This window comes from Amblyomma americanum, chromosome 4 (assembly GCF_052857255.1).
Source record: "Amblyomma americanum isolate KBUSLIRL-KWMA chromosome 4, ASM5285725v1, whole genome shotgun sequence".
Classification (NCBI taxonomy): domain Eukaryota; kingdom Metazoa; phylum Arthropoda; class Arachnida; order Ixodida; family Ixodidae; genus Amblyomma; species Amblyomma americanum.
Window position 1 is genome coordinate 94,155,407 of NC_135500.1, and position 65,740 is coordinate 94,221,146.

General features: G+C 46.1%; 1 non-coding gene and 1 pseudogene across 3 annotated transcripts; one reads left to right on the forward strand and one right to left on the reverse strand.

Moving 5' to 3' along the window:
- Nucleotides 1–19,622: 19,622 nt before the first annotated feature.
- On the reverse strand, nucleotides 19,623–55,022 carry LOC144130258 (very long chain fatty acid elongase AAEL008004 pseudogene; annotated as a pseudogene). Of its 2 annotated transcripts, none has more exons than XR_013314034.1 (2): nucleotides 54,839–55,022; nucleotides 19,623–21,261 (listed from the first exon to the last, which is right to left on the reverse strand). The product of XR_013314034.1 is annotated as a very long chain fatty acid elongase AAEL008004 pseudogene, transcript variant X2 (transcript). The 2 variants fall into 2 exon arrangements; XR_013314033.1 differs by lacking the exon at nucleotides 54,839–55,022 and adding an exon at nucleotides 53,359–53,543.
- Nucleotides 55,023–59,197: 4,175 nt separating this feature from the next.
- TRNAV-AAC (transfer RNA valine (anticodon AAC)) lies at nucleotides 59,198–59,270 on the forward strand. Its single transcript has one exon. It is a non-coding gene; the product is annotated as a tRNA-Val (tRNA).
- Nucleotides 59,271–65,740: the final 6,470 nt, after the last annotated feature.

Genomic DNA, 65,740 nt, shown 5'->3' on the forward strand with positions numbered 1-65,740 from the left:
TTCCGTTTTTGAACAGGAGAGGGGCTGAGATTCGCATTACCGATATTGACACCCGTCAAACAGTGGGATCATTGGAGAAGGTATATTCGCGGGTTGCCGTCAGGCTGGTCGATGAGGCGGTCGTCCTTCCTTGGTCGGAGCACATTTTGTACGCGTTTGTGCCTTCAGATGTAGAGAGCGGCGCCGTGGGAGTGCTTGAGCCGGTCGACTCTCTCAGCAATGGCCTGAAGGCAGCCGCGTGCTTCGTGACAGTTAATGACGCCCACAGAGTGCCCCTACGGGTAGTTAACTGTAGCCAGCAGCCACTGAGCCTTCCCAAGAACAAGACATTGGCTTTCTTCACCTCTGCGATAGAGAAACGTGAGCCCACCGATACGGTACTCGCAACTGTAGAGCATGCTAGTCCTTCGGCTGCTCCAAAGGTGTCGTTCGATCTTTCTCACGTAAAATTCAGGGAGAGGGAGGCTCTGGCTGGTTTGCTGAACGACTAATCGGAGGTATTCGCCGCGTCCAACCTGGATTTGGGCTGCTGTGGCGTTATAAAGCACAGGATAGAAACCGGCACTTCATCGCCCGTTTACCAGCGTGCGTACAGGATTCCTTACTCCCAACGTGAGGAGATGGAGCGGCAGGTGCAGGACCTGATTGATCGCGGCATTGTCGAACACTCAAAGTCACCCTGGGGAGCACCAGCACTATTGGTGGAAAAGCCAGATGGCTCGTATCGATTGGTAGTGGACTACCGCAAACTAAATGCCGTAACTCGCATCGATCCATACCCCATCCCCAATATACAGGAGACGCTTTCTCAGCTGGGCTCTGCCAGGTACTTCACGGTAGTGGACATGGCGGCGGGATTCTGGCAGATAGCAATGGATCCGGCAGATGCCGAGAAAACGGCATTCAACACGCCCTCAGGGCACTATGAATGGAAAAGAATGCCGATGGGTCTGGCCAACAGCCCTGCTGTCTGGCAGAGAACCGCTGATGTTATCCTGGCAGGTCTTCTGGGGAGGCTGTGCTTCGTGTATATGGATGACATTATCATATACAGTGACAGTTTTGAGAACCATTTGCGCGATATTGAGCAGGTTTTGGTGCGACTAAGAGGAGCGGGTCTCAAGCTGAAGCCCTCTAAGTGCCAATTCCTCAAAAACGAGGTGAAATACCTCGGGCACGTTGTTTCAGCTGACGGCGTGCGACCGGACCCTGAGAAACTAAGGTGTGTCTCGGATTTTCCATCCCCGACTAGCGTCCGCCAGGTCCGGCAGTTTCTCGGCCTGATCGGTTACTACCGAAGGCACATAGAGGAGTTCGCCAAGCTCGCTAAGCCGCTCACCGCCTTAACAGCCAAAAATGTCGCCTTTCGCTGGGACGAAAACGCGGAGAATGCTTTTGGGGCCCTGAAAAGGAAGCTAATGAGTGCACCGCTGTTGCGCCACCCGGATTTTAATTTGCCCTTCGTTATGGCCACAGATGCATCAAAGTTCGCAGTTGGTGCCGTGCTATCTCAGGTTATCGAGGGCAAAGAACATCCCGTTGCTTTTGCTAGCCGACAGCTGAGCCCCACAGAGCAAAAGTACGGAGCTACGGAAAGGGAGTGCCTCGCCGTTGTCTGGGCAGTAAAGCACTTCAGATGCTACCTTTACGGCCGCAAATTCAAGCTAGTCACAGACTGCCATCCTCTGAAATGGGTGATGAGTGTCAGGGACCCTAGCTCGCGACTCGCTAGATGGAATCTACACCTGCAAGAATACTGCTTTGAAGTTGAGCACAAGTCAGGAAAGACGCATCTGAATGCTGATGCACTCAGCCGCACAGCTGCCGTGGCAGCTATAGATGAGTTTGTCCCCGTAGTCGACCCCGCCGAATTACGCACAGAGCATTGCAAAGATCCTGACCTGAAGCGAATAATCGAAAGCTTAGAGGGCGCACCGTCTCACCCCGAACAGCTAGGTTATTTCATTGGCAAAGACGACACCCTGTGTCGGCGCAAGAGGCCAACCAGGAAAGGGAGACCAGAGAAAACCGCTTGGGAGAGAGTCGTCATACCTCGGTCGTGGACAGAAAGGGTTCTTCGCGCGTTTCACGATGCGCCATGCGCCGGTCATTTTGGCGTAGCGAAGACACGCAGGCGTGTGGAGTGTTTGTACTTTTGGAGTGGCATGCGACAGGATGTTAGAGACTACTGTGCGAAGTGTCATTCCTGTCTCGAAAGAAAAACACCCAAGGGACGAAGACCAGCTCCAATTCAGCCGTTCTCTGAGGTTTCGGCTCCCTTCGAGCGGACAGGTATGGACATAATGGGCCCATTGCCCACGACCACTTCCGGAAACAAGTACATTTTAGTATTTGTCGATCACCTTTCAAAATACGCGGAAGCGGTAGCACTCCCAGATCAGAAGGCAGACACGGTTGCAAGAGCATTTGTCGAACAGATCGTGCTCCGACATGGACCCCCGAGGCAACTCTTGACAGATCGGGGAACGAACTTCGTGTCGCAGCTAATGAGGAGAGTTTGCGAGCTGCTTAATACCCGTGTTACACGGGCGTTTTCAACGACAGTTCAGTTAACCGCCAGTTGAGGATTTCAACTGCCGTTGAACTCAACTGGAATCGCCAGCTGTTACACGAGCACTTCGCGTTCAGTTCAGTTAGCACTCTAACCACATGTCCTCGCGTCTAAAGCGAAGTTTAAATAAGAAAAAAAGCAGTGTGTGCATTTTTTCTTGTTGTAAGTGATCGTAGTGTATATATTATTTACTATAGTGACAATTATTTTTGTGTACTTTTTGCTTTGCGGTAGAAATTTGCGGGTTTGAAGCACACTGAGCCAAGACAATCCAGTAAGAGGGCACGTTTTTCGGTCTGTAGGTCGCCATCTTGTCAGTTGGCCGTTCAACTGGTATCCCCGATCTCAGTCGAACTCAACTGCCGTTGAGATTTCAACGGCAGTTAGCACTGCCGTGTAACACCGCTAACTGCCGTTCAGTTCAACTGAGAATCAACTGAACTGCCGTTGAAAACGCCCGTGTAACAGGGGTATAAGATCGCTAAGAAGCAGACAACACCGTACCATCCGGCTTGCAACGGCGCGGTGGAGCGACTGAACCAAACCGTGGCCGGGTTCCTGTCGCATTTTGTTTCGCGCGACCAGCGGGACTGGGACTTGTGGCTCCCGTATGCAATGTTTGCCTACAATTCCGCAGCACACGAGAGCACGGGCGAATCGCCATTCTTTCTTCTCCACGGCCGAGACCCGGACCAGCCTAGTGAAGTGCCAGAGGGCCCCCGTCGTGTCCCATACGCTTCACTGGACGACTATAAGGTTGAGCTAGAATCGCGCTTGCAAGTGGCGAGGGACATTGCAAAGGAGGCCTTAAAGAAAGCGGCGAAGCGCAGGAAGGAGGTGCACGATCGCAGTGCTAGAGACGCGCCGTTTAATGTGGGGGACAGCGTGTACATTGAAAACTGCCAAAGGCAGATTGGGCTAGCTCGTAAGTTCCAGACGAAGTGGAGAGGACCGTGCGAGGTTGTCGAGAAGCTTTCTCCGGTAAACTTCAGAGTCCGAGACGTGAACCGGCGCTTGATAAGGATACACGCAAATCGCCTCAAGTCGGCACCGGTTCAGTATTCACGAAATGAGGAAAGGGAAAGCGCGGATTTTGATGGGGACAGAAGTGAAGCGGAGCGCGCAGATAGTTCGCAAGAAACGCCCTCTCCTGCATTTGTTCGGCAGGCGCCAGAGGTGACGGCCGGAATGCCACCGGATTTACTTCATGCATTGCTAGAAGAAGAAGCGCGCGAGGTTGCCGCGCAGATAACGCCAGGAGAGGCTCCTGCCACGAGCCCTCGCGAGTCCCAAAGCAGACAAAGGGTCACAGACTTACTTAGTATGACTCATGAAGGCCGATATCCGCTGCGAAATCGGAAAGCTAAGTCGGACTAATGGCGTAAACGGAGCGGAGATGTGAACTGGTTAGAATTGTGTAATGCCGCAGCTCATAACATTGCTATGTGCTTATGTGTTAAGTTATCGGAGTTGGTAGTTAAACCTTTCTGTCATTAAGTAACACCTTCACAGGAGAGCATGCGGAGCGCATGCAGAACCTGCCCTACTTCCTTTCGTTATCTATATTTTTGTCTGTGCCGTGATCGTGCTAGAAGTGGGAGCTCCTTTGTAACTGCGGTAAATTTATTTCGTCCAGTTTGGACTAGAAAGGAGAGGCTTGGGTACTGAGTCTCATGTTTATCTGTAAAAGAAGATCAGTGCTGCCCCTGGAGACGCCAGTTATGACAGCGGAGGCATATGGTGTTGTGCAGTGGTGTTGAGTGCAGCGAAAAGTGTTTTGTCGGACGCACTGTGCGAGGCGATTCAGAAAGACAAGGGGAGCTGCGTGGACTCAAATGTTCGGAAAACATTCTTCTGGAGGGTGAGCGAGTGTGACATTCCTTGTGTGTGCTACGAGGTTCCGCGTTCGACGGCGCGGCGTAGACGGAGACCCAGATGACAGCAGCATCATCAATTACCCAGCCATGCTCTTTGAGTGACGACCAGAACGAAGGGGTTTAAGCCCAACCTGACCCAACCGGACCCGCCGCCGCCGCCGCGGGGAAACGGGCTTTGTCCTCCCCAATTGGCGTGGCGGTTCCAGGGGCGGCCCTCCCGAGCACATTCCAGGACAAGGGAACTGTCAGCAGGCCAGAGCGCGCCTTACCTTGAGGAGCGAGTGTCAGTTGATGGATGGAGAATGGAGGCCGGTGACCCGCGGGAACTGTCAGCGGGCCAGAGCGCGCCTTACCACAGCCGACGCTATGCGCTACCTCGAAGACAACCTTCTTTCCCTCGGACTCAACACGTGAGGGGGGCGAGACAATAAGTGCGGTGGTATGTTTGTGCGCCCAAGTGAAAGCCCTAGCCCCCCTCCTTCCCCTCCGGCGTGGGCGTCCTCACCCTAGGGAGTGTGGAGAAGAGGATATAAAAATCGACAAGCAGTACGGAAGAGGACGCTCAGGACGACATCGTTCGCCAAGAGGGCCTTCAGCGCCGAAGCCCGACGGCGTGCAGCTTCTGCCAGCAACCGCTCGAGCCCAACTCCGGAGCCACTCCATCGCCCCCATGAAGTCGTCGGCACGTAAGCTCGGACGCCCCAGCCTCTGAATCTTAATCATGTATAATTATTGAATATATCTGTTTGTTTAAACTGAGCCATACGGTGTCTCTTTGCCTCTCCGTCCCGTGTGGACCTACGCATTATGGGGGTCATCACACTGCCTATGCGCCACTAAACCCAACTCAGCTCAGATATAGAGAGAATGGAAATCCCTTTGCAAGCGCGTTGTTATATTGATGCCTCAGCGGAGCAGGGACTGCCTTCCTCTGCGGATATTACCCAAGAAAGTAAAAACTACTGCTGAACAATATTTAGTACATTTTCCATTTCAATCACACTGAAATGGATGTTTTATGACGATTTCTCATCTTTGCGCTGCGTCTTTTTCACGCGAAAGTACTTACATTTAGTTGGATTGTTCCACTTGTGGCCTAACGGAGACTGTGGAGCATGTACTAGTGGTGTGTAAAGTATATGCGTACAAAAGACTAACGCTGCCGTCTTTCTTGAAACGTTTAGACAGCAGGCAACTCCTTGAGGACTAACTGCTACGCGTTTGGCCGCACAGTTGGAAGGTAATCGGGCAAGGGGGGCGTTTTCACGCTTTTTGAGCGACAAAGGCCTTGACTCGCACTTGTGACGCCACCAAATGTGCGTGTACATATTCTCATCTCTCTTCTCACCCCATGGCCACACATCACGAGCCTCTTTCTTCTCTTCTTCCACTTCTCCAGTGCACAGTAGCAGTAGTGTTGAAATCTGGGTCAGTTGGTACATGTTCAGGAGTAAAACCAGTCAAAAAAAACGGGACACAGCGAAGAGACGAGGCACACACAGTCGTCGTGTGTGTGCCTCGTCTCTTCGCTGTGTCCCGTTTTTTTGACTGGTTTTACTCCTGAACATGCACAGTAGCAGTCCAGATAGTCATCTTTCCGACCGAACTCTTTGCCCTTCCAATCATTAAGCTTATCTCTCTCGACCCTAGGAGTCTGGGTGGGAGGCGCTGCGGCAAAACTTGGCTTTCCCTAAAGCAGAACCCTGCGCACGCCTATGGCAGACAGTACGAGAGATGGTCTCGGCTCCATCGGCCAATGCTTTGCGGGGCTGGCGTCAGTCCAAGCCACGCTATCGAGCGTTCTTGTTAAGCGTGCTGACGGTGGCACGGAATTCGTGCAACAGGCTTGTTGCTTTACTGCTTGCTTGTCATTCCTCACTGCAAGCGCACTTCCGCTTTTGAAGCAGATTCGCGCACAGCAACCATCAGGGCTCAGGAAGCCAGAATTTGTCAAACCCTGCAGTTACTTATCAAAGCTGACCTGGACGCGATATTCTCAGGATTTTAAGAACGCGGCATAAAGCAACGACATGACAATGTTCCGTTTCACTGGTTCATATGAACACTGCTGAAAGGCACGAGGTTTTCCTTACATCTAGGGTGCACCCAACGGACATGACATTTAAACGAAAAAGTGAAACTGAACGTTAGGAATATTGATGTTTTCTTTTTGAGGCTACTAAAAGCAATAATACAATGATCAAGAAAACAGTGAGAGAGCGAGAAAAACTTTATTGAGGTCTCTTAAGAGATTGGCGGTTCGGTCTTCGTCTTCATCGCTGTCGACGCTTGACGTCTTTCAGCAAGGTTGGGCCCCTATTCCAGGGCTCCAGTGAGCCTAGCTGCTTCGCTTATGAGCTGCACTAGTGCCCATTTGGGTAGTGAGCTCGCAGCTGGTGAGCCGGCTCTCCCATTGCTCCGCACCTGGGGGGTTTGTGTTGGTGGAATGCGTAGTTGCGTTCGCACTCCCAGGTGATATGGTATAGCGTGGGGGTTGCCCAATTTTCACCGCATTCTCAGTGCGCTTCTCGCTCATCTGCTTCTCATTATAAGATGAGAACGCGACAATTAAACAGGAGAACATACAAGTACTATTTGAAATGCCAGCTTTTTTGAAGATTGGTTCAGTTGCAAAAATTATTGCGAGCAGATTGAAGGTAAAGTGTTTTTTGCAGGGAAAAAAAATAAACCTTGTTATTTTCAATGGCGTATCGAATTTTTGCATGCAGTTCACAGGAAATGACCGAAGACAAAATCATGAGAGAAAGGAAGGGAAAACAAAACGCTGGTATCCCCTTTACGGGTAGGTGATTCCTTTTGAATATAGTGACAGTAAGGTAGAAGCTAATGATGAATTACTGCCTAATCTAAATTTATTCTACTAGCCTGGGGGCTCTCCGGAAGTATAAGTTTAACTTATAAGGCAGTGGCGCTGACACAACCATATCCTCTCTGAAGAAGCCAAAATGCCTCGTGTACCTCCCCTCTGTTCTGTATTTCTTTCAATCTTTTATTTCTTTCATTTTCTCTTGAGTCATTTTCTGCAATCTTTGTTTGCCTTATGTCACGCCGCGTCCTACATAAGCAGTTTGCGTTGGCAGTCTGGAAGGAATTCGGTTGTTACTGAGCTTTCGTGTGTGTTTCCTCCGATGTCCTATTTTTTCCAGCTAAAGACTCCTCGTTCAGGGTGAAAAAAATTTGATAATTCCTTCCTTCCTTCCTTCTTTCCTTCCTTCTTTCCTTCCTTCCTTCCTTCTATCCTTCCTTCATTCCTTTCTTAATTATTTCATTCATTCCTTCCTTCCTTTATTCATTCATTCATTCATTCATTCATTCCTTCCCTGATTCCTTCCTTCCTTCCATCCATTCATCCATTCCTCCATCCCTCCTTCCCTACCTTCGTCCGTTCGTCCCTCCTTATTTGCATACTTCCGTCCTTCCTTCCTACCTTGCGTCCTTCATTCATTCCTGCGTTCGTTCGTTCGTTCGTTCGTTCGTTCCTGCCTTCCTTCCTTCCTTCCTTCCTTCCTTCCTTCCTTCCTTCCTTCCTTCCTTCCTTCCTTTCCTGCCTTTTTTTTCATCCATCGATCCATTCATCCCTCCCTCCCTCTCTCCGTCCGTTCGTCCCTCCTTATTTTCATGATTCCTTCCTTCCATACATCCATTCATCCCTCCCTCCCTCTGTCCTCTCTTCCTCCCTCTTTATTTTCATACTTTCTTCCGTTTTTTATATTGTTTACATTTATACACACAGCGGTCTTTGTTCAAGACCGTAGCAGGGTGGGTTCATGTGCATAATTTCACGCACATAACGGCAAAACAATATCAGTACATTATTTCAGGTGCCCTTCAAGAAATTTTAAGGATTTCTGCGTGACAGCGACGTTAGTGAGGTTATTCCAGTGTATTATAGTTCGTGGGCAGTAAGAATACATAAAACAAGTATTACTTGAGTTTAGGGGCGATATAGTTCTGTCATGTCGCTGTCTTGTTTTGTAGCCTGTCGAAAAAGGGAAGATATCAGAGGTGTTAATATTGTAATGTCCTGTTAGTAACTGGAAAAATAATTCTAACCTACATATGCGATGTCACTCACTTATTGACGAGAAGCCACATTGTCGAACCAATTCAGTGATAGAAACACGACCGTGTTTATTGAAGATGAACCTTGCGGTTTTCCGTTGAATGCGTTCCAGGTTGTTGATATTCGATGCAGTGAACGGGTCACAAACTTTAACTGCATATTCAAGAACTGGCCGGATTATGGTATTATACGAGAGATCGAGCATATGGTGTTGCCGATTTTAAAGATCCTCTGAGAAAAAATAGCTTCCGGAGAGCGTTAGCAGTGACAGTGTCGATGTGTTCTGTCCATGACAAATTATTAGTAATCCATATACCGAGGTAATTGTAATGCGTTACTTCTGAAGGAGCGAAGCTGTTAGTGCTGTAGAGGAACAAAAGGGGACTTTTCTTCTGGGTGATTCTCATGAATACTGTCTTTTCAAAAGTAATTGTCATTTGCCACTCTTCGCACCATGCTATGACTTTTGAAAACTCATTATTTAATTTTATTCGGTCCTGAACAGTTTTAATAATTTTCTAGGACACAGTCCTCTGCAAACTATTTAATATGGAGAGAATTATTATCAGCAATGTCGTTTATGTAGAGCAAGAAAAGGAGGGGACCCAGTAACCACCCAGTATAGACCACAATCCATCCATCTCTCCGTTCATTCTTCCTCCCTTCATTTCATACGTCCTTCCTTCATTCTTTTTTTCTATCCTCATTCGTTTTGTACGCCCTTTTTTCCTTCCTTCCTTCCTTCCTTCCATCCATCCATCCATCCATCCATCCATCCATCCATCCATCCATCCATCCATCCATCCATCCATCCATCCATCCATCCATCCATCCATCCATCCATCCATCCATCCATCCATCCATCGACCCGTCCGTCCGTCCGTTCGTCCGTCCATCCCTCCGTCCGTCCGTCCGTCCGTCCGTCCATCCATCCATCCATCCATCCATCCATCCATCCATCCATCCATCCATCCATCCATCCATCCATCCATCCATCCATCCATCCATCCGTCCGTCCGTCCATCCATCCATCCATCCATCCATCCATCCATCCATCCATCCATCCATCCATCCATCCGTCCGTCCGTCCGTCCGTCCGTCCGTCCGTCCATCCATCCATCCATCCATCCGTCCGTCCGTCCGTCCGTCCGTACGCCTGTCCTTCCTTCCTTCCTTCCTTCCTTCCTTCCTTCCTTCCTTCCTTCCTTCCTTCCTTCCTTCCTTCCTTCCTTCCTTCCTTCCTTCCTTCCTTCCTTCCTTCCTTCCTTCCTTCCTTCCTTCCTTCCTTCCTTCCTTCCTTCCTTTCCTAGCACTATTTCATGTTCCTGAAATCACGGACAAACCTGCCCAAACAGCCACGCTTCCCAAGTTCACTGCACAAAAGCCCCGCAACAAGGCAAAAAAGCAAAACTTTCTTTGCTTCTGAGCCTTGGACTTGAGTTCTCTACTTTTGACAAAGGTTGTACCTATGGAGCACGATAAACATTGTAATCCGAAAATCTAAAAGCTTTAAATGATGTGCCAATTCCCTTGGCGCAGCGGGAAATTTTCATTTGGAGAAGATGAATTTACTAACCGGATCGAAATGAATAACGCCAACTGGACATGGGACATGCGAAGGTATGGTTGCTGACGGATACACTTGCTTTCCTTTTCATTCCATCTCATCTTTATTTTCTTTCCATTCAAACAGGAAGAGCCCGCACTAAAAGCGTCGAAAAGCGGATCGACAATGTTCTCCGCTTCTTACATAACTAGCAATACAGCGTGTCGGAGACAATGCCAACAAAACTCCGCATAGGTAAGGCCAGAAAACTCCTGAAGCACAGGTTGTTTATTTTTTTAAAGCAGTTCACCGGCAGCTCCGTATTAAAAAGAGAAATAAAAACACTAAAAGGGCGTTTGATTACCTGGACGTCGCTTGATGGCGATCAGTACTTCGATTCGTCTTTTTCCAAAGAAATGAGTCATAACATTGCCGCCATTCAACTTACCGAACAGGACGCATGCGCTCCAACAAATGGACGCAGAAGAAACAAACTGCTCGTATTCGCGTTGATTAATGTTGTGGACGCGGTAGCGAAAGCTGCAATACGCATCCCTATCCCTGCATCCCCTCTCCACTGACAGACCTAGTTCACCAACATGTTCAGTGACCACTGGTCACCACGGTTATTAATGCGAAAGCATTAGATGCCCATCGGCAGGAAAACCAGCAGCGACCAAAAAAAAAAAGCGCCACCCAGGAGTGCTCTGCTATGCGACTCCCGCACCGCCCTCAGCCGCCTGCAGTGCAACGGCCGTGTTACTCCACTAGTGCGCGACATTCGCTCACGCATCGAGCGCCTCGCGCACAAAGGATGCGCTGTGCGTGCACAGTGGGCGCCCGGTCATTGCGGCATCGCTGGCAATGTGGAGGCCGACGAAATCGCGACCGCGCAGACCAGCTACCTCCAAGCGATCATCCTTTTGCGCTGGAGGACGTGCGTGCGGTCATCCAGGACATCTTCGACGGTAGCACCCCGACCCACGCATCACCGGAGGTGAGCGCATCGTCAGTATCAACGGCTGCCGCGCTCTTTCGCGGTCGCAACGCGCTGTGATCATCCGCGCGCGCATTGGCAGCATGTGGCCCGAGGAACGACTGGAGCATCACGGAATTGCGACGAGTGATGTGTGTGATGGATGCGGTGCAGTGGAGACACTGCAGCACCCGCTCCTTCACTGTGCCGCGTTCGCTGACGCTCGTCGCGATATGCTCGCGGCCTATGGGGCGCTGGGCATACTACCAGACTTGCTCAAGACGCTATTGTGGCCGCAGGGAAGTGCGCGCACCCGTGAGCGAACCATGGTGAGCCTCTGTGCATTTCTCGAACACCCGGCCTTGACGTCCCGTCTGTTAAGCGCACGTAGTGTCGCGCAGTGACCGAACGCTCCGCGTGCCTTACCTCGGATGATTAACAGCTGGGCACCAGTGCTCGTTAAAGATCCCCAGGTGGTCGAAATTATTCCGGAGCCCTCCACTCCGCCATTTTTTTCTTCCATTCTTTTTTCACTTCCTCCTTTAACCCTTCTTTTACGGCGCGGTTCAGGTGTCCGCCGATATGTGAGACAGATACTGTACTATTTCCTTTCCCCCAAAACCAATTTTCCCACCCCTGCTGGGTGCAAAGTGTTGTGCGCGTGAGTTTTTCTTCTATTATTGACTTTGCACGTGCGCAACTTGAACAAATGTATTGTTATGTAAATAGGGTATTTACCATCCCTCTCTCTATCCTTTGTTGTTTCTGTCCCCTCACCTCTTTCATTTCACTTCTTCAAACTGCCGGTTATTGTTTATTTCGTTGCCCCAGCTCAGGTGCCGCCGCCGTAGTGATGGCAGATGCCGGGGTTAGCAAAAACCTTTCACCTTCTTTTTTATTCTACATTAAACACTTACTACTACTACTCCGCTTTCATAAAGGACATATATCATCAGGTAATAATTATCGTCGAGTTTCATTCACTAGCGTTCCCTCTAATCTGATCGACCATGTTATTTACTCACATATGATGAAAGTTTTACAGTCTGTCAAGTTCTTTCATCCTAGCCAACATCGATTTGTCAAACACGTTTTCTGTTCAACTCAGCTAGTTCTATTTACTACTGATATTAGTGTCAGTAAGGGTATTCGTATACCTGTGGATGCAGTTTATTTATACTTAGAAAAAGGTTTTGATCCAATATCCCGTAAACATCCCTTGCACAAACTCTCGCGTTTGAACTTTAGTCCCTTTGTATCCAATTGGCAAAAAAACATTTTTGATTAACTGCCAGCAATTCATATTCGCTAACAACGACACGTCCTCAATGTCCCCTGTAACCTCTAGTGTGCCACAAGGAACCTTTCGAGGCCCTCTACTGTCTCTTATCTACGTTAACGGTCTTCCTAATAATCTATCCTCACCTGTTCGGTTGCTCGCTGGCCTAAACCTTGCAAAGCCTTGGCACCCGTCCAAAATCACGCAGTTCGTTTCGTACATTCATATTATTCTTACCACACCAGTGCTATATCACTAAAATCTCAAGCCAGCCTCCCCTGTCTTGAATCGCGCTTAATGATAATTATACTTTGCCTTTATCGTAAATTCTACTATTACCACCTGAGCACTTCCGTCGTCACCCCAGCACACCGTCATTCACGCCGTATTAACCACCTGAAATTGGTGCACCCACCTCCAGTACACATTTGCCCGTCTCAAGTCATTCCTCAGCCAGACCGCCAGAGAGTGGAACAACCTGCCAACGGAAACTGTACAGCATAAAACCGCTGCTGACCGCTTTAAGGCATCAATCGAAGAATAATTACTTAATAATTATGTCACCTCCCCCTCCTCATGTTATACCCTCTTGCGGGCCTTTGATGTAGAAAAAAAATTGAAGGACGCTTAAGCTTCGCCTTTAAGAGTGGAACGCGACAGCGTGTTGCAGCACTGCCAGGGAGTCCATGGAACACCATCGGCCGTTTGGCATGACGCCTTGCTTGTTAGACAAATCTCTCTGCTACGTGTGGTGAAAAACGCGCGGAGCAGCAAACCACGTAGAAGCACTGCCAGGCGCCTTGCCGAAACGCGCGGGACTCAAGTTGCAGTCGTAGTTCGTCGGCACATCTTTCTCGACAAACCCGATGCCACGAACGCCCGCATAGCTGCCGCGCCGAACGAACGGGCAGCAAGCCGCAAGCTTCGTGGTGAACGCGCCTTGGATGTGCGCTGCGTTGTTCGCCGCTCACCGCGCGATTCCTGCATCCCCGCACGGCCCCACTGCGCCCGAACGAGACGAGCGGGAGGCGCTGCCGTCGCGCGATCTGTTGGGGCAGTGGGGTACATTGCGAGGAGGAGGATTTTTCGCTCACGGCCAACGCCGCCGACGCCGACTACAGTGTCTTTTCTGCGACACGGGACTCTTAACGCTATCGCGTTAAAAAACAAGCAGGTATGCTTTCCCAGCCTCAGCCATGACCCGCCACTATGTAAACCCTCGAAACTGGTTCTGGCATTCACACTACCTGTAAGCCAGTTTACCGACACTCACATCTTATTATGTTTATCCTCAGGGTGGCATATATGTCCTTTTGCACAATTCATACGCAACATGCACATTGATTTCCATTTACATTTACGCTTTAAGAGTTATTATCTACCCCTTTTTCTATCTGGAGTTAGACAACATGCTAGCTTTTTTCTGCGTGTGTCAACATTGACTGGCTCTACGCACAACCCTCCAGGATTGTGTTGTGTGCACTGCTGAATTCCGGCTTCAGCAATTTTCATTGCAATAATAATAATAATAATAATAATAATAATAATAATAATAATAATAATAATAATAATAATAATAATAATAATAATAATTGGTTTTTGCGGAAATGAAATGGCGCGGTATCTGTCTCATATATCTTTGGACACCGGAACCGCGCCGTATGGGAAGGGATAAGGGAGGGAGTGAAAGAAGAAAGGGGTGCCGTAGTGGAGGGCTCCGGAATAATTTCGACCACCTGGGGATCTTTAACGTGCACTGACATTGCACATCACACGGGCGCCTTAGCGCTCTGCCTCCATAAAAACGCAGCCGCCGCAGTCGGGTTCGAACTCAGGAACCCCGGATCAGTAGCCGAGAGCCCTAACCACTGAGCCACCGCGGCGGGTTCATTGCAATAAGAGCGCAGGATTGAGTGCTAAAATAAAACTGGTGGCCTGCTGTCAGTGAGCAAAAAACTAAGCCGCGCATTTCAGCACACTGATACATGTCTTGGCCCCTTTATTTGTAGCCACACTGTGCTCATTCTATTTTGCCTTCTCTAATGAACTGTAAAACGTGACACAAAGAAATGGGTATTGTAGCACTGTCACTCCATTGTGAAATGCCGAACTGCTCCGGTTACAACTGAATTTACATATTCCAAATTACTGGGAATGTCATAATTTTCTCGAGTATTTGGGTTCTTATTCGACAGCAGTGTGCTAAAATATGGATTTTTTTTAAAGCCAGCATAATACAGACGTACATTCCTTCTATCAATGAATAGATAAGTGCCTATTGCAATAGCAGTTAAATCGGAAGGCAGCAAGGAAGGCCTTTTTCGTTACAGTGACAGCTACTGAGCATGGATTCATGAAAATGCTGCAGAATAAATGCAATTCAATACGTGTAAGAAGACTGCACAGTGCTAGTTTAAATAACTGATGATTTAACCTGTACCCCCTTTGCAAAAAGTAACCGAGCAGCAAGTTTTTGCTTCTCAACCCCATAACGGAGCCTTTACGTCACCCCTAAAGACGTAAAGGTGCCAAACGTTAGAACAAGGGTTTAGCTATACTTTATAAAGGCAGCTTCAGAGCTTAAGGGCTGCCATAAGTGCTGCGCCACGCGGCTAAGAAACAAACGACCAACGCCCGGTTACTTTTGGTAAAGGCGGTGCCTCATCTTAGGTATTTGAGAAATCGATGTTAATTTCCCGGTTGTAATTACAAGGGATTTAATACGTACTTCTAACCTAGCTTGTTCAACTCCCGTGCCGAGAATTCACGATACAAATCAAATCGTCGTCCTGAAATCATTATCGCCAATTTGGGGATAGCATAACTTCCAATGGCGGCAAGCAACAGATATTAGGGGGATGAATCAGACCGTTATGATAACGGCTGCATATGGGCGGCTCTTAACTGAGACTAGCCGGCTATCGATCTAACGATAAGATGTACGCGAGCGCGGTGTGATGCTTTTCTTTACTTTCTCGAATAGAAATTTAATAGCGCAAATGTTTGTCGTTTCCCATGACGCTGTTTCGGATAAACCTGACCTGCGGTGTTGCAACGTTTGTTGTGAATTCGTTCGCGAACGTCAGGGTCGGCCGCGCCGAGATCGAAGTCTATCCCTGCCGACCGCTGTTTTACCTTCGACGAAAACTCTCACAGCTAACCATGCCTCGATGTCTCCAGTGAGCCACAATCAATGCGGGTATTTATACCTGAATATGTCTGCATATTTTGCTGCGGTGCACTCCTGTCGGGCGCACGCTCCTGTCGGGCGCACCAGTCAGAACGCTGGACTCACCCGGCTCGGTCGTAAGCAGCTTACTGACTGTACAACACGTCTTACGCCACGCGCCCTCATACCCAAAGACGCAGCAGCATGCGCCTCAAAACAATCAAGAACCGGAGCTGCAGCCGGCGGAATGAAAGGCACAGGGAGAGGATAAGGAGGAAAAGAACGGAGGAGAGCGACAGATTGGAAAGACGAGGAGAGCTTATTTACAAAGTACAAAAAGAAACGAGTTCGCGCCGCTTGCACGCGAGAACCTATAGGCAGTGTTGCACATATTTACAGCACGTGTAAATGCACTGCATGTTCAAGGCCGCGCCCACGTAGCGCCTACAACCACAAACACATCGGAAGAATGACGTAGGACAAGCACTAAATTCATCAACTTCATTCGCCGAGAAGCCAGCAGATATAAGGAAAACCAGGGCATGCGCTGAAGAAAGACCACAAAAACAACAAAACCGTTCAAGATACGACATTTAGATCTTAAAAAAGGGTCACCGAGGTGTCGCTAACACAATTTTTCCTCTCTTTTTCACGAATAAAAACCTTCCGAAACCTCCCGCGCCATAGTATCTTTGCTCCTGTCCAGAATCTTTATCTCATGAAACCGTGGTTCCCACTTCAATCAGTGCAAGCATTTCTCCCGTGGCTGATGTTCTGCCGCTCGGTTACACACATTGCACTCTGCACAATGTTGCGAAAGATGCGCGCCTTTTGCTTCTTTCAGCGACCGCACGTGTTCAGCTCCACGTTAATTCACTCATCGCCCTGTTTGGCCCACATATGCCTTCCCGCAGGCCATTGGTATCTTATATACGACACCCGTGCCGCACTTCCCAAGCGGTTTGCCATGCCTTTTATTGCAGCCACTCTTCGGAGCTTCGCTCGCAATGCGCGCACGCAGAGCTCCCCAAGCTTCTGTAGAGCCGAAAACACGACTGGCACTAAATGCCTATTCGTCACCTTTTTCACATTGCGGGCCACCCTGCGAACATAAGGAACCATTCCTGGTTCCATATGGCTGTTTAAGCACGGCACCTCGGAATTTTAATAGGAAGGACTCAGCAACGGCTGTGATGACCAAACATGGGAATCCTGCCAGATGCAACGTGTGTCACCGAGCGGCAGGACATTCACCACAGGGAAATATGCTCGTTCTGCAGGAAATGTGAACCGCAGTTTCATGAGATGAACATTCTGAGTAGGAGCAAAGATACTAATGCACTGGAGAATTTGGAAGCTTTCCACATAAGAAAGAGAGAAAACATTGTGTTAGCGATACCCCTATGGCCCTTTTTAAGACAGCGATATGTCATATTTTGAAGGTTTTGTTAATTGTGTGTGGTATTGCTTCAGCGCATGCCTTGGTTTCCGTTATGTTTGCTGGCTCCTCAGCGAATAAATTTAGAAGGAGTTAGCTCTTGCCCTGAGTCATTCTTCCGCATTGCTTGTTTTGGTAGGCGCTAGTATCTCCTGTCTCAAAAACAAACCACTCCCTACGCACTGGCATCACACCTTTTCACAACTCTTCTCGAACGCCTGGAATGCACACAGCTGCTCGAGCTCTGTAAAGCTTTAAAGGAACGGTGCAGACAAGCTGATATATGCTTATATTGAGGTAGTTCTGTCTTTTAATAAAAGGAAGGCTCCTGTCACTGATACTAAAATTTTATGCAATGAAAAAGGCCAAAAAGTGAAACACAGAAATTGTCGCCACAGGTAGTTTCGCAAACAAACTGCAATGGTGTCGAGTACATTTTGTTCGCAAATAAAATCACTGAGGCCGAAACACAGCGCCATATATTTCCAGGCAGTGATCATGGAGTCCATAATTCTGTCGATGTTTGAATCGAGGAGCGGGAGAAAAATTTCTTTAATTTGCTGGCTTCTCACCGAATAAAGTTAGATGGAGTTAGCTCTTGCCCTGAGTCATTATTTTTCTGTGTTTGGCTTTGCAGGCGCTATTGTCTCCTGTCTCATAAGCAAGCCCCTCCCTACGCACTGACATCACGCCCTTTCACAACTCTTCTCGAACTCCTGGAATGTATACAGCTGCTCGAACTCTGTGTCGATTTCAAGAAACAGTGCAGACAAGCTGATGTATGCTTATATTGAGTTTGTTCTTTTTAATAAAAAACGGCTCCTGTCACTCATTCTAAAATTTTGTGCAATGAAAAAGGCCAAAACGTGAAATTCAGGAATTCTCGCCACAGGTAGTCTCGCAAACAAACTGCAATGGCGTAGAGCACATTTTGTTCCCAAATAAAATCACTCAGGCCGATACACAGCGCCATACATTTCCAGGCAGTGATCACTGAGTCCATAGTTCTGTCGATGTTTGAATCGAGGAGCCGGGAGAAAATATACTCCATTTTCAGCTTTCTATTTCATGTCATAAATTCGTATTTCTCAGCCGAACACACGTCAAAGATGACAGATTACCCATACAAATCGAATTTCGCGAATAAAAATTAGAGGAAGCTGTCTACAGTGCTTATTTCATCTGTGTCAAATCAACGCTCATTTGAACGTTCAGAGAAAACTTACCTTTTTTTCCTTGCTGCCGAAATGGCAATCAAATAAGGAGCTTTTTCTTTCCATCTTTGCTGAATGCTGCAAAAGCAGAAATCAGTTTTTTTCGACTCCTCACCAACTTTTGGTTTGCTGCGTTTTCGGGCTGCAGTTATTGAATAGTTAGTGGTGTTAGTGTACTGTTGTAGATTATAGAACGTTTTTTTTGAAAAGAGCAACCGCAACAATGGTGTCGGTGTTGTTATTCGTGAGCAAGCATTTGTTACGCTGCCCCCTTTCTCGCCCTTTGCACATAACGCGAACACACTCTTCAGTAACACATCGAAACGGTCCCCTTTTTTAAAGCATAAACAACCTTCAAAGCGTGTTGCTTTCCAGAGCCCCTAAACAACTTTGTTATCGAAGAAAACCTTATTGCGTTTTCTTTCTGCTCCCGCTTAAGACGACTTCGCAAATCAGTTGGCAGATTTCACTCATTGCTCGTGCTGTACTCTCAACGCAAGTAAGCGATTCAGTACGCATCTGTGATCAGTTTTTCTTGTCCTTCGTTCTTTAGCATCTTGCAAAAAATATTAGCAAGGATTTAAAGTAGCCGGTAAGAAAATGAGTGAGATCTTATGTTTCGGAGTAAGTCTTATCGTATGGTCCATAGAATTCACGATGACGTTTATGGTTAAGTCTTGATGCTAAACTAAATGACTGCGATCATATGCAGCCTTACCTATATCATTTACTGACATACCCAAAAAGGATCACATATTGGTGGTAATCATTTATTATTTAATGAGGGACTCACATTAATATTCGACCACCTTTCACCGAAAGGTGGTGGTGGTGAAAAACATTTATAAGCAATAAATTTTTTACAGAAAGGTGATTGGGGTAGGACCCTATTGGCCCTTTCCCCTCTCAGTACTAGGTGGAGCCCCTATTCCGGGGCCCCATTGGCAAGCAACGCCGCCCGCGTCCGTTGAACCAAGGCCTTTTGGCTCTTCAGGTCTTGACAGCCGAGCAGGGCCGCCTCCCAGTCCTCTCTGGTGGGGTTGGGGTTGGGGGGGATAGATGGGTTAGATTGACACGCCCAAACCATGTGGAAGGTGTCAGACACCTCCCCACAGAACTGGCACGTGCCATCAAAGGATGTATTGAAGTGTTTAAGCACCGCCGGGCACAGTACAGTGTTAGTGAGAATTTTGATGAGGAGGCGCTCGTCAGCGCGATCCAGACCCTTACAAGGGGCCGGGTAGCGCCGGTGCTCCTCCTTGTAGTAATCGGTGATTTGTTTGAATGTAATGGCCAGATTGTCTGATTGGGAGTACCCTTCCAAGGACAGGGAGATAGCCCGGGGAGAGAGTGCGCGGGCGGCCTGATCGGCCTGTTCGTTTCCCTGGAGGCCCTGGTGACCGGGGGCCCAAATCAGGTTGCGTGGAGTTGGATCTTCAGATCGACAGCGATATTACAGTATGGCTCTTGAGAACCGTCTCAGAATGCAGCTGCCCAAATAAGGAAAGCTGGTCTGCACCTAAAGCTAAGTCTTCACTGCTCGGCAAACCGGACGAAAGTTGTAGGATCCGATCCTAGTTTGAAAATTGTATGGTTAATTACCTGTTCTTTTTTAGAAAATGGTTTTCTTGGCAAATCATAGAACGATAAAGAAAAATGAAAATTCAGGCCTGAGCACCGCAACACGTCGGCATTGCTCTTAAAAAGGACTCTAGATCCACCAAAGTCACTTTGTCTTTTTATTACTGTACATGCTTCCTTCCAAAGCATACCAAATCAGTACAACAATGGTGTACAGAGTGATACAATCCATATAGAGGTTATATAAGCTCCCCTTTTTTTCGTGCTAAGATGTTCAACTTCGCCCTTCAGCATGATATGGCATCAACACTCTCCTGGGCTCCGAAAGAGAAAAATTTGTCCATCAACCCGCACATTACTTTGATCTGCTTTCTCACTCCGGTTACACAAAGACTGTTCATAGGTGGAAACGCACAAGAAGAAATTTAAGACTGTACTCCTTAGCTTTGGCGCTAATTATTGTGCGGGTGATTTCGATAGTTTATGATGTTCTGACGAATAAAGTTATTCGCGCGGCCACCAGTGAATGCACGGCAGTCAATGACACATACACAGGGCTGCACCAGAAAAATTGTAATAGGAAAAAAAAGAGGAAAACATATGCACTGTACACGCACGAAACAGCGTGCTCGAGAGATCTTGCAGCTCACTCAACCTTGCCGTTAATGCCACCCTTGGCACTAAGTCTTCTCTGCTTGACCCGATAGCTATTTACGTAGAAGTGTACAAACATGCCGAAGAAGAAGACAAGCTGGGACAGCGTGATGTACGAGTGCGACCTCGGGTATCCGCAGTTCAAGAAAACCGGCAGCAAAGCATGCACGAACATTATGACGAACTGCGTCAGCTGGATCTGCGTGATATAGCGCTTCCACCACAGGTGCCTTTGAACAGCGGGACCCAGGAGGCTCAGAAAGTAGTACGCGTACATGATCACGTGCACCGAACCATTGATGACCACGAGCATCGACCCATGACCGTCAGGTCCGTAGGTTAGTCCGAACCAGCCGTTGAAGACGACCAGGGTATGGTGCACGACGTGAAGGAAGGACACGTGCGAATCCTTCTTGCGCGCCACGAAGAACAGAGTATCCAGTAAGTCGGCTATCCTCAACATGACGTACCACCAGCCCAGGTTCAGCAGCGCCATGGTCCCTTCGTCCCTGGCGTCGAAGTCAATCCCTTGGCAGAGCAAGCTGTAGCCATTACGCACGTACGCGGTAAACGCGAAAGCTGCGACGAAGTATGCACTGCACATCACCATGAAGAGGTTGTAGAGCGCGATGAAGGGCTTGATGCCGTCGTACGGCTTGCGGTTCTTCATGAACCACGGGCCGGCCACCTTGACGATGTAGACGTAGCCGACGAGTAAAAGTGTGATCATATGCTTGTTGCCCGGGAAGGTCCACTGCACTGTTCGCGGATCCCTCTGCAGAGAGAACAGCGCACTGTCGTCGGCTCTCATTGGTGCAGCCATCGCGGTTCAAAGACTCCCTCGCTGTCCACCGGTGCTTGTTTTCTTGGCCTGCGTAGCGCGCGCGATTTTATATAGCTTTTCCGCCGAGGCACGCTAGTTTCTGAGTCGAAAGCCGTATGGAGATGAGGGCGAAGGATAGAGGAACTGGCGATGAAAAGAAATCCTAAAGGAAAGGGGTATTCGCGACTAATATATGTGTGTGTGTGTGTGTGTGTGTGTGTGTGTGTGTGTGTGTGTGTGTGTGTGTGTGTGTGTGTGTGTGTGTGTGTGTGTGTGTGTGTGTGTGTGTGTGTGTGTGTGTGTGTGTGTGTGTGTGTGTGTGTGTGTGTGTGTGTGTGTGTGTGTGTGTGTGTGTGTGTGTGTGTGTGTGTGTGTGTGTGTGTGTGTGTGTGTGTGTGCGTGCGTGCGTGCGTGCGTGCGTGCGTGCGTGCGTGCGTGCGTGCAGGCACGACCGGTCGGTTGAGGAGGGTGCGCCCACTGCGTTTGTCAGGTATATAAAATTAGTCTTGGCGAATGACAACTCTGCGTTCACGATGACGGGACATCGTCCTCAAGACATTGAAAACCGCGCGACGTCAGAGGACATAATTTTTGGACGTCTCAGCGGAGATGTTTTCACTATAAGGGCTGCCTCTTCCGTAGCTATTAGGTTTTTGGGTTATTCGCTCTGTTGGATAATACTTTTTAGTTTTCCGGCTATTTTTTTCCCCGCTCGTTCTTTGGGCGGCGACTGAGAGTTAAGGCCACGGATTGTTAAGGACTCCGCAAGCCAGTGGGGAAGCAAACCAAACGGACGCGTGTATCCAAGGTTGTTGACCCGTGTTTTATGTAGGTGTAAATTTGGTCTTGTTTTGTTCAATTTTTTGTTTCATTTTCGCTGCGCCCCTTAGGTCTGGGCTATTTACTTCGCCTTGCATTTCATAAGACAATCGCTGACGAGTTCGCCTGCGGCTGGTGTAGAGCGTGTCTGAATGCTTTCCACAGCAACAAATGTTTGGGCTCTGCAAAAGATTTGCACAAAAAACAAAAGTCATCAGTGATTACATAAGAAGTGTGTTATAGGTGAGTGATGGGACAAACCTAACTTGAACAAAACACGGGATCGTGGTTCACCTTATTAAGCTAGTCTCGCGGGCGCAAAAATCTCGTCCTGCTTGCCCGACTATGCACTTAACATCCAAGAATCTTTGCGCATTTTCGCAAATCTTTACAAAAATTTATAGGATCCAGTGAACATAAATCTAAAGATAAGCAAGAACAAGCCGCAATCGTAACAGGACTAAGAAAAAACTAACACTCGTGAGAAAATCGAGACGGCTTACCTGTGTAAACGGAAGCAGAGTAACGATCAAAAGATACGGAGACGTTAAAGTTTTAACTAACATTACAACGAGCTTTCGACTTCACGCTCTCGGAAGGAAGGGGTGAAAGGAGGAGAGAGGAGGTTAGCATGACGAGCATAGGGTTTGATGCTGTACAATATGGTGCAGGGGAGGGTGCATACGGGGCGTAATAAAAGAATGAAAAATCATAGACCCTGCGGGGACAGAACAACAAAATGCAAGCTAAAAAGAAGATGGTTTGCGGGGGTTTAACGTACCAAAGCGACTCAGGCTATGAGGTGCTCCATAGTTAAGGGCACCGGAAATTTCGGCACCTGAAGTTCTTTAACGTGCATTGACATCGCAAAGTACATGGGCCTCTAGAACTTCGCCTCCATCGAAATCCGCCAGCCACGGCCGGGATCAAACCCACGAAGAAGAGGTATATAGGCTGCATGCACGTGAAAATTACCTAGTGCCAAACTAAAGGGCCTCTGAGATGCCAGTTGCATTGCCGTGCGCTGGTGTGAATCAACGCCGAAGGCCTGTTTCACATGCAAGCGAATGCTTCCGCCGCGGCTCAAATCCAGCGCGGCTGCGACGCGCCCCTCAATCTTTAAGTCGCTTGCATGTGAACCAGCCTTAAGGCCCGTTTCACATGCTGCGAGTTGCACCGTCCGATATTGCAAATTCATTCGGTATGGGTTTGGACTCGGTCTGCAGCAGACGGCTTGCGAACGAATTTGCAGTGTCAGGCGGTGTATTTTGCAGCATGTGAAACGAGCCTAAGAATCATTTTCCGTGACGATGGCTGGCCGCCCAAAAGTTCCAGCGCCTTAGATAACAACACTTTTTGTTTTTCAAGTGTTGTCAGGAGGCAGTAAGAAAGAACTGCGTCTTTGCATGCTATCGTTGCAGCTGCTGCGCCGCAGGCACGACAATCCGCCATGCCGAGGTGGAAAGGGTAAGCTCTCCTTAAAGCCACTCCAAGCTGGACTCTATGCAAACTGGCTACCGTGCGTAACGGGGTGCGATGCGCGAAGTTTTCTATACAGGAGTTAAGGCGGATTCACGCTGGCGAGTATGAAAAGTCGCGTGCCTGATTTCGGTCAATTAGTTACGGTTTCCGAAGCCCTAGGAACGCGGGAAGGCCGCGTAACAAATCTATTTAAACCTCTCGCGCAACCTCCGCGACTCGCCAGTGTGAATCCGCCTATCATTCTTTACTTTTGGCTCTTCTCCACCAGGAGATTGTGCCGAAAATTCACGAACGAATAATGATTGCCGATTCCCCTTGTCTGGTCTGGAGACCCGGGTACTGTGCGATGTCATTGCCCGTTAACGAACACCCGCAGGTGAAAATTTCCGGAGCCCTTCACTACGGCGTCTCTCATAGCCTGAGTCGCTATGGGAAGTTAAACCCCCAGAAACCATAAGCCTATGCATTTGTTGTTTATCAGTCGCTACTGGGAAGCAAAGCAGGGCAGGACTTGGTGTCGGTCTCCGGCACAACCGAGCAATTCAAGATGCTTGTTTTCAGATTTCTTGAGAAGGCGGAGAACAAGAGCCCCTACACTGAGCGGTAGCGCCACGCGTCCCGACTGGGCGCCCGACAATCGAAGGCGCGCCCGCACCGGAAGGGCGACGGAAGAAAATTGTGCCACGGCTGGCACGCGATGACTGTCCCTTTCGAGCCGCTGAGGGTGTCGCTGCAGTTGCCACAACCAGACAGAGGCCCGTATCTTTCTGATTTGTCAGCAGCGGTTGAGGGCAATCCTAGAAAAACCGGAGAGGCGAGGAAGAGCAGCGCTTAGGTGGTGCAAACCAGTGTGGGGTAAAGGGAGCTGAGAAGTAATCGCCAACCCATCCCGTCTGCCTCTGTTTTCGTGGGCAGGTTGCAGAGCACCACTTTCCAACGCGGGCGGAAAGGGCTGACACGTGCGAGGCGCTCACGGTCGGTCGTAATTGCTCCACCCGAAGCTATAAGGTAGTGCCTTATGCAGATTGCACGATGATATGGATCATGATTTCAGACAGACAGAGAAGGGCCGATTCTTGGCTGAGTGCCATCTGGCTGGCACGGCCTAATAACACTAATAATAAAAACAACCAAGATATTTGTTTTTACAATATATAACGCGCAAGAACGGTGAAAGTGTACAGTCTAAAAAAAAAACACTTCGTAATTTAGATGGGCAAAATTTATGTTCAGAAAAAGCACTAAGCACTAAGGAATACTTCAGTGATAAAATAAAAAGGAATGGAAACCAGTAAGCATACGCGTACCATATTATAAAAAGTACCAGCGTTCAGACGGCAGCCAAGAAGTAAAAGCACACAGGATGGACGCTAAACATCAGATGAATTTTCACTTAGACCAAAGGCGCATAAATACACTTCAGTGAAACATGAACGCAGCAGCGGTGGATTAAAAAATAAACGATTTTTTGCGCACGCGGCAGTCTGCTTCTAAAACATTTTAGTTCCTTGTGTTTTCGAAAAAGCAAGAGTGGGCATCCTAAAGAACTTAATTATCACCTTCCTTGCTAATTGAAAACCTTCACCGATTTTGCGCTGCAACTGCGTGCGACCCTTACCAAGCACAGACAGTTTCAAAGACTGGCCCGCACACGCAACGCAAGATACCTGCGCGAAGTGTTTGGCTTCAATTCTACCGACCGGGTTACGGTGATCAACATCAAGCACGGTGATCAAACATGGGTTACGGTGATCTGACCGGGTCGCCGTTTAAAAAAAATTTTTTGACACAGTCTCCAGTCTGTCTATAGACTTCTGACTATAAAGTCTAAAGACTGCCTGTAGACAATTCCTAAAGAACAGTCTATAGACAATACAAATCGTGGAGACAGTCTATAGACAATCTATAGATTTATGGCGATACACTTTTAGTAGACTTTTGTCTGAAGGCAGTCTATAGACAATTAACTGGCAAAAAGAAATATCTATAGGAAGGTAATAGAGTCTATAACGAGTGAATAGACTGCGCATAGATCATTTATGTAAGGGCCGGATGGTCCGCAAGCCGGGCTGTCACGTGACAACGCTTTTGAGAGCCCATCCGAAGGTCGAGTATACCTGTACACACGAACACAGATGACTACCCGCGCGTCCTCTTCATCGTGCACTCCTTGGGTTGCTTCTTTTTATTGGTTTTTTTACGGGAAAGGAAATGGCGCAGTATCTGTCTCATATATCTTTGGACACCTGAACCACGCCGTAAGGGAAGAGATAAAGGAGAGAGTGAAAGAAGAAAGGAAGAATAGGTGCCGTAGTGGAGGGCTCCGGAATAATTTCGATCACCTGGGGATCTTTAACGTGCACTGACATCGCACAGCACACGGGTGCCTTAGCGTTTTTCCTCCATAAAAACGCAGCGTTGCTTGCACAGCTCCGAAAGCTGTGCTACGGAGGTTCTCAACATGAACGTCGAGGGAAATACCGTCTCGCTTGAAGCATCCGAGACTGAATAAAAATGTTTGTGGCGAATAAATTATACATGTGGGCGAAGTCACGCATGTAATAAGCGTTTGGCTGCCGAGCACACGCAGTGAGAGGAGTTTCTCGAAACCGGCTTGGCTAAAAGAAACGCCTGCATTTGAAACCTATCAACGAGTCTTAAAGCCTTAAAACGCGACCATCGCTTCATTGCTCAACGGTGTTTCTATTTGAACCGCATTCACGCCAGAGTAAAAACAACAAGACAAAAACGGCAGTCACACACACACACCCACTCATGTCAACTGAATAATTAAAAACTTGAAACGCACGCACGCAGAAAGCATGTAGCGGAAAAACACAGTGCATGCATCGCGGTGGATTTTTTTCTAGAAAAGTCCTGCATACGTTCCAAGCCTTCTCGTCCGTCTTTTGTGCCGGCGAAAATGAGGGAGGAGCTCGCTGCAGGTGTCCTTCCACAAGCGACGTTTCCTCGATCAGCGACGGGAGGCAGTGCTTCACCTCCTTCCTGGCCCTTGCAGGTACACGCATCCCCCCCCCCCCCCTCCTATCCTCGCTTGCACCGGTCTCAAGCGAGAACTTACGCTCAGATTTGCCGCGTCCTTCAGTTGCGGATTAAGACAATGAATGCAGCTTGGAAAGGCTGTCCACCGATGACCACTCTGCTCTGGCTGGGCGGAGCTAGCGCTGCTCCTAACTGCTGCCCTCAATATAGCCCTACCCCACCGCTGCAAAGAAATTTTCTCGGAAAATTAGAAGGAGCCTAGGCGACCCTGTTGTTCCTGTGCATGCTTCCGGAGGGTGCAGAGTTGCACGAAGGAAGGCCATTATGTTCTATGCTCGGCGGGAAAGCCGTTCCTCCTGTGGCAGGAGCCATGATTAGGACATCTCCGGCGGTGTTTGGTACTTGTCTTGATTTTTCTTAGGCCGGAGTTAAACTGGCATGTATCACAAGCAACACAATTCCCTTTTACTCTTGAATTTCGCAGTCATTCATGCAACAGTAGTGCAAACTTTCGAATAAAAACACTGCCATATCATTCGTGCGGAAGTCTACGGTAATTTTCCCAGCGTTTTGCTGAATCATGTAATGAAATGGATGTATATGCATTTAATAAAGCATAACACAGTAGTGGAAATTTGATATGGAGATAATTGATCATGCTGTAAAGAACAGAGGTAGCCTAAAAGCAGCGAAGAGGAAACTAGGCATAGGTAAAAACCAGATATATTCGTTTACAGACAAGGAGGGCAATGTCATTAGCAATATGGATAAGATAGTTAAAGTAGCCGAAGAGATTTACACAAATCTATAGAGTAGCCAGTGTAATCAGATCATTAATGAGAGAGACAGTAGCGAACAACAATGCGTCATCCCACCAGTAACGAAATAGGAAGTAAAGAAAGCCTTAAGAGCAATGCAAAGGGGAAAAGCAGCTGGTGAGGATCAGGCAACAGCAGATCTTTTAAATGACGAAGAGGGGATTGTGCTAAAAAATTAGCCACCCTGTATACGCATTGTCTTATGACCTCGACCGTACCAGAAGCTTGAAAAAACGCAAATATTTTCTTAATTGATAAGTAAGGAGAAGCCAAGGACTTGAAAAATTACAGACCGATAAGCTTACTGTCCGTTGCCTACAAGGATTTTACGAAGGCAATTGCTAACAGAGCCAGGGCAACCTTAGACTTCGATCAATCAAACGATCAGGCAGGCTTTTGTAAAGGATATTCTACCAATAGATCATATTCATACCATCAAACAGTTGATAGAGAAATGCGAAGAATATAACCAGCTCCTATTATAGCCTTCATTGATTACGAGAAAGCATTCAATTGAGGAGAAACCTCAGCAGTCATACTGGCCTTGCGTAATCAAGGGATAGAAGAGCCTTATGTCAAAATACTAGAAGATATATATAGCAACTGCACAGCTGCCATAGTCCTTCATAACGTCAGCAATAAAATTTCAATAAGGCAAGGCGTCAGGAAAGGAGACGCGATCTCGCCAATGCTCTTTACCGCGTGTTTACAGGAGGTGTTCCGAGGCCTCGATTGGGAACAGTTAGGGATAAGAGTTAATAGAGAATACCTAAATAATCTGCGATTCGCGGATGACATTGCATTGCTGAGTCACTGAGAAGGATAACTGGAAATCATAATCAATGAGTTAGACAGGCAGAGCACAACGCTCGGTATAAAAATTAACATGCAGAAAACCAAAATAATGTTGAACAGTCTAGCCAGGGAGCAGCAGTTCACAAATGTCAATGAGGTGCTGGAAGTGGTAAAGGAATTCGTCTACTTAGGCCAGGTAATGACCGCTGATGGAGGCTAACGAAAACGGTTAAGCTTAAGTTAAGGACAACACAGCGAGCAATGGAAAGGAAAATGATAGGTGTAACGTTAAGAGACTGGAAGCGGTCAGAGTGGGTTAGAGAACAAGAGGAAGAAATGGCCTTCGCCAGGGCATATGATGCGGAGGCAAGTTAACCGCTGGTGCTTAAGGGTAACGGAGTGGATTCGAAGAGAAGAAAAGCATAGCAGGGGGCAGCAGAAGGTTACTAGGGCGGAGGAGACTAAGAAGTTTGCAGGCATAAGGTTCAGCCAGCTGGCGAAGCACAGGGTTAATTGGAGAGACATGTCAGAGGCCTTTGCCTTGCACTGGGTACAGTCAGGCTGATGATGATGGTGATGAACACAGTACACAGTATGGCAAACAGATGCTTCTAGTATAGCGTGTACGCTAGCGCGTACCGCTCGCCGCTGGTGACAGAGCCAATACCAGAGCGCACGAGAAGGTGGCGCCAGGTTCTTGCACGTGGCACCTCAGGGAAATCTGCGCATGCGAATAAGCAGCGTTGCACCTGTCGCGTCGCTTCCGCCTCAACGAATGGAACACTTGACGTCAGCGGGATCACGTGAACGCCGCTCCACGAATAGCGTTACGAGCGGCACGCGGAAAACATTTGCGCAACTCTGCTCCCTGCGGGAGCATATATCTACGTTTATAGATATGCACGTATGACATACAGGAACGCAGCCAAGACCAAATCCTAGCTCCACCTACCGAATGCCCTGTCAAACGTTCTCTGATGTTTTTTCTCAGAAAGGAAAACCAGTTTCATTAATAGATCAGGCAGGAAAGCCTGTACCCAGCGAGGAGACAGCAGAAATATTCAATGTAACCTTTTTTCCTTCATTTTCACAAGAGAACCAGACGATAACCTCCAGCATGCTTCCTCGTATAACCATCCCATCATGCCAGATATGACATTTTCATCCAAAGGAATCTTGAAACTAACGCGAATCTATAAAATTGTCTTTATCAGCTGGTTTCGACGGCATCAATGCTAAGGTGCTCAAAAATATCAAGGAAACCACAAATATTATTTTGACTCACATTTGTATGCAGTCATTGCCATCCGGCAACGTCCCTCATGATTGGAAAGTGCACAAGATTGTTCCAGTTCCTAAACCAGGTTCCAATAACCACCGGCCATATCACTAACCAGCGTCTGTTCCAAAATTATGGAGCCCTTTATTTATTCACAAATCACTGATTTCCTTACATCTGTTAAGTTCTTTCACTCTAACCGGCACGAATTTCAAAAAGGACTTTCATGCGATATCCTACTTCCGCTGTTTCTTCCCGGATAAGTACTAACATAGAGCTTAACATACCTGTTGGCGCTCTCTTCATCGACTTCAAGAAGGCTTTTTGACAGAGTCCGTCAGCAATTTGTAGAAGCCAACAACAAATCTACTCTCTCTGACGTACTCACTGGTGTGCCACAAGGCACAGTTCTTACCCCTCTCCATTTTTTTATTTACATCAGCGACTTAACCTAATGATATTTCATTAAACATCTGTTAATTCACCGACGATTGTGTCATTTACCCTTCTATTAATAGCGCTGCAGATAAAAATGTTGTTCAATGGTATCTACAAAGGTTGGAGGAATGGTGTCATAGACGGCTGATGGCCTTTAACTCCAACTAAACTGCGCTTGTTTCCTTCTATAGGCGACAAAATTACCCAACCCCAAATTATCTTCTGATAGGTTCCAGTGTCTCATCCGTCAATTACATCAAGTATCTTGGAGTTGACATCTCGGGTACATTTAGCTGGTCTACCCACATAACGCGGATAAATAACAATGCTAACAAAAGTATCAGCAACCTTCGCCGTAATTTACGACTGACTTAACTAGCAGTTAAATTACTAGCATATAACACATTAATTACAGAGTACGCATCTGCCATTTGGGATCCCGTTCAACTTAACCTAACAAAGTGCGTTGAACTTGCTCAAGATCGCGTCCCGTTTGATTCATGTACTGAAACTTCTTATACTCCGCCAGTGTTACGTCCCTAAAAAATAATGGATGCCCTCCTAGCCTCCAGCAACGGCGTATAATTCCTAGGCTCTGTGTGTTTCATAAAATATATCACAAGTTCCCTTATAACTGTCCTATCCAGCCTGCTCTACATTCTTCAGCCCGCGCAAACCAACTCAAGGCCGTTTACCCACCTCCTGCTTGCACCGTGACCCGTCTTCACTCCTTCTTCATCCAAACAGCTCGTGACTGGAGCAGTCTTCTCACAAGTGCCATCCTTCGAACCCGGACCATTTCAAGAAAGCCATCGATACAACGTTCTATTAACGTCACGTTGTTAGCCCACCCGTATGTAAAGCGCTCACACAAGCGCACTTGAGGTATCTGAAATAAATAAGTAAATAAATAATGATATGAATAAATAAAGAAATAAATAAATTGATAACCTTCTTACTGGATTCGGCGCTCTCGGCTCTCTTACTCCGTGGACGGAACTAAGAGAGCTAGACAGGCGCCGACAACCAAGGGATTTATTGTGGCAGCACCGGATTCTTTATGATTCTTTATACAATCAGCAGCCGCGTTAACAGGCAAAACATCGCAACAAGAAATAACAAGCTACACAAGGAAAATAAACCACCAAAAAAGAAAAGAGGCGGGGCAGATATTTCGATCAAACAGTGAACATGGCCAATAAGCGTAAGTTACAGCTGCACGAGTCCTAAGAACCCGGTTCCAGTTCCTTGTACCTGAATCCTATGGATGGATGGTGTACTGGTACTTTTTTTTAAATGCGCCAACATTTCTTTGGCCTCAACGATTTCCCTTTCGTATTTGTCCTCGCCTTTGCCTATATGCTTCACTCTTTCATGAATAGGTTCAAATTTTCGGTATGGTTAGCAATGTCTGGCAGGTACCCATGCGCACTTAATTTCCAACTAGCGTTTGTGCTTGTTCGGCTAATGCGGACACTCACATTTAAAGGAAATGTGAAATGTTTTTTTTTTTATTCGATGCTCTTCAAGAATTCTAATCTCTGAGGCTTCTTGTGAGCATACAAAGCAGTTTAGCGCTAGAATATAGTATGGTGACGTAATCAGCTATTAAAACCGCCTCGATATTCATATTTCTCCTTACTGCGTAGGAGAAGTGCGGGGAAACTCATGGTGGCGTCATTGTTGTCGACACTTCAGATGTCCGCTGCCTTCGTCTACATGCTGCTGTGCGTCTTCCGATGTCACCAAACATTAAAAGAACATATCCCGGCCATATCCATGTAATGAACATATCCATGCGAAATGCTGCAGGCCGGTGCATTGCGCAACGTCAGTGTTCGTTAAAGATTATTAAACCCCCATAAACCATCAATTGTATGCGTTCACAGACTTCCTCATCAAAATTTTGATGCGACCGTTTGTCGTACAGCGTTCCGGGAGGTGTATTACGCGCGCGTGTTTAAGTGTGTGGATGGATGCCATTGCATCCAGGAGCAGTAACGCTTTCGCATTCTCACACGCAAACAGTGTTAAGTCTCTCCACTGAATGTTTTGGTTCCTCTTTGGCCTCGGCGTGTGTCTTCTTATATACTGTGGCGGCAGCGCTCTATTTATATATGATGTCTCTAAAGAAAACCTTGGGTTGTTACCCAGCGCATGTGAACCGTCTCGTGCTTCTCATCATTTTCAATGTGACTTAGCGCTGATGCGTCATGAGCGTACCTAAAATATGACGCTCACATCACAACGACCACCGTCTTTGTTAATATTTTGCACCATTTTATGCAAGTAGCGCCGTCAGCACGCTCAACACGGTGGCCCGACAGCTTGGCTCGTCCTGACGCCAGTGCCGCGAAGTGTTGACAGTTTGAGCCGAGATAATGCTCTCGGTATGTTTGCGGTGCTTGACAATAGCTAGTGCGTAGTTCAGTTTCACTTTTCTCCCACTTGCGTCTCACCGACGGAAACACGTTGCAGTTAGCTTATATCTCAAAGACCCGAGAAGCCGTGTGGAATCTGTCCCTACTTTCGACTTTGGCCTCAAAACTACTGCTTCACAGCAATCAAGTTTAGGAATGGCAGAGCAAATATGGCTCCATTTGTGTTTATAAGTTTCTATAAAAATAAATCTGGCAGTTAGGGTTCTTCAGGTTCTTCTTGATTTCCTCATTATATGACGCGCATAGGTGTGTTCTCTAAGGTTAGTGTGCGGCTTCCCGCTTTGTCCATGCTGCTCGGAAGACCATTAATTCTGGAGTGTCACGGCGGAAGAGATACGCGTGTGCTGAGCAAGAAAAAAACTGGAGGGGAAGCTTAAGCTCAGCCTTAATGGTGTGACGCAATAGCGTATTGGGTTAACTCCGATATGTGCATAAGGTCATTCTCTACTTTACATGCATAGATCCCTTGGAGTAATCATACCCCTCCTGGAGCAGTGGTGCAGCGGTTAAGCGATGCGCCACTGCCCTGCGGTGGCAGGTGCTGCCACCGGTGGGCCTTGTGCGGCCGAGGTTGCTCTTCCCGAGCGACCAATCATTAATATAACTGTCACTGCCACGGAGGGCAGTTCGCTCACTATCCGGTGGGGAGGTTGTGATGGCGCTACAAGGGCACGTGACCTAGGTGGCCCACCTGCTTCCTAGGTTGCATTCTCGGCGCCACCTGCCAGTCATGCTCGTCATTTTTCGCGGACAACGCCGACTTCGGTACCGACAACGCCGACAGCGCCGACACTAGATTTTCTGCACAATGAGGCCTTCCACGCTGTCGCGTTAGAACCGCGATCCACGTTATTGTGGTTTGCTAATTTTTTGTTCGTTCAAGGCGTACCTTTGAGGCCAAACTCAAAAGGCGCGCGAACTATTGCATTATGTCGGGTTGCCGAGATAAACAAGCGGCAATGTTTTCTGCGCGCGCGTGCAAGTCTAGCTTTCACGGCCAAAAAAGTTTTGATAGTTGAAAAATTGTAAGATGCTGTTACGGAAATATTGAAGGGAATTGTCCATTATTGTTATATGTAGCAAAATCTTTCTTTCAAAGTGTTTCCAGGGCTCACATCGAACAGTTCACCCTGCCGTCGAAAACCAAAGGGGGAACGCTTTTGGCCATACCTAAAACGTGAATAGAAAAATCGCTACAAGACAGCCGTTAGGCAAACTGGCGGATATATTGATTGCTACAGCGAAATCTTACATTATATGAATAAAATGAATTCGTAAACAATTTCTCGCTCAAAAATGCTTTTATCCAGAATTTCTGGCTATGATCACATCAAGAGCGTGCACTGTATCCTTCGGTCAGACACAAGCGAATTACAAGTCAAATTCAACTGCGCTCCAGCCATCGTCAGCCGTCGCAAACATCATAGGCGTGCGCAGAAGCCGGGAGGGGGTGGAGGGAGGGGGTGGTACGGATACCCCTCATAGTCATCTGAGTGGGGCGCCAAGGCTGCCCCACACCTTTACTCTGTCGGACCTGTCCTGTCTTTGTTTATAGCGCATTGTTATGACCAGGAAGGTTTTCTGACGATACTGGAGCCGAGGTACCGTGATGTTGCGTTGCATTAACTGTTTACGTGCCGGGTTACTTTGAGGCTATCTTTTCAGGCTGTTTTTTGGAGTTATCAAAATAGATTTCTGTCGTATATATTCTATGCTTTAGGGAGAATCCAATACGTGGTAATTTTAGGCTAAATGACAGACAAATTGCTATAATGAAATAAACAACAAGCTACATCTTGTAAGCCTGTCCTAGGGGAATGGAAGAGCTGTACACACTAGGAACGTTGTATACATGTAACTTTGTCATCTCCGCATAGGACACACACACCTGACAACTTCTTACTGGCGAATCAATACACACCTCTTTGTGAAAGGTGTGGAGACGAGCTCACACTAAACCATATTTTACCCTCATGATCAAAACTCGAAAAACTAAGATAAGAGTACTTTGTTCAATTTTATAATGAACACATCCTATTTCACCCATTTCTGCTCTTAGGTGATAATGCAATTGTTGACATAAATTATGTTTTTAGCTTTTTAAGAGGGGCGGGTTTTCTTGATAAACTGAGTTCTAACCCAGCACATCACTTATCTTTTACACATCAGCCACTTTCTCATTTCTTCTCATTCATTGGCTTAAAGCCTCGAGATCCTTGCCCAGCCAAGGATGGCTGCTGAAGTTACCTGACCTTTATAAAAGCTATTACCATAAGCCATTTATAAACTTTTCGTGCTTTATTATCGCTTGGCTGTAAGAACTAACTTTTTAGGCCCTATACATCGCCGATGTTCTTACATTTTTATATAAAATTCTGCACAAAACAATTAACTATACCTAGTGTCTGGCGCATGACAGCCTTAGGTGCCTTTGCGCAACTAAACCCAGTTCAACTCAGCTATAGAGAGAATGGAAATCCCTTTGGAAGCGCGTTGTTAAAATGATGCCTCAGCGGTGCAGGGACTGCCTTCCTCTGCGGATATTACCCATGAAAGTAAAAACTACTGCTGAACAATATTTAGTACACCATCCAATTTCATCACACTGAAATGAATGCTTTATGAGGATTCCTCATCCTTGCGCTGCGTCTTTTTCACGCGAAAGTACTTACATTTAGTTGGACTGTTCCACTTGTGGCCTAACGGAGACTGTGCAGCATGTACTAGTGGTGTGTAAAGTTTATGCATACAAAAGACTAACGCTGCAGTCTTTCTTGAAGCGTTTAGACAGCAGGCCACTCCTTGAGGACGAACTGCTACGCGTTTGGCCGCACAGTTGGAAGGAAGTCAGGGCAAGGCGGGTGTTTTCACGCTTTTTGAGCTACAAGGGCCTCGACTCGCGCTTGTGACGCCACCAGATGTTCGTGTACATATTCTCATCTCTCTTCTCACCCCGTCGCCACCCATCACGAGCCTCTTTCTTCTCTTCTTCCCCTTCGCCAGTGCAGAGTAGCAGTCCAGATAGTCATCTTTCCGACCGACCTCTTTGCCCTTCCAATCATTAAGCTTATCTCTTTCGACCCTAGGGGTATGAGTGGGAGGCGCTGCGGCAAAACTTGGCTTCCCCTAAAGCAGAACCCTGCACACGCCTATGGCAGACAGTAAGAGAGATGGTCTCGGCTCCATCGGCCGATGCTTTGCGGAGCTGGCGTCAGTCCAAGCCACGCTATCGAGCGTTCCTGTTAAGCGTGCTGACGGTGGCACGGAATTCGTGCAACAGACTCGTTGCTTTACTGCTTGCTTGTCATTCCTCACTGCAAGCGCACTTCCGCTTTTGAAGCAGATTCGCGCACAGCAACTATCAGTGCTCAGGAAGCCAGAATTTGTCAAACCCTGCAGTTACTTATCAAAGCTGACCTGGACGCGATGTTCTCAGGATTTTAAGAACGCGGCATAAAGCAACGACATGACAATGTTCCGTTTCACTGGTTCATATGAACACTGCTGAAAGGCACGAGGTTTTCCTTACATCTAGGGTGCACCCAACGGACATGACCTTTAGAGGAAAAAGTCAAACTGAACGTCAAGAATTTTGGTGCTTCCTGTTTGAGGCAACTAAAAACAGTACAATGCAGAAAAAGAACACCATTTTCTCCACATCACCAGTGCGCTTCGGGCTCATCTACTTCTCATTATACGATCAGAAGGCGGCAATTAAACAGGATGAAATAGAAGTACCATTTGAAATGTCAGCTTTTTTCAAGATTGGTTGAGTTCCAAGAATTATTGAGAGCATAATGAAGGTAAAGTGTTTGCAGGGAAAGAAAATAAACCTTGTTATTTCAATGGCGTATCGAATTCTCACATGCAGTTCACAGGAAATGACCGATGACAAAATGTTGAGAGAAAGGAAGGGAAAACAAAACAGTGGTTTCCCCTTTAGGTGTAGGTGATTCCTTTTGGTCGCAGTGACAGTAAAGAGGAAGCTAATGATTAATTACTGCCTGATTGAAATTTCTTATAGCTTGGGTGTTCTCCGGAAATACAAGTTTAAGTTAGAAGGAAGTGGTGCTGACAACCATAACCTCTCTGAAGAAGTTAAAATTCCACGTGCACCTCCCGCCCTGTGTGAATTTCTTTCAATGTTTCGTTTCTTTCATTTTTTTAGTCATGTTCTGTAATCTTTGTTTGCCTGATGCCACGCCGCGTCCTACATATGCAGTTTGCGTTGGCAGTCTGGAAGGCTTCGCTTGTTACTGAGCTTTCCTGCGTGCGTCTTCCTCAGCCGTCCTATTTTTTCGAGCTAAATACGCCTGCTTCTGGATGCAAAAATCTTTTATAAATTCTTTCCTTCAATTCCTTCCTCCTGCCTTCCTTCTTTCCCTTTTTCAATCCATCCATCTATCCATCCGTTCGCACTTCCTTCCTTTCATACATCCTTGCTTCTTTCCTTCCTTCCTTCCTCCCATCCTTCCATCCGTCCATCCATCCATCCCTCCATCCGTTTGTCCCTCCTTCCTCCTCCCATCCATCCCTCCGTCCGTTCCTCCTTCCTTTTTTCTATCCTTCCTTCGGTTGATACGCCCTTCCTTCCTTCCTTCCTTCCTTCCTTCCTTCCTTCCTTCCTTCCTTCCTTCCTTCCTTCCTTCCTTCCTTCCTTCCTTCCTTCCTTCCATCCATCCATCCATCCATTCATCCATCCATCGCACCGCCCATTCTTCCTTCCATTTTTCTATCCTTCCTTCCTTCCTTCCTTCCTTCCTTCCTTCCATCTATCCATCCATTCATCCATCCATCGCACCGCCCATTCTTCCTTCCTTTTTTCTATCCTTCCTTCCTTCCTTCCTTCCTTCCTTCCTTCCTTCCTTCCTTCCTTCCTTCCTTCCATCCATCCATCCATCCATCCATTCATCCATTCATCGCACCGCCCATTCTTCCTTCCATTTTTCTATCCTTCCTTCCTTCCTTCCTTCCTTCCTTCCATCCATCCATCCATCCATTCATCCATCCATCCATCGCACCGCCCATTCTTCCTTCCTTTTTTCTATCCTTCCTTCCTTCCTTCCTTCCTTCCTTCCTTCCTTCCTTCCTTCCTTCCTTCCTTCCTTCCTTCCTTCCTTCCATTTTTCCTTCTTTTCATACTTCCTTGCTTCTTTGCTTCCTTCCTTCCTTCCTTCCATCCCTCCGCACATTCTTGCCTCCTTCCTTCCTTCCATCCATTCATCCCACCGTCCATTCCTCCTCCATTTTTTGTACCCTTCCTTCCTTCCTTCCTTCGTTCGTTCGTTCCTTCCTTCCTTCCTTCCTTCCTTCCTTCCTTCCTTCCTTCCTTCCTTCCTTCCTTCCTTCCTTCCTTCCTTCCATCCTTCTTCGTTCCTTCCTTCCTTCCTTCCATCCATCCATCCATTCCTCCCTCCATCCGTCCATTCGTCCTTCCTTCCTTCCTTCCTTCCTTCCTTCCTTCCTTCCTTCCTTCCTTCCTTCCTTCCTTCCTTCCTTCCTTCCTTCCTTCCTTCCTTCCTTCCTTCCTTCCTTCCTTCCTTCCGTCATTCATTCTTTTCCTCGCGCTATTTCATGTTCCTTAAATCACGAACAAACCTGCCCAAACAGCCACGCTTCTCCATTTTATTGCAGCGAAGAGTGCGAATACCGTTAGCTGCCGTTAATTCCGCTACCGAGTCGGTGCGACCGTACATGGGATAGATGAAACGCACCGCCCGTTTCTGAATTTTCTCAAGAGCATTTATGTTCCACGTAGTATGGGGGTCCCACACAATGCTAGCGTATTCCAGCGTAGGCCTTAGAATTGTAGCGTACGCTTCAAAATTATCATATGCGGGAGCATCCTGGAGCTTATGCCGGTGTAGGTATCATGAAATCGCGGCGCTTGCAGACGAGGACACAGAGAGCACGCACACACAACTGCGCTGAGCTGTCAACTTTATTTTGGACAAATTTTGATGCGCGCCTTCTATTTAGTTATGTACAATCTTATTGACCGAGACATTAATGTCATCTTTCTTTCCAGGAGGGCTATGGATGGCACGCTAACCAGCCTGCTTTTAGTTTGTCAGTCATGACTGCTTCAATTATTTCCCGAGTTTGCTGGTTGTTTTTTTTTCTGCCATAATTCGGATGTTCTCGAAGTTTGAAGGGCGGCGCTTGCAGGGTGAGCACTTTATACGGTGGATGGCCAAGTTGCTAAATGTTTATGTCTCACGTTCAAAGAATGCTCTTGCAGTCTTTTGTTAATTTAGCAGCCTCTCGGTCCAACGTATTCTGTGCCGCTGGACAGAGTAATTGAATAGACAATTCCTGTGGCGCATAAGGCATATGGATCTTTGTGCCTTATTGGGCATTCTTTCCGTAGTTCAGCTGGATTGTCGACGCGTCTACACAGTCTGGAAAGGCAGCGAGGAGCAGAAAAAATAACCTCAATTCCCGCTTGTTTTTGCCAATTCCTTGTAAATATTGCGGAGCCTGGTGAATGTATACATCAAAACAAAAAATGACCGTCATACCGTATAGGTTATGACGCTCATTTTTTGTTCCGATCTCTTTCGTTCGACAATGTGCGCTTGTTGCTTTGAGCACCCCGTGAATGTTTTATCACAAGTGGCTGCTACAGATCATCCTCCTCATATCTGTGTTGTAGAGTCGTTTGCGCGTCAATGCCATTTGTTTAAATATAAGACGCGGATCAAACACGTTTGAAATAAAGTTGACAGTTCAGCGTAGTTTGTTTGTTCACTCTATGTCGTCGTCTGCAAGCGCTGCGATTCCATTATGTGATTCCACGTTATTATTATGGGTGTTCCAGCTTAGGGGAATATTTATTGTGACTACGAAGTATTTGTATTGCTGAAATTTGGTTAAGCGACGGCCCTGGATAGAGCAAGACTACCGAAGAGGATTTTTCTTCCTGGTTATGGAAAGTAAAACTGATTTAACTGAGTTAAGTAGCATGCCCGACTCCTGGTGCCATTCAAGGAGATTATTTAGTTCGATGTTAAGCGGGCGTTGGTCTTCAGATTCTTTGATTTCATGAAATATAACGCAATATAAAATTAGATTAGAATTGGAATGCTAATGCGTTAGTGGCACGTAATTTCCTTAACCCTGGTAATTTTTTTGGCTACGATATGCCATGCCGACGCAGGAGGCGTTTAACAGAGAAGAGGGTCTCTAGTACAGCCATCACCATAGCAGCCAGATGTCATTACATGCGCATTACCGACAACTCTCAGTCAGCTCATTTTTCCTTCTAAACTTCTCGGTACCGCACTTCACGTGGCGCCTGAACGCTCTTTCCGTGGCAGGGATATTCCCACTTTCTTCCGTCAGCCCATCCCAACAAAACATCTGTGACGCATGGCGCAACGCAGCGAATTGTCAACACGCGTCTGGGGCAGCCTATCAGGGGCTGATAAACATCCAAAATCAGGCAGGTGAAATGAGCGTCTATGCACGTCCTTTCTCTAACGCAGTAACTGGGCGGAGAGAGTCGCAGAACTTTTATTACGTAAGACAGGTTCTTGATTGGGGCTGTGCCTTGCCTGCGAAGTATAATGATAGTCTACCATGTCATTTTCAGCAGGCGCACCACCCAGTGACGCAGTTCTCTTACGCGAGATAATTCAGCGAATCTCGACCTAGCTCCATACGAAGGAAGCCAATCATGCATGTTGCGCGGCAAGTGGGTTCATCGTGGTTTTAAATGTTACAAAGAAAATTTCAAAATGAAAAAAAAAAGATTCACCGCGGTGGCTCAGTTGTTAAGGAGCTCGGCAATTGAGCCGGAGGACCTGGAATCAGTCCACGCCGTCATGGCCCCATTTCGATGAAGGCGAAACGCAAAAGGCGTCCATGTTCTGTTAAAGAACCCCAAGCACGTTAAAGAACCCCAGGCAGAAGAATTTTTTTCAGAAGAAGAAAAGAGCCCTCTGTACACCGCCGTATTTGCCCGCTTCACTATTAGTCCGGGTTTCTTGCATTGGTTTATTTGAGTATAAGTTCTTTCGAACTAGCTCAATTCGCCATCCTAATTGGAAGAATATTTATCCGGAGCCCTTTGCAACGGTGTTCCTCAGAGCCTCGTGTGTCGATTCGGGATGTTAAATGCCCAAAATTACGTTTGAGAGAAAAACTGATATTCTTTTGTGGAGCATAAACTGGAAATATTGAGATTTTTACAGTATGCATTGCTCGTGATAAGGACGGTATTGCTCTGTTAAATGCATACTAAGGACTAACGTAAGTTACCTTGTGCTGATATATACGGCGCGTTCTAATTGTCCTCAAAGATCCTACTTTCACTGAGAACGAAGCTTTTATAAGCCGGCAAAGGCAAAAAAGGATATTTGAAAATATATATTTGAATTGTTTGTAAAACCTCATCATATGGGTGTTTTTTCATCCTTTTTGTTTCGAATTGTGCTTTCATTACACACGGTTGAATAGAAACATACAACGTTACAATGCCTTTTTTTTCTGTGTTTTCAATGCATAATCTATGATTGGCGAACGTACTTTAATGCTCCCATTTGTTTTGCAATGGACAAACCCGGGCTCTTAAAGGACACTGAATGATGATGAATACAGGTGTTGCTATCACCGGCCCATTTAGCAAGTAAGCAGTGCTGAGCCGACCGTCTTTGGGTGCGGATCCCAGAGGCAAGGCTACATCGCAATTTACTTTGAAACGCTGACCACAGAGTCCTTTTTTGCATAAACAACACAAGCTTGACTCGAGCGAGCGGAAAATTTTAAAACCCTTTTTTTTCTCAACAACTAATGGGTCCTAAATTTGCTGCCGGGCAAGCATTCAGCATATTGAAAAAGAACCACACAACAGATTTTTATGAAGAAAGAAAACTGAATAGTGGTTGTGCTCGTGTGTTATTGCAACGCAAAGAAGTACAGCACTGCGAAAGACTTAGCACAGAACGAGCACGACGGGACGTACGCCGACTACAAACAACTTCATCGAAGGATACGCTCCCCTGTCTGCAATTATGACCGTACGCGCATGTCCGCGGCAAGACAGAACAGCGATTTCAATGGAAAAGCCCGAGGAGGATGAATAGGAATAAGAGATCATTCTTTATTGTGCATGCTAAAATAGCCTTACTTTCCTGCCGAACAAAGAAACAGACACCGTCCTTGTTCTTCAAAGGCACCTCGTCTCGATAAACAAAATGCCTCTGACAGATTGCGTGCAATCTTATCTTTGCTTTTTGGCCTTGCTTATCTCCGCGTTCATTGCTCCCGAGGGTGCACTCTCTCGCTTTAGAAAACAGCAGCAGAGTTGGACCCGTACCCAAGATCTAAGTGGTTCGCGCTGGAAGAATTATGCTGCAGGGTCGACCACATGACGGCTTGGTTTGCAGAGTTCGTCGCCCTCAGCGGCGTTAAGGACTTCCTCTGAAATTAGAGGCGTCATTGGTTTACTACATTATCACCAAAAACTCCCGTTATTGAAAACTCTCGGAAGTTCTGCGTGGTACACCAGATATAGGTGGGTACCCGTAGCGTAAGGAGAAATACTCCACACGTTCGTAATTCTAACGGTACTATGGAAAACATCGCATATGTACAAGCAAGAGAAAGTCGTTGAAGACAGCCGCATGAGATAACCGTAATCACTGCGTTGACCGTTTAGTTTGGTCGTCATTTGAGACCAGGAAATAGCGCAACCCAGCGCACCCGAGTCATCGAGGTCGAATGATTCGCGTGTACAATGCTACCAAGCGCTCCGCTTGTGCCCAGGCTATGACATGTGCGTTCTCCAATGGTTTCACTTTTCACATGGAAGAAGGCGTAAACAGCAATACTGGGGCTTCACTCAGGAGATTTCTCCTGGTAATATAATAATGAATAACAATAAAAGGTTTAGTCGCATCACTTGTGAAGAAGAGTTGAGGCAAAAGCCTACAGAGAGCTCGACGAGCCCTCATCCCCAGGTACTCTCGACAGGCAGGGCTTGAGTCCTGTACGCATGAGTTGCAGGTTCTAAGTAATGTTACTGAGCGCATCACTTCGCATAAGGATTATCCCGCTTAACATAAAAGAAACACCTGCAGTTAAGGAATAATTATGCCAAGGAAATTAACCAAAAGAAACATTTCACGTATGTCACAGTTTTACGTCGTGACGCGCATTATTTATATTAGTTCAATGTAAAGACAATAAGTAATGCTAGACAACGAACGCATGTGCATATGAAACCAAGACAAACCATAAATTTGCGTACAGGTTCATTGCACTCCAGAGTATTTGTAGTTACATTGTAATATGTACGCATATGACAAAATGCGCGCTCTAATTGAAAAATTAATACCTACCATCACCGTAACCGAACGCCATGTCTCACCTTGGTTCAGTTCCGTGCTAAAACGCATGAATAACAAAGAGAAAAGACCTTTCCGTACCGGCAAAAAACCAATAACCCAAACACGTGCCAAAATTATTACGAAGCAGAAAGATCCTATAAGCTACAAGTATACAAAATTAAATAAATACTCATTTTTTTTTTCTCCTCTACCCGACAAGGTTCGTACAAACCCGCGTCAATTCTGGAAATGCATCAATCTTAACCGTATCGCAAATGTAACACCGTGTGAAGACGATAATATTCCAATTGAAGATCATGACATTGTGGAAGTTTGGAATTTATCATTCAGCTCCATTTTCACTCACTAACCGGATAACGAATTACCCAATTTCCCTTCCTTTAAATTCCCACCTATGCTGGACTTGAGCTTCAAATGTGATGGTATTGCCAAAATAATCGATTCTTTGAAATTAACCTCCTCAGCTAGTGTTGACGGAATTAAGAGTAAAGATTTAAAAAATACAAAGCATACAACTAGCACCATTTGCCTCATATCTTTCAGCAATTCCTTTAATCAGCCATCATCCCCCATCACTGGAAAATAGGAAAGGCCATCCCAGTCCCCAAAAAAGGGCCTTCATCTTCTCGCCATAATTATCGACCAATATCTATCACATGTATCACTTCTAAAAGCCCCGCCGCGGTGGCTCAGTGGTTAGGGCGCTCGACTACTGATCCGGAGCTCCCGAGTTCGAACCCGACCGCGGCGGCTGTGTTTTTATGGAGGAAAAACGCTAAGGCGCCCGTGTGCTGTGCGATGTCAGTGCACGTTAAAGATCCCCAGGTGGTCGAAATTATGCCGGAGCCCTCCACTACGGCACCTATTCTTCCTTTCTTCTTTCACTCCCTCCTTTATCCCTTCCCTTACGGCGCGGTTCAGGTGTCCAAAGATATATGAGAAAGATACTGGGCTATTTCCTTTCCCCCATAAAAAACAATTATTATTTTTATTATCACTTCTAAACTAAGGGAACATATAATTTGCTCTCAAATTATAAAATTCCTAGTGTCCATCAACTTTTTCCACCCTGACCAGCATGGCTTCCTGAAAGGTTTATCTTGCGAAACAAAGTTAGCCCTCTTTATTAACAACCTTAGCTCTAGCATCGACCTTAACATTCCTAATGACGCCCTCTTCCTCGATTTTGAAAAAGCTTTTGACAAAGTTTCTCACAAACGACTATTCCTAAATGTTTCACGTCTCCATCTTAACCAACCTGTTCTTAATTGGATATGCAGCTTTGTGACTAATCGACAGCAGTTTGATTTTGCTAATAAATGTTCATCTTCATATTCCTCTGTTATATCTCGGGTACCTCAGGGCACCGTCTTGGGCCCCCTTCGTTTTCTCATATATATTAATGATTTGCCTGCTAATAATGTTCAAACATTGGCATATTCGCTCAAGATTGCGTTATCTACCGGTCGATAACTAATAGCGAGGACATTTTGCTTCTTCAGTCTGACATTCAGCACGTGCTAACCTAGTGTAATACATGGCTAATGTCCTTAAATGTGAAAAAAAAACATCTCTGCTATCATTCCACCGACGTCATTCACAACCATTTTCAAGATATTTAATCGGGAATGCAGAAATCGCTTCAGTATCAACCTACAAGTATCTAGGCATCCATTTGACACCTGATATAAATTGGTCTTTTCATGTATCTCAGGTTACTAACGAGACAAATCGCGTCCTTGGTTACTGTCGACGAACCCTGCGATAAGCGGATAAGATATGCGCCACTGCCCTGCGATGGCAGATGCTGCCATCGGTGGGGCTTGTGAGACCTATGTTGTTCCTGCGGAATGTCTCGCGACTCATTAAATTGAACTGCCACGGCGGGCAGTTTGCTCACAATCTGGTGGGCAGCTCGTGATGACGTCGCAACGTCACGTGGCCAAGGTGGCCCACGTGGTAGAAGTAGGCTTCGGACATACAACCATTTTTCGGTGGACTGGAAGTAATAGAGCACTAAAATGGCAACCAGAGGAATCGTTCACTCTATACTGGGGGGTTAGTGATTACTATTATTCAGCACAAATACTGCATTTTAGCGAGCTGTTTGATTTTCAAGTGGCCTCAATAATGTTTTATTTTATGCGACCACATAAGGGCCTGGCTCTAGCGGAAATCCGGCACCGCACCGGGGGTAAACACTAAAGAAATAAAAAAAAATTTAAAGCTGGGGAGCGGGATCCGAACTAGCGGCGGCACTAAAAATCAGTTCCGCTGGCCGCTACTGCAGACCACTACGCCGTCGCCACAGCTTTCCTTTAAGTAAGACATTTATAAGATTGAAAATATATTCTCTTTACATTAACTAAATTATTTACAAAGCTTTTATAATACGCCACGACACACATCGCAAAAAGACCGCAACAGAGCAGTAGACGCGAGGTATAGGCTGAGCGCATCACCAAGAAGGATTGCCGCTCTGGTTTTAAATCGGTCGGTTCATACATTTCCCTAATTTAAACAATCAGTTGGGAGAAGTCTTAACATCCTGCCTGTACGAACTGCCAAGCTCTCGTGCTGTGCTTGCAATGTCACCGTCTTCGTCACGTAGCCTCGTTCACGAGAGTTGTTGAAAGTGCCAGTCTCTCACGCTGTAGTTTAAGAGAGTTGTGTTCATCATATTCTATCCGTGCGCGTGGAAGCATCATCAGACGAGCAAGTAGCAAACCGCATTACACGGCGGAAGATTAAAAGCAGTGAAATTGAAAAGACCCCGTGCAATCGCAATGTCATCGGGTAATGATAATTAAGCGACCAACAAAATTTCCTCGTTCTAAGTCTATTATGTGCTTAGCACTTATTGTAATTATCGTGGTAAACGCTACTAAATTGTTTTCTAACTACTCTTGGCGTACATTAGTTTTTGTACACATACACAACAACACGCTGACTGATTTTTACAGTCCATTTTAGCACAGTGGGCATGGCAGCAGCAAACGAGGCAGCACGCTAAGTAATGCTTTTTGCTTTGCCATCCGGGTTAGTGATTCCAAATCAGCACATTGCCGCAGGAGTGACGATCGCTTTCTAGTGCTGCTGCCCTGCCCATTGTGTGTTCAGCGTTTCCTTTCTTGCGTGATCCCATTATCAAGAGATCTGGTGTGTTGTGGCGGTTTTGAAACAAATTCAGACCCGATTGAATGACAAATGCTATCAGATTGCTAGATGGCCAGAGCAAGATTAATTCAACAATGGATGGCCTGCAGGCGTCTCAAAACATAACTAAGAATCAACTTTCCGGTTTAACTCAGCGAATTGATGGCACTCAGAAACAGTTGTCGGGCCTTAATGTCTTAGCCACGAAGGTAAAAGACATGGAATCGGCAATATCGGAACTTCAGGAGCCGCTCAGTACAGTTAGGAACCAGACAGACGATTTATAAAACAGAGGAAGGAGGAATAACCTGATCATCTACGGGATAAAAGAGCTCAGCGAGGAGACTAGGCAGGAACGGAGAGTGGAAGTAATTAATGGCGTTTTTTTTTTTGGAACAAGGTTTAACAGTGAGTGAGGCCGAAAGATGTCAGAGGGTGGGTAAAAAAGAAATAAATCAGGTGCGACCAGCCGTTATGAAACTCCTCGACCTCTGTGAAAAAATTTCAATATTACGATCATACTATTAAGTCAAAACCATCAAAATCAGCTCGAAATCCAAGCACCAAAAAGCTCAAAATCATTAGCTGAGGACTTTTCTAAACGAGTTTTGGAAATACGCAAACAGCAGTGTTACAGCTGCGAAGAAGAGGGGAAAGAGGGCGCCAAGCCTTAAAGCTAATCTACGATAAGCTAAGCTTTTATCGCGTTGAGATGAAACAAGAGTTCCTCGCTTAAGGCTTAAAAAGAAATCAAACTAACCCCGGACTTAGGGACTAAAAATGCTAAATGGTAATTGCAGAACTGTCATAAACAAGACATCTGAGTTGGAGGCCCTTCTGCTTTTGCATGACCCTCAAATAGCGGTTTTGACAGTATCTTGGATTAGCAGTACAGTGTTTGACAGTGAGTTCGTTACCACTGGCTACAGTTCCCATCGAAAAGATTGTGATTGTATCGGTGGAGATGTCAGCATTCGGTTTAAATCATCCGTATGAATTTCGCAAATGCCTGACGTATTCAATGTAAAGTGCACTTTTTGCACAACGTACTATAGAAACGTTAGATACATTATTGAAGCAATGTACAGGCCCCCCAACTCTACCGCAGCCGTATTGTAGGAACTAAAACAATATTTGTGCATGAATGTTAAACCCGAGAATGGTATTATACTGCCAGGACAATTTAATTTGCCTGAAGAAGACCGGTCAATTTTTTCAGTTCGAAAGCACGACCCCCAAGGTGAAGCTGTGTTGGGCATAGCTTTTGGCTTCGTTTTATTGCAGATTTTAGAAGAAAATGCCATATTTCAGGGCAATTCTCAATCAACGCTCGACTTCTTTTTGTAAGCGGACCAATTACTGCCAAAACAAATAGCCAGACAGTAGATAGAATATCGGACAGCAAAGCTGTACTGCTCACTACTGCAGACGACGCTTTGGATAAGAAACGTAAACATTCATCCTAACGAAACTTTTCTCGAGCTTTTCTCGAGATACATTATAAGTATCTCGAACTCTTGATCACTAATGAATTCACTTGGGCTAAGCACATTGACTACATAATGGCTAATGTTAAGCGCAAGTTGTTCTTTCTGAGGAGAGCTTTGAGACTCCCTACTCCTGTGTGACTGCTCGAATACGAAAACAAATTCTGACGATACTAGACTATGCATGCGTTATTTGGGACACTTCCACTAAAACTTATACTAATAAGATAGAAATAGTGCCAAGAAAAGCAGCTCGCTTCATTTAAAATAGATATGAACGTACGTAAGTGACAAATATTAACCAAACCGGACTTGCCCCCATTAACGCAAAGAAACCGTGTGTCACGACTAAAATTCGTCCTTCAATTTATTAACGGCCACTATAAGCCAGATCTCACGATAATAATTTATTTTTCATCTCGTTACCCCACTAGGCAAAGACATAGCCGCACAGTAATGCCATTTACCATGCGCAATAACTGTTTTAAGTATTCTTTCCATGAACAGTATAATTAAAGAGAATCTCTTAACCGATGACCACGTTTCGAAGTCATCTATGTCGACATTTCTTTCCAGTATAGTTTAAAAATCATTGTGTAAGCTTATTTTACAAAATTTTCAAGCTACGTTATTCTACTTTGTTGTTTTGTTCATTGCCTGTGTTATGTTGTGTTTACTTATCTGTATCCCACCCTTCTAAAATCCCCAGTGGGGATTGCAGTATAAGCAAATTAAATATAGATAACAGGGAAACGTTACAAGTGCAAGGCTCACGTATGCATGCCAGAAGTAAAGCCAGAGTGATATTTGAGGGCCCAACTCGTAACAGTCTCGGTTTTGTCTCACGTATTAGCTAAAACAGCTCACACACACGCACCAGCACATACACAACAGTATAAGCATCTAGCCTCTCGTTCAACAGAGCCTTGAGGGCTTGTCTTGTATGTTTATTACTCAGTAATATCGCAGAAGTTGCAGACTAGAAAATACAACACGAATTTTAAAATGACTGTTAGTGAGGGTGAGGGACAGTCGACGATGTGAGGTTGATGGCGAGGGAGGGCCAGCCGATTTTTCGAAGTGAGGGTGAGGGCGAGAGAAGGCCGGACAACTTTTCAAAATGAGGTCGAGGGTGAGGGAGGGCCATGAATTCAAAAGTGAGGGTGAGGGAGGAAAAGTAAAAATGAGGGCATTTGCCCACCCCTGCTCCTGAAGGATATAAATTTTCCCTCGTTTGCCCGAAGAAATATTAGCCATAGAATATGACGATATTACTGTCGACATGATTCCCTTAAGACAGGTTTCCACAAAAAATACATAAGGCGACTTAAAACCGGTTCAAATTCCGACTATATGAAAATTCACTAGGAGAGTTCTGTTAGCGATATCACATAATTTAATTCCATGGTTGAAACAGAATTGCTTTGCCTTTAGTGGAATTTCTGTGAATTTTTCAATGCCCAGGTGCCTAGACAAGCAAGCGCCTCGTAAGCTTTTTCTAGAGGGGTTGTACTCATTTCCTTTAAAATGTTCGCATTGAAAATAACCAATGAACTTTTCACCGTAGTATCTGTGAAAGAGAGCGATCTCGAGTCGCAGCTGATCGACCCTATAGGCAACAAAGGGAAGATGGTCGGTCCCTTGCCGTAATGCAATGGAGAGAGATTTTTCTTTATTTCATATGCCACGTTAATGAACCTAATTCGTTGTATGGAACTGGTGGTCGCCTTCTTTTGTTTTCTTTTTGTTCTTCCAACTGCGAGCGTCATGTGAAATACGCATCCTTGGGCGTTTGCTCCAACCACGCGCGCACACACCGAGCGCCAAGGTTGATCCGGCGTTCGCCTCTCCTGTTTGCCCGCGCAAGGTAAAGAACTCGGTGCCGGCACGGACGCATGCCTGGCTGAAAGCCACGCTTGGCGTACTCCAAGCCCTCGCACTCTGCTTACTTTTCATTTTATTCTTATCTTTTTCTTTACTCTTCGCTCGTCTTTGAAGGGCAACCGACAGGGCAGTTCTTCCTTGTTTCCCGGTCATGACTTTTCCGAGACTCTTCGCGGATCCGCCCATGCTTTGTGCGGTGAGTGACGTAAATCTTTGCGCTCCGCGTGTGCGTTGTACGGCTCAACGTCATAAGGGTGGCTGATGCGATACGGCATTTTTCTTTTAATGCGCGAAATGAGAGGTGCGTGCACCGTTCTAAAAGATTTGACTGTTTTTACCTGAACAACGACAGGGATAAGAAGGCCTTTCATCATTATGCGTCGGTGGCGACTTTAGTGCTGCTTTTCCAGTATTCCCAGGACGTACTCAAGATGCCATCCTTGCAGACGAAAATCATTTTTACTAAATTCGGAACCTTCCGTAACCTGCAGACCCGGAATGTTCCCTGACTGCATTTTTCTTACAGTTTGAAATTCCCTCTGAGACCTCTAGGAAGAATAGCGCGGCTGTATATGCTGACCTGCTGCAACAGATGAACACAGAGAATCGTAATCAGTGCGCTCTAATTTTACGCGGCAAACTAGTGTGCGCTATCATGAAAATTACTTTAAAAACAAATAAAGAGCGCGCCGGTAACTTTCGTACAATTTCCATATTGAGCTACGATGTCGGCCCTTGCTTTTCCCTCCTCCGTTATGGCGCTGTTACGAGATTTCTTGGAGAAAGAGAGTTGAATTGGCCTACATTTTCAAAGTCCATAAAAAACCCAAGCACCTGCTGCATGCTTTGGGAAAACAGGCTAATTCTCGGGATATTATTAAATCTGCTAGAGAAACCACCGGCAAGAAATCGTTAACCTACTGCGTCGCAAGTTCGCCAGATTAGTACATCACTATTTATAAGATTAAGCAACGTTCCTGAATTTTGAAGATGCGACCTTTTCTTCAATCCAGAAAGATATTCAAACCCCGCTGGCCCTTTCCGTATTTCGAAGAAGAATACAAAACATCGAACATCCTAGCAAAAGAAGCGCATATTTGTTTATTTCTGCTTATTACTTTCGGGTAAAGTGGTCGGTGATGCCTGTATGCGGTTTCTTCCCCGAATTTCGTGCATCATGCTATTGAATTAGGCGCAAGAAGGCGCTCTCAGAACACCGCTCATGCTTTAAACGCTCATTCAAGGCACAGGACGTGCGAGGCATGGAGCGTTCTTACTTTCTATGAGGTTTGAGCAAAAAATAGTCTTGTATGATTAACTTGAACAATGTTTCTTTTTTCGGCTCATCTGCCTCGTTCTTGTATTCGCATATTTATTTGACGGTGATATTTATGATATTGCTGCTCGTGCTAGTTCTACACTGTGTGCGTCGTCTTTATTTTCATTCCGCGGCTATAAAGGGACACTGAGGAGAACCCTATCAAAATTTTTTTGATAGCAATATCTGATAGTTCGGCATTCCATGAGTTTGTTGACGCTGGTCCGGGAGCGAAAAATGCATTTATTTCAAAGAAATTTGGATTCGAAGTTTAAAAATTTTTTCCCGCCGCTCCGATTCAAACTCGAGAACTCTTATGACGACACGGAGAACTCTTATGACGACATAGAACGGAGTGACGTGAAACGTGACGTAAACGGAGACTCCGTGATTTCTGGCGGCTTGCGGTGCGGATTAGCAGCTGCCGAAATGAAAGCTACCGCCGCCGCACGTTGAAGGCATCTATCGGGGGTCGCCACCGTCGCTTCGTTTACGTTTGCACCGGCGTCTTGCCAGCGTTACAATGGATCCCGTTCCCGAACCCGACGACGTAGTTCTCGCAAAAACTCTGGCCTGCATTTCAGCGACCTCAGCCCCACAAAGCGTGCGATGCTTTTGAGTTAGCATGGTTAGGTTAGGCGCCGGCGGGTGGTTTCCCCCTTCCTCAGAGAGCAGCCGTTGCAAACTAACTATCATAACCCCAGTGCGGGGAGTCGCGAGGGGTGCGTTGCGCCCATCGGAGGCTGGCCGGGGCTTTGGGGCCAACCGATTGTGATTCCTTGAACGGAGCGGTTGCACGGCGCAGCAGGCAGCGTCGAGGTCTCCCACGGTTGCAAGGGCGAAGTTATTTATTTTTTGCCACAAAAAACAAATGGGTGCTCGACGGCGGTCGCGTTTAAAGTCGGCGGCTTGAAACCAAAGCCGGCGCACGACGCTTCAACGGCTTCCGCTAGATCCAACGGGTCCACTGGATCTGGCTCTCTCGCCAACTTCCATGTACCTTCATATATGTACTGTGAATGGATTAAAATAGCCGAGCTCGAAAAGAACAGCTCCGCCGAACTGCCGCAGCTATTAAATATAACGCTGCACCTCGCCGCGGAGCCAAATCAGTCTGGCCGGGCCGGCGGCGGCTGGCGCACTCGGCGCGAAATAGATACATGCTCCAATCTCCCCGCCAATGCGGTCAGAGTGCGCCGAAGCCGCCGAACGCGTCGGCGGTCAAGCGCAGTTGGAGCCCACTCACTAAATAAAAGAACAGAGGTCCGGTACCGAGGTTCGGAATCGAACCAAGGCCTTCGGCGTTTGAGGCGGAAACGCTACCGCTCCGCCACGACGGCTTAAGTTACAGCCGTCAATAAAGGCGCATCTAGTGAATGCACTCTTCTGATGCAGAAATCTCCGCGCTTTCACTAGGCATATCCTGGCCTAACAGAGCTAGGCCATCAGCAATTTTTCTGAACTGCCTTGTACCTTGTCTCCCGTCCCTAATAAACGATTTCCATTAAGTAGTTTGAAGTTGACGCACAGCCGGGAATGTTTCGCCGGGCAAGCGTGCGAATACACAAGTGCTGCCTTGTACGATCACCGACCATCGTGTCATCATAGCTTTTCATCGACCGTGGCGATCATCTGACAAGCCTTAACAGGCTCCTTCAAAAGTTAACTAGCACTTGAAGCGGCACTTGGAGTTCCTCTGCTGTTCGGCGTTTGTAAATCGAAGCGCGTCAAAAACAAAACCACGGGGCACGCAAAGCTCATAGACGCGAAGCGCCATAACAAATCGAAACTCTCCTGGCCGCCTGTGGCGCCGCCAAGCATCCGTTTTCTTTGCTTCCAACATTCAAGTTGTCTTTTTTCCTGCCTTCCTTGTGTAATAAAAGTGCACTATTGATTTTAAAACAAAACTTACTTCAATATTGATCTGCGCAACCTACCTTTGTCAGCCTCAGAGATTCGCGAACCAAGTAGGATGTAAAATTCCTCCAAGGTGGCGTCTCTTGCCCTATGGCGTCACCACGCTTGTACTTGCGAGATTGGCCTGTGGTGGCGATACCTGTATTTTGGTTCTTGCTATTTTCTACCGTACAAGAGCTTTGTTTTCAGTAAAAGCGGCGTTTTTGTGATCAGGAGCTGGTATTCTATTGATACAAGCCAACTTCAATTTCTCCTCAGTGTCCCTATAAGGTGTTTCCTTTCGCATTTATACCGTGTTAAAAATTGTTTCTCACTTTCCATGATAATATACAGCCTTGTAAAGTCAGTTTACATCTTCGTAATATATTACCTTGCTTTATACTCCTCCCCCATGCAATACCATCCCAAGATGCACTGCTGGTTCGATAAATAAATGAATAAATACATTTTTCTCTCGTCCAACACTGTCACTCAAGAAGTAGATTGCTTAAGGCTGCAGGTATAGAAAGTGCACGTTTTGGGTAGCAAAACATTCTATTCTACACCTTTGAGATCTCTCCGGTATACGAATCTCAACACCTGTGTTTAGACTCTGTCAAGAAGGCGGGGAGGCGGAGAGAGATTTAGATTTGGCATTTGGGAAACCCGATATCTCGGAATGGGCGCTGCTCAGTTCAGTGAGATAAATCGAAAACGGACTGAGTTATCTCGCGTCCTGCTGACGGCATGAATTCGCGGGTGAATTATGGCACAATTCAGGGCAGTATGATGTCACCCCCTAAGTATGGAACCTAAGCTACCAAGAGGGGTGGCCATATAACGTTGGGTCCAGTGCAAGGCGTGTAGCGGAACAGCACCCCCAGCAACAGCGGACGTGGTCAGGGATGAGGTTAAGGGGGATGGAACATGGGAACTGTAGGGCGCTTGGCTACGAAAATGTCCACTGACTCACTTACCTGACAGCGGGAGCGGCCAGGGTGGTTAAGTATGTGCTGGTGATGTAGGCTTGCAAGCTGGGAAATAGCTTTCACTCGCCGAGTGTATAGACAGGCATTCAGCGGGTGAGGTGTGCGGAGATTGTATGAAGAAGGCAAGGGTAGACTATGCTCTCCGTTCCTTTCCCGACTGGTCGAGGACGTTGCGTGTGGGAGGTAAGCTGCGGTGCTAGATTTCTTTGAGACACAGACAGTTGGGATTGTTGAAAACCGTTTCCATTTTACGTGAATTCCGTGCGTACGGACAAATTCACAAAGGTAAAATCCCGGCAGCAAAAACGGTGTGTCAGAGGGCAGCGCTTTGTCTGCAGTGATTTGTCCTTGAAGTATTCAGTTCAATTTAATTCAAATTTCATAAACAAAAATTACAACAAACCAAAGCGAGGTCAAGCAATAAAAGACTGGTGAATAGCAGCTTGCTTGCCCTTCTTTGACAAAAGAGGAAGGTTGCTTCCCCTTTTTTGACATGTTAAAGTGGAATTAACATGCAGATTTTAAACTGCTCTGAAGAAGAAGATGAGCATTCACATAGCCCCATAGCCATCGCTCAGAGCGGGAGCCTGCTTTGACTGACAAACCATGGACTGTGTTTCACCGGTGCTATCGTCGACCGAAGCCCTGACCTAAACCCCTGTTACACCACTGGAAATAAGAGGCATGTATCTGGAAGAGCAACACCAAACATCGCCCGTAAAAAATGTTGCAGACTCCCATCTTACTCAGCCTTGCTACCGTTTTTCAATTACAAAGAGACACTCGCGATTGTGATGCCAGCAAATGTGCGTGCACATATTCTGATCTCTCTTCTCACCACACCATCACCCATCAGGACGCCCTTTCTTCTCCTTCTCCCCTTCCCCAGTGTAGAGTAGCAGGCCAGATATCAATGACCTCTTTGCCTTCGTTTCATTAAATTTATCTATCTATATGTCTATAAAGAGAAACACAAGCAATAAGGTGAGCATATGATAGAATACACACTCATTGATGGATTGTGTTCGACACTGCGATACGACACAGACATTTGAAGACGTTTGACACTACCATAATACTTTCATCTACGCAAAAAACCGCTACGCCGCAACCTCACAGTCGCAGTGAAATAGTTGTCAATTTGCGCTGATTTCACAAAAAATTCATTTCAGTTGCAGCCAAACCAATGAAATGCGTCCATGTTGAGAACAAAGCTCTGCCCGCCTCGTCGTCAGTGGTTTTTCAACTTGCTGCATGATATTTTCAGTGAGTTATACATTAAGACAAAATCAAGATTCCGAATTTATTACCTGTCTGAGTACTGCTTTTGAAACCCTGACGAGTTTCATAAGCATGTGAACTCCACTAGGGAAACTAACGTTCGGAACATTTCAAAAGGCGCCAGTCAGGCATCAGGTCAGTTTTCCATGTAGTCGCAGGGAAAAAGTTGATAAAAATAACCGCTCACGTGCCCATGTCACATTCTTGTGCGCCTTACAGAGTGCCAAACAGAAGGAAGGCGTAGTTAGCAGCGGGTGGTTCTGTGAGGTTCCATTAAAACGTTGACAGCTACAGCACCACCTCTTTCAAACAGCCGTCTCTGCAGCGGGAGTAGTATACGAAGACAAACTCCCGTTAATATTTAAACGCACCACATTAGACGCCGTACAACAGCGCAGGCGAACAGGAACGAGACAGTCATGAAAGAACTCATGCGGGTTAAGAGACCGGCGGTACCTGCCGTACACAAGGGTTTATAGGCGATCCACGAACCATGCGCAGAGAGATTGAAGTAATGATGCTCAACGTCAAGCATCCGCCCATGAGATTGGCGTCGCTAACGGGCTTCACAATGGGCTGACTTGCACGACCGTGAAGAGAAAAATAACAGTGGACGGCTTCAAACGGAAGTTGGCTTGCGTAGAGCTAGATGCATGACGTCAAGCTGCTTTCTATTTTCCTCCTTTTGCGCCCAGCTCAGTCAACACGGTAAAACTCTGAGGACCAGTTGACGGGGAAGAAAGAAATGGCTAGACGCTGCTGCTGCTGCAAGTTTACTCGGTAGTGACCGCGTTTGAATGCCGTCTCGCAAACGCAGCAGAGGCGCGCCAGTCTCACCGGGTACAGCTCTTCGAATGCTCTCCAACAGCTATCGGTAAACACCGCAAGCTCCAGGAAGCGTGCAATCCTCAACGCGTCAAACATGTGCCTCAACTGGAGGGCTTTGCGCTGGTCGCATAACAGAAGTGAGCTCTGCACGCAGCGTACCGAACACGGATCTTTTGAATGAATTCAGTAAATAAGGGCACAAAAGTTTTCCCAATAAACTAGAAAGAAACATACTAAGCGGGTAAATCATAACTTTTCCTGTCGACAGATGTATGCTTTACATTATCTGGTCATAGCGAAGAATCGTTTCGTGACGTATATCAGGGGGTTCTCACCCATACAATCTTACACCACACACACAGGCAGCACTTGCATGAGTATCTAAGGAGGCCCACAGTGGGAGTTTGAGCGGTTCCCTTTCTCTTTCAGGCCCATAAACACTCAATCCGGGAGACCACAATTTCTATGTGCAAATATTGCTATGTAAGGTTTTTCTCCAGAAACTTCTTTATTACATTGCGAGAGTAAGACCACAAATAAGTCTGCGTTGAGTATTCATGAAGCTGTCGCTGTAGCACAGATCAGAGATACATCCAGTTGCAGGAAGCTTAAATTTTGGTATGAAAAAATGGAGATCAGTTTCTTTCACGTGTACCAACAAAAGTAAACGTAACACTTTTTGCAACGTGCAAGCAGCCTTCAGCGCTTCCAAGAAATGTTGAAGTGTGCGCATTTTTGATGAAGCAATGATAGGTCCCTCTTTTAATGTTTTGCTGAACTAGCGGGACATGTTTATTTCTTAAACCCTAAAAAAACGTGTGGGCTTTGCCGGAACACGTACGTTCTTGCCTTAGGATCCAAAATCTATTTTTTTGTTCTCCTTTAGGTTATGTCGGCAGGACCGGAATAAGTTATAGAAAAATCAACGAAGGATCTGCGACAGTGAGCAGACTCCTCAACACGACGGCGACATCTGGAAATTCGGATTACTTTGGACTAGAACCGAGACATCTACTTGCTCTCTCAGCTCGCTCCAAACCAAAAGTTGTTTCTAGGCAGTGAACTGTCCTGGTTTTATAACCAACCTCTTTTTGAGCAATTTTAAAACACAGCGTCTGACCAATCACGCGCTTTCGGTGAACGCTGAGGAAGGTAAATGTCATCGAATTAAGCACTAATACATGACAGGTACGTGAACCGTAGCCATTATCTTTTATTTCTTTTTATTCACTGAACACCAGCTACACCCAGATGCATTTATTGGCGAGGAGGGTAGCTGCGAAGCCGGTCAAATTGTAGAGCGGACCTTTATCTTTACTACGCACTAATATCCATCATCAGTGAATTTCACTCAAGCATTGAACTTACCAAGAATCTGACTTTTAAGATTTGTCCTTGAGTTGTGCAGCTCGTCTAGCTTGGCAGGTTCTTTTGTCAGCACGTTCATAAAAAGTGAGATAAGTATAAATAATTAGTCGCATGCGTTTTTGAGATTGAAAATAAAAATGGAAAAAAGTGGTTTTTTTTATCGTAAGAAGATCCAGCGTATAGCTTTTTTTTTCTTTTTCCGCAGTGGTGCAGAAAAATGCATTGCACCCGCTCAGGGCAAATCTAGCGGCAACAGATAACACATGGGTCTAACGCATTTAGATGAGTAAAGTTCGCCGTGCGTCCTTCTAGAACTTTGCCTTTTCTGCCCTTTGCTGAAAGCTGAGAGAATGACAGATTTACTGCAGCGGCCGAGAATGGCGGTCTTCGCTCCGGCGGCCCCCGTGCTATATTAGCCTCAGACCGTGCGTGAGCGCACCCGTAAGACGCTCGGTGCGGCGCGCGGCTATTGCACAAACTATAGCAGTCTCGTGTCTCGAAGGAGTGAGTCTCCTTTAGAACGTCTTTCACCGACCGAACTCATTTTGCCTACACGTGCTCCCATAGCCGCTGCCAAGTCTACGAGAGTCTATTTATAGTGAGCTGGGCGGCAATGTTCTGACGTTGGCCATCGGAGCGCCGCTAAATGGATTCTTTGCAAGGTTGTCTTACAATGGTAGTTGACGGCGTTGGTGTGATTTTGCTTAGATAATAGTTTGCCACAATGGATGCACGCAGCGACGTAAGTATTCTGGCCGCGTGGGAGAATGTTTTTGCAAAGACTGGTGATGTTTCTCTATAGGAAAGATAATTGCTGGGATTCCAAAAGTAGCGAAAGAAATAGCTTTACAGCACAGGCTGGAAAGAACAGTTTTAATTTTCATAACACCGAATGGCTGAGCTATATATCGAATCGGATAAGACTGACCTCATTGGGTGTTGGATGTAGGTCGGGACACTGACATTGGAAGACACTGAAAGTTGTTTTGGCGGGACTTAGAGCACGTGTTTCGCCAGGCGTCTCGCCGTGTCAGTCACTTATAAATAGCTTTCTTGTTAGTTTTATTGCTGCGGATAAACATTTAACCATTTGACGAAAGTAGTACCCGAGAATACTATTTAGCAGTTACGGACGTGCAAGACGTGATTGAATATTATCATCAGTCTACCAATTGTCCTTTGCACAACCGATAGGAAATCTCTACGACGTGCAGACGACCAGCCTGATCCCTCACATACGATTTGGACGTGCCACTGAAGCTCTGCGTATACTCTTAAGGTAACGCCGTTAATTTTCTCTCAAGAGTTGTCATATTGCGTGAATCATCGTCCAAGATGTCAATAGTTAATATGAGCTTCAAGGCACTGATAGGTAGGTTGTTTTTTAAGTGATTAGTGCTCTTGTTTCTCAGAGGCTTTGACAATATGATGCCTTGAGTGAAATTCGCTCTAGGATGTAACTGTTATATTACAGTCTTGGTATTTTTCTAATTATCGAGAAGGCGGTGACTTGTTTAGATGATATCACTTTTAGAACACAAACGGGAGCATTTTTTACCACCAATTGTTGTATTATTCCCCCCCCCCCCCCCCCCTCAACAATATGCTGGTACTCAGTTTAGGTTATCATGTGTGCATTCCTCATTATAAAGGATCATGCCATAAAACAACAGCACCACAAAGCCTCAATGACAATATTCGCCACAGAACCGGATAAAAATCATTCAGCGAAAATAGCTATTTACTTACAGGGGATCATCTTCGAGGCCTACTGTTGCAGAGTAATTATTTGTTTAATTTACAAGATTTTCTATACACATTAAGAAATAATGCACGTTGTGGACTGTTTTTTCGTCTACAAAAATGAGCCAACCATTTTCTTCATTCCTGACTTAGCACGAGGCGAAGACTCAAGAAAATATTTAATACTTGTCGTGCACGACAACTCTTTTCAGAAGCAACCCTCAACGGCTTTGAAATTCAAACCAACAAATTGAAGGTCCTTGTTTTTGCCCCTGAGGAAGAGCAAGTGCTGTTCATCGCATCGCTTGCTTTCCTCATCTTCCCCTGTTTCCTTAGGCAGGCCTTCGAGACCGCTTCCAAACGTATTTCATTAGTTCATTGATGCACTACATCCCTCACGAGCAACATAAGAAAGGCGTCACCGAGCCAGATGTGATGTTGCACACTTCACTCTATAGATGGCGCCGGCGGTCCAGCGAGCGATGCGGCGGAGTCTAGAGTGTGTCGCAACCGATGTCGTCGTCCCCGGAGGCGCAACCGGTCAGAAGTAGGTCATTGGCGAAGTCCCAAGTCGTGAATGGTTGCCTGCTCACTTTGCCTAGCACCTGTGCTTGTGGTGTAGTGGTTATCACATCCGCCTAACACGCGGAAGGTCCCAGGTTCGATCCCTGGCAGGCACAGCACTTCTTTTTTCTCCTGAAGGAGCGGTCTTAAAACTCTGAAAGCAGCTAGCTCTCTGCGCTTGCGGCGCATAAGGCAGTTTATTAAACACTGTCGCATCCTACGTTGTACGTTGGAGTTTTTATTTATTGCTCTTTTTTCCGCATGACGCGTTCCGTAACGTGCAGCACTTCGGATATCGTGCTGCTAATTACCGTGCATGCCATAGTAACCTACATCGCCATACCAGTTAGTGAAAAAGCCGTTATTGAAAGTCCGTGCTCATGGAAATATCTGTGTGATCAAGCTGCGGCGGCCGTACTTGTAATGCAGTGCATTTGTTGTGGTATGCGGCACTTGCGGTTCACAGATTCCCAAGCTGCTGTGAGCGCAGCCGTAGTGGAAGATTCCACATTAATTTCGATTGTCTGGAGTTCTTTGACGTGCACTTACATCGCACTCTAAATGTTTCTTCTTGCATTCAGCCTGCATCATAATGTGGCCATCGCGCGTGCATAGTTAATGCGATACTAAAACTAAAATTTCGCTGTGGAGTGCTAATAGCAAAACGTATCGTGCACTCGAAAATTTTTTTGACAATCTGGTGTACGTCATGGCCCGCACAGCACCGAAATAATATAAAGATGTTATTTACCTGTTCCAGGTCAAGCGTTAGTACATTGTTCTTTTTAAGAACAATTAGAAATTAGATTTGCAATAATATTTTACTAAACATAATTAAGCATTTCACCCAATGAGCTACTCTCATTGAAGTGGTTAATTAATGGCACGGGACCAAACCGGCAAATTTTAAATCGCCATAACTTCAACCAACTATTTGCAAGAAGGAATAGGGGGCGTCGGCGGCGCGCACTGTAATACGCCACAACTAATACATGAAACTGAAGCATCTTCTAACGGAGAGCTTGGTCTCAGCTAGGTTTATACAGCCAGCCATGAAGGGTGCCAGAAGGAGGAGTGATGGGCGGACTGCATGCAATGTTTTGAAATGAATTTTTGCGCTCCACATATAATACATGGCAGACAACATACCAGCTATTTACGTGAAATATTGCTGAAATTGGAAAACATTACTGCACAAAATAGGAAAAAGTTGAGACATTGCTTGAAAATACTGGCAATGTTTTTTTTTCCTTTTATGATTTCAACATTACAAAAGAATAAGAATTTGAAGTGCTGTTTTCTACTTATGATCTGGCTATTAAAACAACATTTTGAAAACAACATAAGCATAATGCATTGTTTGAGTGTGTTACATATGTTTACCGTGGGATATGTATAATGCCACTTGCTAATCATTCCACTGTAAAATGCAACGTTGCTGGAAATTTCATAATTTTATAAGAATATTCTAATAGTCGGTGGTATACCTGAGAATGGTATACAGTGCGCATACCGCTCTGCATTATAAAGTATGGTAACGGCATGCACATTATGTAATTTTGTACCAAAAAACTGCTTTCCTTATAACTCTCTTAGAGGACTATTTGTGTCTATTAGCTTGCAGAGGTTTGTCGTCACAGCTTTGCGTGTCAATGTCACCATTTTTCAAGGCACTGGACCAGTGGATACCCTTTACTGGCCACCACAAAAACTTCTTCCCTGACCATTGCACTGTAATGCGCTGCAGTACCAGTGGTTCTGGTGTAGCGGCAATGTTGAAAGTAAGGCGGATACAAGTTAGCCAGCAACAGTATTTTTTTCTTCACATTACATACCAGGGCACTTGCAGCAAAAGCCTAGGTTAAGAAAAAGAGAATTTGTCCCCTGGAAAACGAAAGGCCTTGTTGGCAAGAAACATACTTTCATAGACTGTTCGGACCCAATATTTCATTGGGATGTTCTTCAAATAACAATCCAAAAGTACTCCCAATAGATCCCTATGGCATCCGTTTCAAGCTAGAAGAGAACTTAGAAAGATCATACGGCATGATAATGTGTAAGCCTCAGTTAACCAAATGATCAGGCAGACCTTCGTAAAGGATATCCACAATAGATCATATTAGCACAAATAATCAGGTGACAGAGAAATGCGCAGAATATAACCAATGCCTATATAAAGCCTTAATTTATTACGAGAAAGCATTTGACTCAGTGGAAACCTCAGCAGCCATAAAGGTATAGCGGAATTAGGGTGTGGAAGAGCCTCATGTGAAAATGGTGGAAGATATCTATAGCAACTGCTCAGCTACTATAGTCCTCCAAAAAGTATGCAATGAAAATCCAATAAGGAATTGCGTGAGGCAGGGAGGCACGATCTCGCCAATGTTATTCACCGCTTGCTCACAGGCGGCACTCCGAGGCCTGAATTGGGAACAATTTAGGATAAGAGTTAATGAAGAATACCTAAATAATCTGCGATTCGCTGACGATATTGCCTGGCTGAGTCACTAAGGAGATGAACTTCAAACCATGATCAATGAGTTTGACAGAGCAGTACGGTGGGTAAGAAAATTAATATGCAGAAAACCAAACTAATGTTCAACAGTCTAGCCAGGGAACAGCAGTTCACAATTGGCAATGAGGTGCTGGAAGTGGTAAAGGAATTTTTCTATTTAGGTCAGGTAGCGACAGCTGATCCGGATAATGAGAGGGAAATAACTAGAAGGATAGGAATGGGGTGGAGCGCATATGGCAGGTTCTCCCAGATCATGAATAGCAGTTTACCAATTTCCCTCAAGAGAAAAGTGTACAACAGCTGTATTTTACCGGTACTCATCTACGGGGCGGAAACGTGGAGGCTAACGAAAAGAGTTCAGCTTAAGTTAAGGACAAAGCAGCGAGCTATGGAAAGAAAAAAATGATAAATGTAACTTAGGAGACCGGAAGCGGGCGGAGCGGGTGAGGGAACAAAGTCGTGTTTATGACATCCTAGTCGAAATCAAGAGGAAGAAATGTGCTTGGGCAAGGCATGTAATGCGAAGGCAAGATAACCGCTAGTCCTTAAGGGTAACGGAGTGGATTTCAAGGGAAGGCAAGCGTATCGGGAGGCGGCAGAAGGTTAGGTGGGCGGATGAGATGAAGAAGTTCGCAGGCATAGGATGGGCGCAGCTGGCAAAGGAGAGGGATATTTGGAGAGACATGGAGAGGCCTTTGCCCTGCTCTGAGCATAGTCAGGCTGATGATGATGATGATGATGATGATGATGATGATGATGATGATGATGATGATGATGATGATGATGATGATAAGCTTACAGAAAACCAGAATGCAGGTGAGAAATGCTGACGTCAATGCACGCCCTGTTCGAGAGAACTTCATTAATGGCGTACATCCGAGAGGTACACCGAAACTATCCTTATCCACCAGGATATGTGAGAGTTCTTAACAAACTGGTTGCCAAGAAAAATTTTTTATACCAAACGTGACAGCCGCAAGGCTGCTGTCACTTTCGTCATCAAGAATTGTGTCCTGCATTGTTATTGTCAGCCTGGCAATCCTCGGTGGATCGTATGAATGCGTTAGCATACCCGAGGTTGACACACTAAAGTTCGTTATGTCCAAGGTGGACGCCAAACGTTCGCTATACCTGAGGTGGCGGCATATTTAGGTTCATTATATTGGAGGCTAACAGACCAAATTTTGCTACATTAGAGGTGGCATACAAATGTTCCTTATGCCAAGTTCGTTATATCCGAACAAGCGCACTTTTTATGACATTTTGCAGGCCGTGAGGCCCAACCAGGAGTAGATGGCAGAAACATCACAAATTGAGCAATGTCACCAAAATGCAAGCAGAAACACGAGCAGCAGGAAATGACATGGAAAGGCAAAAACAAGCTAACGAAACAAGCTAACAATGGTCACTTCTGAGGTCAGGAGACCGTACACACGAAGCTGCTAAGCTGTACCAATCACTGATGGTTTGCGGAAAGAAAGGGCGCTGAAATGAGTTAGTCTTTGCAAAGTACGGGGTCCGAGAAAGGGGGTGGGAGTGCCGTGTTCGTCTGCTGCTCTGTAGTATCAGATACGGTGAAGATTATTCCAAGTTTACGGTTAAATGACAAAAATAATAATTTCAACCGAAGTAACTTGCGCAAGGACTGAAAGGTTGGCATTAAATTCGACTGCATTAATGCAGAGACTGAAACAGTTCAATTGTATTGCAAACATATAAATCGGCCAGCATTCCATTGGATCCGCACCTTGGCGTGAGACGGCCCAGGCGAACCAAGGGCCCGCATCTAACAGAGGAAATGCTTAGGTTTTTGGCACGGCAGCTGTGAGACCAAACTTTTATTTTTCCAAAACATGCGATGGACTGAATCACAAGGAAACTATAGAGGGGTACCTCTTGAGCATTACAAGGACGATATTGAATATTGGAATCGCGAAACTGATAGAGCGAGCGAGAGAACACTAAACTGGGGACAACGAGAGCGGTAAGTGTTTGCTCGGGCAACAGTATGCAACCTGTTTATAATGGCGAAAATTTGGTATGCGCTTCAAGTTATGTGCATGAAGCGTGTGAATGTTCAGAAACTGCACAGAGAGGCTCGCTGTTTTCGTGTGGGGCTATACATGGGAGCGAACGAGTCGGACCAATTTGTTCCGGTCGGTGAGAGAGCGAGGTGTGGGGTTAGCCCATTTGTTATTGAGACAGGTCGTCTCCAGATTTATGTTTCTGCGGGACCAAAGTGACCCTTCCTTAAGAAGCGCAATACAAGTTAGGCTACGTGAACTCCTTCCCAATTTCGTTGTGTCGACGAGTGACGTACGAAGCACGTGTGTCCGCGCAATTCTGTTTCAGGTTGTTGCTGCTTTCCAGATGTTGAAAGCTCATTTCTCTTTACAATTTTTGCCTGCTGTCGCTAAGAAGCAATTGTACAAGGATATATGTGATTTAATGATGCCCATGCCTTTGTATCGTTCTATATACAGTACTGGTTCAGGAGGAGACGTCCTAGAAAGAGTTAAAAAGGTGCCCATTCGTTCTTCGGCCCAAACATTCTTCTTCCAGCTACACAGCAATACACTTCCGGTAAAACCCAGGCTTGAAGCAAAGGGAATCTTTGTTCCGTGGTCTACAAACTGTCTACTGTGCAGAAGGCCAGAGACCGCCGAACATATCTTTCTAGAGTGTTGGGACGCTATATTCCTGTGGAATATCCTTCAAAGAAACTTAAAAAACGACCTCCCGTTGTCACCTGGTGGTGGTAGTGGTTTTTATTAAAATAATAGTAAAAAGAAAGCAAAAGGTTTTTGCTAGCCCCGGCATCTGCAATCGATATTGAAGCACCTGAGCTGGGGCAGCGGAAATGAAGGATAGGAGGCAGAATGGAGAAATGAAATGAAAGAGGTGAGGGGGCATGAAGAGAGGACAGGGGGAGAGGTAACATGTACAAACTATTTACAGTAAGAAATGTGTCCAGGTTGTGCGCGTGATTAGTTCATTTTAGAGGAATTAAATCACACACGCGCACAGCACTGTGTTTGCCGCTGTCACCTCGCGGCATCCGTTTTCTACCTGTCCGAAATCTTGGTAGCATACCCCTAAATATGGTCATGCTACCAGGCCTACACAATCTGTGTAAAGTGCGTATGGCAGTCCGGAATTCAGACAATGATATTCGCCCTGCGAGGCAGTACATTACTGAAGCATTTTATATTTCAGATATACACTCAAGTCCCAAAATGACCCCCCAGAAAAGATTGCTATAATGGATGAACTTGCAAACTTGAAAAGTTTTTAATGAACGCTATACCCAATGTGGAAGGACGTTTTTTAACATTTCATGTACAGTAACCTTGTTTTTCGTCAAGCCGGCAATAAAAAAAGTTTAGTGGTTATCACATCCGCCTAACACGCGGTTCGTCCCAGGTTCGATCCCTAGCAGGCACATGTCCTTTTTCTTTTTTGCCCGGCAGTCTCGAGCCTTGCATGATAAAATGCTCATAGATCTAAAAACAATGCAGATTGAATTACACGCACTAGCGAAAAGCGGTTGGCCTGCGCAGCGTCGACATTCAATTGCGCGCTGCACTGCCGCATGCTCTTTCTCAGGCAGCTGAACTGGTTGCAGGAAACTCACACGACGGTGAACTCCTTCGATGACCGTTACACTTTAAAGCCACCTCGGCAACTGTGCTTGTGGTGTAGCGAGGCTATAGATGAACTACCACTTGGGAAAATGTCGGGGCCAGATGGTCTAGGGGCAGCCTTCTATAAAGTATTCAGAGATGAAGTCGGCCCGGTTTTATATGAAATGATCCGAGCATTATATAGAGTGAATCAAATGTCACCTTCCTTTCGCAGTGCTCACATAGTATTTATCCCTAAAACAGATGACCGAGAGAAATTGCAGCCAGTGGGGGCTTATCGTCCGATAACCCTCACAGATGTTGACTATGAGATATATATGAAAATTCTAGGACGAAGGTTGCAGAGTGTGATCACGAAACTCGTGGGACCAAACGTGCGGAGTGAAAGGCCGTACAATTTGCACGAATGTACACGTTGCTCGCAGTA